The sequence below is a fragment of the Dryobates pubescens genome, chromosome 12, assembly GCF_014839835.1.
Source record: "Dryobates pubescens isolate bDryPub1 chromosome 12, bDryPub1.pri, whole genome shotgun sequence".
In the NCBI taxonomy this organism is placed as follows: Eukaryota; Metazoa; Chordata; class Aves; order Piciformes; family Picidae; genus Dryobates; species Dryobates pubescens.
Genome location: NC_071623.1, coordinates 8,322,348 through 8,393,328, shown reverse-complemented (window position 1 = coordinate 8,393,328; position 70,981 = coordinate 8,322,348). Strand labels below are relative to the sequence as shown.

Sequence of the window (70,981 nt, the reverse complement as noted above, 5' to 3'; positions counted from 1 at the left end):
TCTTGGAAATAACCCCCATTATTACTAGGTGAATAAACAGAAGAATAAAAACGATGTTACAGCTGCGACAGTGTAATCATTTAGCTGTTTATTTCTTGATTCATCTCCCTCAGTTTTGGCAGAAGAATCAGAACTGCTGCTTTCATTGCGACTTTGTAAAAAGATCTCAAATCTTTTCCTCTTTGCTGCGGTTTAGTGGAATGGGTATTTGCAGAAACTGGTTAAATAAATGGGTTTTCTCCGGGTTTCATTAAGATGTTGCACGTCAGAGAACACCTAAGCTAATTCTTAACAAAACCTAAATTAGAGGAATAGCCAGTCCTTAGCGCCCCTTTGAAAGTACCTTCCACTCAGCTGGAGGTCTCTGCAGGAGACAACATAGCCAAGAGGGAGAAGCCAACACCAAGGGAAGGACCCCAGGGGAGCTAGGGGGGCTCCGCACCTCCGCATCCGGCTCCTTGCAGAGTGGCTATGCCAAGGAGGCTAAGAGCGAACCTCCCAGCACTGCCTAAATTCTCTGCCGGGCGGGAAGCGAGGAGATCGCGGGGCTGGCGCCGAGCGCCGCAGCAGGAGGGAACACGGCTGGCAGCTCTGGCGCGGCCGCACAGGAAGCCGCCACGGGCCGGAAAACGCCGAGGTCCCCTGCGACTCGCTGGCTCGCAGGCGCCGAGGCGGGGAAGAGGGAGAGGAGGGGGAGAGGGGGAAGAAGCGGGGGTGGGGAAGCTACGGGCTCTCCCTCTCCTGAGCCTGCGGCCCAGCGCTGCGATGAGCGGGGCCAGGGGCTCCCCCCTCCGGCCCGGCCCGGCCTGCGCGGAGGCACGGGCAATGGCGAGCGATTAATTCAAGATGGCGCCCGGCGCCCTCGGTTCCCCCCCCCCGCGCGCCGCCATTTTGTCTCCTCCTCCAGACACTCTCCGAACCCCCCTCGGCCGGGCCCGGGGCCTGGCACCGACCTCGCTCGCCTCCCCCCGCGCCCGCAACCACCCCTCTCTGCTTCCGCTCCCCTCACGCCGCCGTCCCCGCTGCCCAGGGCCGCGTCGGGCATGCGAAATCTGTCGGCCCGGGCCCTGCGGCCCGCTCTTTTGCCTGAGCCCTAGCGCGGCCTAGCTGCGGCCTCCTCGGGGCCTGTGCTGCGGCCTGGTGCGGGCAGGGGAAGGCCCGGGCCGGGCCAGGCGGCGGGGCCCAGCCCCGGGTCTGCTTACCGTGCGGGTGGCGGGCGGCGGCGCTCGCCTCGGCGCGGCCTCTCTCAGCGCGACTGGGCCGAGCGCGGCGGCGGCGGCGGCTGCGGCGGGGCGGGCGGGCGGGAGGGGAGGGAGGGGCCGAGCTCGGAGCTGAGTGGAAGCGGCCAAGCTCCCCGGGCCGGGCCCGCCGTCAGCACGTCACGTCACTGCCCGAGAGAGACCCAGGAAAAGGCGGAAGGGAGCGCGCCGCCGCCCCTGCCCGCCGTTGCGGGCCAGCCGTCCGCCGGGGCCGGGGCCGCCAGGCGGATCGGGGGCCGCGGCCGGGCGAGGCGAGCCGGCGCGGGTAGCGGTGGTGGTGGCGGCGGCAAGGGAGGGGTGAGGGTGGGGGGGGCGCGAGGCGCGGCGGCGCCCGGCTCCCTGCAGCTCCTCCTGCCGCCGCCTCCGCCGCAGCTCGGCCGCGAAGCGCCGCTTGGGGCTCGGCGTGCGCCCCCGAAGCGGAGCGGCTGCCCCGGGGACCCCCTCCCTTCCCGGCCCCTCCATGCTGGCGCCGCCCGGGCGAGCCTCCCCCGCCCTCCGCCTTCCGCGGCCGCCATCCCGCGATGCCGGCCGCCAGGCCTGCGGCCCGGTCCAGCGCTGGTATGGGGGTGCGGGCCGGCGGGCTCCACAGTCCCACCGGCATGTTTAACCCGGTTCTGTGCGCCAGGGGCAGGGGCAGGTGTAGGTGTGGATTTTTAGAGCTAGGAACCTCCGCGCTGGGGCGGACGCGGGCCTTGGGCCGGGGCTTGCATGGCCTCGGGTCACCCCGGTGCGGGGCGCGGCCACCAGTGGGAATTACTGCGAGTAACAAAAACGCTAAAGCGGCGGCCGCAGCCGGAGCCCCAGGTTTCCACACGGAAGACGCCCCTCCACGCGTGACGGGACGCCGCTCCCTCTGGCTGTCCGTTCTTATGTAAAGGGCAGCCGCCGTCCCTGGTCCCCACCGCGCCACCCGAGAACAGTATCAGGGCAGGGGGGAGTCGCTTTATGTGGACGAAATAATGTGGCATTGAAACTGTAGCAGTGGTTTTTCATCCATGTTGTTAGTGTCTCACAATTGAATCTTGGGTTTGTTGTTTGTTTTTAAGAAAATATTTGCTATTGGTGCACGAGAGGCACATCCTGAAGTTTTGAAGGCATCAGGAATGACATATGATGAGTAACCTCATGGAGATAAAGTACATCCAATTTGGTTGGAATTCTTGCATAATTGTGGGGTCAGGGTTTCAGGAGGCTTCTTTGTGTGTTGTTCTTACCAGATAAGTAGTCTGGAAGGGAATTTGTTGTCACACTTGCCAAATGATGCAAATGTGACTTACCTGGCCAAGAACGGTGGGTTTTGTGAACAAACCCTTGGATTCAGCTTTGACTCAGCTTTAATTTTATCCACTAGTCTTTTCTATCTTAACACACAGGCTTAGAAAGTAATTTGGGCTACCCTTGTAGTTTATTTCAGTATAAGGTATGGTAAACACATACCCTGCACTGTGCAAATTTTAACCATGGTACTGAAAATGGAGAAGAACCACAGTACTTAAAAAAATTATTTCCTTGCACTTAATTCCATGAAGGTTGTAGTTAAACTTTTGTAGACTCATAGAATCAATAAGGTTGGAAAAGACCTGAGAGATCATCAAGTCCCTGTATTGCAGGAGAGGGCCCTAAAATACCTTGGAAAAAAAATGCTGAGCTTAACTACATATGTGATGCTAAGTAAATATTCTTGTTAAAGTGGAAGAAGCCAAAGAAACAAGCCCAGAGAAAGATGATGGTAGATTGATAATCAACAGCAAGGTTGATCTGATGTAAAAAAAGTATAGAATGGTCAAACTCTTGATTGTTTTTGTTTACACATTGGTAAGATCCTTGGTTGGAATGTGGCTCTGGTAGGCTGCTTTCATAGCAGCCAGGCCATTAAAATGCTTAAGAGACTGGAGCATCAGATGCATGAGAAGAAATTAAAGAGAGCTGGGGCTGGTCAGGCTGGAGAGGATTGCTCAAACAGTAAATGGCTTTCCCAGAAAGATTGTGATGTCTCCACCTTTGGAGGTTTTCAGAATCCAACTGGATGCAGCCTTGAGCAAGCAGCTGTAGCTGACCCTGCTCTGAGCAGGAGGGTTGGACTAGATGATCTGCAGAAGTACCTTCTAACTTAAAGGAGTCTATGATTTTAAGCCCCTTTTCCCAACAAACACACATAGAAGATTTTCATGAGCAGCATAGACTTTGGAAGAGCTGTGATGCCATTGAAAGGCACATGGCTAGGTGTTTTATGAAGCCCTGGATCTTGCCTTCTTGACTGGTTTGCCATTCATTCTGCATAAAACTTTAAGCTTTCATGGAATCATGGAGTGGTTTGGGTTGGAAGGGATCTCCAAAGGTCATGTAGTGCAACCCTTCTGCAGTCAGTAGGGACATCCTCCACTAGATCAGGTTGCTCAGAGCTTTGTTGAGCCTGACCATGTATAGCTCCAGGGATGGGGCCTCAACTACCTCCCTGAGCAACTTGTTCCAGTGTTCTACCACCCTCATGATAAAGAACTTGTTCTTAACATCCAATCTAAATCTCTAATTTCAAACTGTTGGTCCTCATCCTATCACTGCAGGCCTTGGTACAGTCCCTCTGCAGCCTTCATGTTGGCCCCCTGCAGGTACTGGAAGGCTGCTATTAGGTCTCCTAGAGCCTTCTTTTCTCCAGGCTGAACAACCCCAGCTCCCTCAGCCTGTCTTTGTAGCAGAAGTGTTCAAGCCCCCTGATCATTTTCATGGCCTTCCCCTCGACCCGCTCCATCAGGTCCATGTCCTTCCTGTGTTGAGGGCTCCAGAGCTGGACACAGTACTCCAGGTGAGGTCTTACTAGAGCAGAGTAAAGTGGCATAATCACCTCTCTTGACCTGCTTGTCATGCTTCTTTTGATTCCCTTGTTCTTTACTACTCAGGAGCTGGATTCCAGCAGCCTTTGAGTCATTAGAGAGGCATTTTGTCCTGATGCAGGAGAGTAACTGCCATCAGTGGAGCTGCCAGAAAGGAAGCTATATTTACAACTGCTACAGCCATTTCTGCTCTCACAGCTAACACAGGAGTCCAAAAGCAACTGCAGGTACAATATGTATGTTTGCAGCACTTTGTAACAACATAGATTAACTTACTTGCACAAATGTTTTGCACTTCTTGGACTGGACTAGGCAAATGGTAAAAGGACATTGTTAGCAGTGGGATTTCTGACCTTAATTAGTGATTAGATTCAGTCAGCTTTGATGCACCAGAGACAGAATATAGCTTGTATATAAAAGTTTAGTTGTTCAGAGTCCTGTGAACAGAGCCTTTACCTTCCAGCTTCAGTTTTAACCTGTGATCCAGTGTTTCTCTGTATTTTTCGCTAGGGCTTGTTTTAGCAGTAGGTACTATGCTGTATCTGACTTAGTCCTCACAAAAGCCAGTGGAACTGTGGCTTTCACTGAATGTCTTAAAATTGTACTCATGCTTGGCAGTTATGGAATTGATTTTGAAGAGTTAGTTTTGGAGAGGGACTGTTTACAGAGGCCTGTAGTGATAGGATGAGGGGCAGTGGTTTGAAATGAGAGAAGAGCAGATTTAGATTGGATGTTAGGAACAAGTTCTGCACCATGAGGGTGGTGGAACACTGGAACAGGTTGCCCAGGGAGATAGGTAAGGCCCCATCCCTGGAGCTATTCAAGGTCAGGCTCAGCAAGGCTCTGAGCAAGCTGATCCAGTGGAGGATGTCCCTGCTTATTGCAGGGGGGTTGGACTGGATGGCCTTAGGAGGTCTCTTCAATCCAAACTGTCCTATGAATGTACTAAGTGGACACTTAGTTATCACATTGGCTAATTATGATGTTACAATGACATTCCATCTAGTTAGTCTTAAAAATACCTACTGTGTCCTTCCAAGTCAACCAAAATTGGTATGGCTGTAAGTCAGTATGGCTGATAATGTTTGCATCCATCTCATTGATAAATTTACATGTGAATACATTGTAAAAATTAGTAAAAAGCCATTTTGAGTCACAGTTCCTTCCTGTTTATCTTGTGACTTATTTATATCCCTTTCCAGGTACTGGCAATGTGTTTAGCAAACACCAGTATGCCGAGTCACACTGTCAGATTCCACAGAATAACAGAATGTTAAGGGGTTGAAAGGGACCCAGAAAGATCATACAGTCCTACCCCTCTGCCAGAGCAGAGTAGGTTTTACACAGCAACACATCCAAGCAGGTTTTCAATGTCTCCAGAGAGGGAGACTCCACAACCTGTCTGGGCAGCCTGCTCTGGTGCTCTGTCACCCTCACAGTGAAAAACATTTTCCTTATCTTCACATGGAACCTTCTCTGCTCCAGCCTGCACCCATTGTTCCTTTTCCTGTCACTGGACATCACTGAGCAGAGCCTGGCTGTGTTCTCCCCTCTGTTGCTAACAGCCTTAGGTTACAAGATGAGGGTTGTCAGCTTTGTGTCGACTGATTTGAAAGCCTTTAGGTAAAAGTGTTTATTTCTTAATCTACAATGAAATTGACTTATCATCCAGTTCCATTACCATGATTCCTTCAACTACAGCAATTCTTCAACCTTGACAAAGCCATCACCTGGGAATGAGTGGTCATTTTGAGTTGAATCAAGGTAACCTTCACTGTGCTGTAAACAGACTGAGCCTGCTGAAGTGATCTATTCATATTTTCCTCTAGAGCCACAATGATAGGGGGAAATTAGAGGCTGGGTAGGAAAGAAAGTGTGTGTGTGTTGTTCTGATTTCTCCAAGAAACAGTCTTCTGTTAATATATTTTCATGGAGATTCTACAAGTAATTTTTCTGTCTTCCAGGTTCTGTTTAAAACTTGTCTATAAAAAAAGGGAATACTGTTGTCTTGTCCAAGGATCTAAAGTCTTCCATTACTTGTTCTATTTTAGTTGTTAATAGCGTTGCCTGTGCACCAATATTTACCTGCAATTACTTGAATGAAAAGGAATGGCTAAGGAGGATTAACAAGATGGTTTGTAACGGTGGTAAAAAGGTTTACTTCATAACTGCAGTCCCTGCCAACTGAATCTGAGGAAGAGCTTATTTTTAAGCTGGCTATGGTCCACCTCTGAAACTTAGTAAACAAGAAATAGGAGTTTGGTGTAATTAAATACAAACATTCACACATTTGATTCTGAGGCAGGGCTCTTCATATTGTTATCCAGTAAACCATTTGTTATCTTTACTAATACCACGAGTTACCTTTGCTATTAATACCTCAGCTATTCATCCAAGCACCCATGATGGATTTCAAAGACTATATGCTTTATTTTTACAAAATATGGATTTCAAAAGAAGCCAAACACTTGAGTATTTAGTACTCTTGATTTTCATGCTGCTTGAATTGCACTAAAGCTGCCCCTGGCAAGGATAGTAGAGGGCAAAGGGTTTTGTAGTATGCTAGCAACAACAGACCCCACCTGGCGTACTGTGTTCAGTTCTAGTGCCCCCAGCATAAGAGGGACATCAGATGATTTAGTGGGTCCAGAGGAGGGTTACAAAGATGGTCAGAGTGCTGGAGAACCTCGCCTGTGGGGACAGGTTCAGAAAGCTGGGGCCGTTCAGCCTGGAGAAAAGGCTCCAGTGAGACTTTATAGCAACCTTCCAGTACCTGAAGGGAACTACAAGAAAGCCAGGAAAGGACTTTTTACAAGGGCTTGTAGTGATAGGACAAGAGGGAATGGCTTGAAGCTTGAGGAGGGCAGATTTTGACTGGAAATTAGGAAGAAATTAGGAAGAAATTCTTTATAGTGAGGAGGGTGGTGAGACACTGAGTAGGTTGCCCAGGGAGGTTGTGGTTGCCTCCTCCCTGGAGGTGTTCAAGGCCAGGTTGGATGAGGCTTTAAGTGACCTGTTCTAGTAGAAGGTGTCCCTGCCCATGTCAGAGAGGTTGGAACTGGATAATCTTTAAGGACCCTTCCAACCTGAATGATTCTATGAATCTGTGAAATGTCTGTTTCCATCAGTAGATGAAAAAGGGGTTGTGGGGTAAATGTTTCTGGTTTCTGTGTGACAAAACCAGAATGTGTAGTTCTTGAAGATTAAATACAGCAGTTTTCAGTCTGCAAGCAGCTCTGCAAGGTTTAAATCATAAACTTGTGCTGGGGCAAGTTTGCCAGCAAGGTCAGCAAAGTCCTTTGTTAGAAGTGATTTACTCAGGAAGAAAGGAGTGTGGCATAAAGCATGTCAGCTACCCACGTACTAGGAGCATTTGTCATGCACAGTGTATTTGGGGTAGTTCCACTGAAAAGGAAGCCTTGTAAAAATATGTCCCCAAGTGAAGGAAGCATGAAGGATAAGCAGTCATTCTATTCTGTTGATGCTATTTAATCTGTAGGTCCATATAACTCTCAAATCTTAGAAGTAAACGTAACAAAGGCTGTCAGCCTACAGGTCTGTTAGACCTCCTCAGCTGTTTCTGGATAGTTAGCAGTAGAAAGTGACTGTACACTCAGAGGGAAAATGTAGAGTGGTGCATGCTTCAGAATACACTCCTGCCTGCCTTTGTCAGCGGAGGAGGTCGCTGGTCCATTTACAATAATAAATGCAAATCTCAAAGGGCTTGAGCCATTTCAGAAAGAGTGAGATCAGGGCCAGTTCCCATTTGTCTTAGCAGCATGAGTCAGGTATTAATAAACTTCACGTCAGTTCGTAGCAAAGGAAAGAAAACACATGATACCTTTGATGAAGAAGTAAAGGACAGCAAGTTTGCAGATGATGCCAAGCTGAGTGGTGCTGTTGATAATGCCAGAGGGACAGGATGTCATCCAGAAGGGCCTGGACAAGCTGGAGAGGTGGGCCCAGGTGAAGCTCACTAGGTTCAACAAGAGCAGATGCAGGGTCCTGTACCTGGGTTGGTACAATCCTCATTATCAATACAGGTGATAGCAGCCCTGTGGAAAAGAACTTGGGGGTGTTGGTGGATGAGAAGCTGGACATCAGCCAACAGTGTGCACTTGCAGCCCACAAGGCCAATCACATCCTGGGCTGCATCAAAAGAAGTGTGGCCAGCAGACTGAGGTGATTCTGGCACTTTGCTCTGCTCTGGTGAGACCTCACTTGGAGTTCTGCATCCAGCTCTGGAGCCCCCGACACAGGAGGGACATGGACATGATGGTCTTTGCTGACTGCTACAGGAAATGGTCTTTTCTGTGGCCGCCACAAGAGAACATTGCCACCACACTGCCATCACCAGTCCCTCATTACCTCCTGGCAACCACTTGTTCCTCACCAAAATTGTCCCAGGCTAGATGGTCTCAAGGGTTTCCATGTGGGACCTGCAAACATCCAGTGAAGAACAGGCTGTGACACACAGAAGGAAATCTGTCAGACATTATGTGATCCCAGCCACCATGCCCAAAAATGGGCATGGAGAGGAGGTTTTTTAACTCCTGCTTGGGGAAAAAAATCCTGGCAAGGAAACAGTTGCTGCAAAGTCTTAAAGCAATGCAGTGCTGATCATTGCTGTTTGCTGTGACAGAGGCATATGGCTATGCACAAAATCTCAATGGATGAAAGTCCCTTGAAAGCTCAAGCCATCTGGTTTTATCCACACTGTGAAGCATTGAATCATCCTGTGGCCAAGGAACCAACATCATCACATCCAGCAAAAGCACAGCGCAGGACAGATGCAGTCAGACAAAAAGGACACAAAGCACTTGAAGGTGTGAAGTTGTGAGGAGCGAGGGATTGACATTCCTGCTGGACAAGGGTAAGAGAAGTGTCCATGATAAAGCTTTCTTGCAGATAGGAGATCACAAGCCTGTAAAACTCCCTAGGTCTCACAATGCATATGTGATCCATAGGCACCAAAGGGCAAGTGGTTTGTAGAGTTGCATTCATCTCCCAAGGCATGGTTCAAACAGTTTGACTTTGGCACTAAAGTGGTCAGAGGCCACTCACAAGTAGAGGTTTCTCTGTTCTCCGAGTGGCTCTTATTAGTTACCTGCCTTATTAGAGGCAGGATAAAATCAGCACAGAAATCCCGGACAGCCACCTGCCATGTCCCTTAGCTTCAGCAACTAGCAGGGCTGCGTTGGCTGCATGACCTGCTCCCACCAGGCAGTATCCTCACCATGGAGCTCAAGCCCCAGCTAAATGCTGCCCATCACCCTCCTCTGAGAGGTTGTGAAAGGGCATTAACCTATCCAGCTGCACTTTTCCAGTCACTGCTGGTCTACTGGGTGTTCCCTGAGAGACCTGAAGAGAGAACTGGCTCAGTATTGGCAGGAAGCTTTGCAGAGGTTCTGGGAAACAAGGCTTGGAAGGCACAACTTGGCCTGGAAAGGTGCCCAGGCTGCCACAGTGCCTGGGTTTCAGATAGTATCTGGTCTGATGTTTGTCAGAACTAACGACTGGGCCAGTGAGACAGGCACGTTACAGCCCATACTAACACAAGCAGCTCAAGGCCACCAGCTCACTTGAACCCAATGAAGCTAGGGACAAAAGTCTGGAGAAGAGGAGGCTGAGGGGAGACCTCATTGCTCTCTCTGACTACATCTCCTTTATGACGGGTGATAGGACCAGAGGAAATGGTTTCAAGCTGCACCAGGGGAGGTTTAGGCTGGATATTAGGACATATTTCTTCTCTGAAGGGGTTGTCAAACACTGGAATGTTCTGCCCAGGGCAGTGCTGGAGTCACCATCCCTGGGGGTCTGCAAGCAGCCTGTGGACCTGGTGCTTATGGACATGGTTTAGTGTCGTCCCTTCAGTGCTGGGTCGAAGGTTGGACTGGATGAGCTTGGAGGTCTCTTCCAAGAAGATCTATGATTCTATGCACTTGGGGATAGTGAGTCACCCTGGGGTGTAGCTTGGTAATCACCTTTAAGCCATAAGTACCCTCCTGTTTTATTCACCAGCGTGATCCAGTTTGATGATATCTGTCACTCTTCAAATCTAGAGCAAATTGAGCCAACCAGAGCTGTGATGCTCCCTGAACTGCCCATGCATACAGATGCTTGGGAGACAAAGACTCAGATGCAAAGGAAGTTGAATGAAGCTGTAAGAAACGCTGTCTTTTATTGGCAAAGCTATTTGCGATGAGTGAAATAAGGAGCCAAAGCTTGACCTGAGTAATCATGTGTCAGTACACAACACTGAAGAAATACCAAATTATCAAATAAATCAAAAGTTCAGTTCCAGCTGTGCCTTGGTGTTCCAGACCCCATTCCTTCCCATTTGGGCAGTGTTATACTCTTTCTAGAACACCTGTCCCTGCTTTCACAGCCTGTGCAGTTTCTTCTTGCCCCTTAGGATGCAGTCTTGACTCAGATCTTCACTCAACCATGCTGGTCTCTTGCCTTCCTTTCCTGATTTCTTACATCTAGGGATCAAGAGCTCTTGTGCTGTATGGAGAGCATCCTTCAAGCTCTGCCAGCTCTTTTCTACTCCCTTGTCCCTGAGGACATTTCCCAAGGGGTCCTGCTGACTAACTCCTTTAACAGCTGGAAGTTTGCTTTTCTAAAATTCAAAGTCCTAACTTTTTGCCTGACCTGTATTCCTCAGGACTGTGAACTCCATCACAGAGTGATCACTGCAGCCCAGGCTGCCTCCAGTCTTGGCTTCACTGTTGTGATGGTGGCCAGCAGGTCCAGTACTGCATCTCCTCTGGTTGGGCTATTGTCTGGCTTAAGACAGTGTCCTCCATGCATTCCAGGAGTCTTCTGGATTGCCTGGAGCTCACCTAGAGCTTTTGCAGCAGAAGTTGAGGTTCCCCAGCAGGACGAGAGCCTGCAAACACAAAGTCTGCTGTAGCTGGAGTAAGAAGGATTCATGAATAGGCTCCAGCTTGTAACCAGCCACGAGGTTCCCTTTGCTGCTTTGGTCTCTCATTCTTGCCCGTAATCTTTGGACCTGCTTGTGGCTATTTATTCTTCAGGGACAGTTCTTCACTTTTTATCCATTTCTTGACCTAGAGGGCAATGCCTCCAACTCTCCTTCCACACCTGTCCCTTCTGAACAGCCTGTAGCCATTGATAGCTGCACTGCAGCCATGGGATTCATCCTACCAAGTTTCAGTAACAGCGGGCAGGTTGTAGCTTTCTAGCAGCACAGTGGCTACCAACTCCTGAGTTTTTTTGCCTATGGTGTGTGCACTGGTGTCAAAGCACTTCAGCTGGGTTGTTGGCCACATTTCCTTCTTGGAGGAGCTCACCTTAATTCCTGTGAGGTATTTCAGTGGTGTTTCCCTGTTGGCTGCAGTTATCTCCAGAGCCCCTGGCTCTTCTCAGTAACACTTCAAGCCTGCTGCATTGTCCTCAGCGCACCAGAGCAACAGGCTGAGGGCGCTCATTAATACACCATCCTCCTAAGCACGGTGTGTCATGCCACAGCTTGTCACCAGCAAGCCTGATATTAACTCAGTCCCACTTCAAATCTGCTTTTAAATCTCTGTTAGTGAGCCCCAAGCTCCTGAGCAAAGACCCTTCCCCCTGCTGCTTTGAGATTTGCAGGGCAGCATCACTTCTTTTGAAGCTGCCTGACATTTTACATTATACAGGCTTTTAGTTGCTCAGAAAACTTTTGCCAGCTTTCACAACTCTGAAATTTTCCATGAGGGGTGTTGGCCTCAAACTGATTTTTTTTGTGTGTGTGTGTGTAGGGGGAAGATTCCAGAGAGAGTTTTTTCAGCTGCCTGAGATCAAAATGAGGTGGTTAAAAATGCAAAACGTGCTTGGTAGGAAAAAAAAACCAAAGCAAAAAAAACCCCAAACCAAAACAACCCCCAAACCAAAACCCCCCAAAAAGCCAACAAACAAAACCCAACCCAACCAACCCAAAAAGATGTTAAAAAAGATGTTTTATTTATTTAAAAGTTAAAGAAGCAAGATTGAAAAAATCTTTTACATTTAACCAGCAGAGTTGTCCTTGTGTTGCACAGGGGTCCCTAGCATCCTCTGGAGAACTGACAAAGTTATTTGGCTGCATTAAAATCTTAGAGATGTCTTCCTTTACAAAGATTTAGTAGGCTGCTTAATATGTAGCTGTTAAAGGTAGGGGTTTCATAGGCAAGTCTTCTTCCATTTTAAGTGCTGTGCAAGCTTAAAGGAATTTTAAATTGGGTAGGGAAGTTAATTATTTGTTCTACAATGGCAGATGACTTCCTCTTGGTTTAAACTCTCCTTGTTTTAGTGGGGGGAAGGTTAAAAAAACCCCAAACAACAAAAAAGCCAAGAATTCTCTAAGTTCCCATTTAATTTGCCTTATTTATTCATGAAGCAAAGATAACCACCTCCAGAGCTGTTGGTGAGTACATGTAATAAATGTAAACAATTAGTAAATATTCAACTCAGTGCACTGCTGGAAGTCAGATCTTGAAAAAGAAAGGCTAGAAAAGATTCCAGAAGTTAAAAGGTACTTCTATATTTTATTTTATTTTTCTTTCTGGCTAGTAAAGTTGTAGATGGCCCTGAGGGCTGTCTGCCTCAGTGACTACATAAGCTCTGTATTTTGAAATAGGACTGTGCCAGCCCCTCCCTGTTTCTCTAATAAATACTTTAAGGAGACAGTGCTGCATTGCAAAACAAATCATTACACTGAGGGACAAACCCCCTTTTCAGTGAGGCTTTCACAGGAACAAAATCTGCTGCTAGAGTAGGAGTAAAGACAACACTGATTTTTAGGGTTGTATTTGTCAGTTCACAGCTGTGTTATTTACTCTCCTTCCAGCGAAAGTCTTCCAGAGCTATTTCCAGCTGTGCTGTGGGTGAGCTACAAGGATACTTTGAAATCCTCAGGTGAAAGATCCTGTGTGACACTGAAAATTGAGCTGCTCCAACTCAGATAGGAGCACTCTCTCCTAATCACAGGATCACAGTATGTTAGGGTTTGAAGGGCCCTCAGGAGATCATCAAGTTCACCCCCGCTGCTAGAGCAGGACCATAGAATCCAGTGCAGGTTGCACAGGAATGCACCAGGTGGGTCTTGAAATTCGTCTCCAGAGAAGGAGACTCCGCAACCTCTCTGGGGAGCCTGTTCCAGTGCTCTGTGAACCTCACAGTAAAGTTCCTCCTCATGTTGAGGTGGCACCTCCTCTGCTGTAGTTTACATCCATTGCCCCTTGTCCTATCCCAGGGTGCAACTGAGCAGAGCCTGTCCCCTCCCTCTTGACACATATATTAAATCCCCTCTCAGTCTTCTCCTCTCCAGTCTCAACAGCCCCAAGTCTCTCAGGCTCTCCTCATAGGGCAGTGCTCCAGTCCCTTAATCTTGCTCATACCCCTCTGTTGGACTCTCTCGAGTAGATCCCTGTCCCTCCTGAACTGAGGAGCCTGAAATGGATGCAGTGTTCCAGGTGAGGTTTCACTGGGGCAGAGTAGAGCACCCCAGAATCCCATTGGCCTTCTTGGCCACCAGGGCACATTGCTGTCCCATGCAGAACTTGGTGCCCACCAGCACTCCCAGGTCCTTCTCCCCAGGGCTGCTCTCCAGCAGATCACCTCCCAGCCTGTACTGCTGCAGTTTATTCTTCCTTCCCAGGTGCAGGATTCTACAATTAGCCTCGTTGAACTTCATTAGATTCCTCTTTGCCCAGCTCTCATAGAAAAGGACCAATGGGACTCAAGATAAGAATGGAGTAAAGGTAGGAAGCAAAGTATAATTGCATTTAAAAAGTAAAGAGATGTCTGAAGAAGTTACTCACGTCTTCCTGTCCTCACCTGAGTTGAGGTGTCGAGTCTGATAGGAGGTTTGTGATCTGTTTATCTGTGGAGCAGCTTTCCAGCAGTCCATAGACTGCCAGGTTGCATTGGGAAGTACAGCTGGGACATGACCTGTCAAAACAGACACTTTTCTAGAAAGCTCAAGATCCTTTCAAAGGCAAATTTGAACTTTTCACTGCAAAAATAAATTCCCAGCGTGAGCACGCAAATCGGTAGAACAGCAACAGCACGAAGCAGGAAGGTAAAGGAAGAATTAGGCCTTTGGGAAAATGGAAGTCATTTAAGATCACAGTTTCCAAAACACTTAGAGCACAAGCTTACCTTTAAGTGCATAATGGTGCCACTGGTGTTAACAGGACAATTTGTGTGCCTACAGGTACCTGGTTCGCAGGGCTGTACCGGTGCCCGCTGGCTCAGCGTGTTTTAACACATGGATTGGCAGGCAAGGAGGAGAGAGGTAAGAGGCCAAAACCGTATGGAGAATACATGAATGCTTGTGATTGCTGTGCAAGGACTAATTACACTCTCGTACCTTTTTTTTTCATTGTTGATGAAAAGCATGGCTCCATGTTACATTTAGAAAGGATTACATTGTATACAATTACTGTAAATGAGAGAAAATTGAAGGAAAGAAAAATACTTTTTGCTAAACTCCATGTTGCCAACAGTGTTTTGACTTTAGCCAGGAAAAGGCACAAAAGAAAAAGTATCCTACTGCTGCACTAGTCACTGAGGTAAAAAAGCAGCAGCTTCATTAATGAAAACTTGCAAAAGTTGTAACTTGATTTTGTATACGAAGTGGTTAGGACAGTGCTGCAAATGAAATACTTTGAGGTTCTCAATAGATGGTGTAATCAAATAGATGATGAAGTAAAAAGAAGAAGGGGGGAAATTAATCAGGCAACCTTAAGGCACATTTGCAGGAGAAAATGTTTTTCAGGTCTTCATCATAAACTAAATAAACTGAAGTGGGGGGGATGACATTGAGAGCAGCCCTGCAGAGAAGGACTTTGGGTTGGAAGGGATCTCCAAAGGTCATCTAGTCCAACCCCCCTGCAGTCAGCAGGGACATCCTCCACTATATCACCTTGCTCAGAGTCTTTTTGAGCCTGACCTTGAAGATCTTCCTGAGCAACTTGTTGAAGTGTTCTACCACCCTCATGGTAAAGAACTTGTTCCTAACATCCAATCTAAATCTCTAATTTCAAACCACCACCCCGTGTCTTACCACTGCAGGCCTTTGTAAACAGTCCCTCTGCAGACTTCTTGTAGGCCCCTTCAGGTACTGGAAGGCTGCTCTTAGGTCTCCCCAGAGCCTTCTCTTCTCCAGGCTGAACAACCCCAGCTCCCTCAGCCTGTCCTCATAGACCTTGTGCCTCCATTTAATTAGGTATTAACACTAAGAACTTGAAATATTGTTTTCTCCACTCAGTAAGCAAAGCAGATTCAGGCCTTCTGGGCTGCAAGTGCACATTGTTGGCTCATGTCCAGCTTCTCATTCCCCTGAACTCCCAAGTCTTTCCTGAAAGGCTGCTGTGTATCACCTCATCCCCCAGCCTATATTGATAATGAGGATTGTTCAGGACCCTGCACTTGGTCTTGTTGAACATAATTCCTTCAACAAGATGTTTGTTCCTTGGCACCAAAATTCTCTTGCCTACTCGGTCTTTGTGGCACACTGCCCATGTTAGATTTGTTTATTGGTTTGGGTTTTCATTCTTTCAGGGTAAGAAAGGCAGAGAACTTTCTTACATACTTGTATGACTTACATACAGGTTTTGACTGCCACAGTTGAATTATTACTCACTGCATGCCAAAAACTCTCCAAAATGTTTATTCCTACTGGGATGTGAAACAAGAGCTTTTACTATGCCAGCAAGATGGAATGGAGATGTATAGAAAATGGGGTGTGCATATAGATCACAAAATCACACAGAATGTTAGGGGTTGGAAAGGACCTCAAAAGATCATCCGGTTCAACCCCCCTGCCAGAGCAGGAGAAGCTAGAATAGGTCACACAGGAATGCATGCAGGTGGGGTTGGAATGTCTCCAGAGAAGTAGACTCCATAACCTCTCTGGGCAGCCTGTTCCAGGCCTCTGGCACTCTCAGAGGGGAAAAGTTTTTCCTTGTGTTCACATGGAACCTCCTCGGTTCCAGCTTGGACCCACTGCCCCTTGCCCTATCATTGGACAGCACTGAGTAGATGCAGCTTACAGAAACAAGAGCAGCAGCACGAAGCCAGAGCACATTTGTAACTTCAGTATCACGGTAAGTATCAGCTACTAAGCCAAAAGGCAGCGGTGCCAGAATAATGATGGCAGTGAAAGAACTGATGAGTAACAACTTCTGTCGGTCGAGTCAGGGGGTTGCAGTGAAAAGGCAACTGAAGATAGGCATGCACAAGCGCCATCGTATGGTCAGCAGGTGACGTGCTGGAAAGCAGCAGCTTGTACAATGTTGTTGCTGTTGTTGGGCACCTCTTTGAAGCTTTGTAAATGTTTAGCTTCGGCCTTGCAGCACGAAGTGACCCAGAACTGCAGGGGCATGATGTAGCCAGGGCATCGAGCTGGTGGAAGCACTGATGGGAAACTGGCATGTGAACAGGATGGGGACAGAGGTTTCAATCTCTCACGTAGGCAATGCTGAGGCTGTTGCCAAGATGACTTGGCATGGAAAACCAGAAGAAACTCACAGGCTCACAGGATGTTAGGGGTTGGAAGGGACCTCTGCAGATCTTCGAGTCCAACCCCCCTGCCAGAGCAGGGCCATAGAATCCAGTGCAGGTCACACAGGAACACATCCAGAGAGGGCTGGAAAGTCTCCAGAGAAGGAGACTCCACATCCTCTGTGGGGAGCCTGTGCCAGTGCTCTGTGACCCTTACAGTAGACTCCTCTTCCAGTGAATTTCTTTTCCAGAAGCACTTTTGAAAGTGCTACAAAGCTCATACAAAACAATATTTATTTATTTATTTTTGGTTTAGATTTATTTTGTATATACTGGAACAAAAATCAGCAAAAATGTGAATTGAAAATTGATGCCTCCCTCAACCCTTTAGGAAAAAGACAAATCTGAGATTTGGCTGGAAATAGCATTTTCCTAATGCATGGTGGTCACAGAAATCCCTACTGCCCCAGCTCCTTAGCTTTGTACCATTGCACAAGATACCTCCTTATTTGTGTTAGGGAAGCACAATGTGTTACACCAAGCAGCCCTCTTAAACACTGAAGCAATGCAGGCTGGCACAGCAATGGCTTCACTCAGCATTGTATCCTTCAACAATGCCTCAGTTCAACTCGTGCCAATAAAAAGTACTGTAGGATGGGGCAAACCTCCTTCCTTCTTACACTGTTCAAAACCACTCAGTGCCTCAAGCACAACACCAGGCTGAGACAGAAAGTGATGTAATGACTGTTAAACTGGCAGAACCACCATTCACTCTTATTTTTTCCTCTCTACCCCATTTTATTTGTTTAAAGGAGTTCCCTGTAAGACACTGGGGAGAGGTTTGCCTCTCCCTCTACTGGAGTGTTGTGCTCAGTTCTGGGCCCCTCAGTGTAAGAAGGACCTTGGGGAAAACTGATTGAGGGAGTCCAGTGCAGAGCCAAAAAATGATTAAGGGAGTGGAACATCTTCCTCATGAGGGGAGACTGAGGGAGCTGAGGCTCTTTAACTTGGAGGAGACTAAGGGGTGACCTCATTAATGTTTATAAAGATGTAAAGGGTGAGTGCCAAGAGGCTCTTCTCAGTGACGCCCAGTGCCAGGACAAGGGGCAATGGGTGGAAGTTGAGACATAGGAAGTTCCATGTAGATATGAGGAAGTTTTTCACTGTGAAGGTGATGGAATACTGTAACAGGCTGCCCAGGGGGGCTGTGGAGTCTCCTCGGGAGATACTCAATACCCACCTGGATTTGTTCCTGTGTGACCTACTCTGGGTGCTTCTGCTCTGGCAGGGGGGTTGGATCAAGGTCCCTTCCAATCCCTAATGTTCTGTGGTTCCATGAGAGCACTATTCAGAAAATGAACTATGAAACCACCCTCTTACCCAAACAGCTACCTGTCCCACCATGAGGTATATATTTAACCCCTAGAACAACAAAGTTTAAACATCAGTATATAACCACAGGGCTCTGGTGATTACATATGGCTTAAACTTCTACTTTTAGGAACTAGTGTATGCTAGAGCCAAGGTGGTTAAAGCAGCAATGTTTTTTTGCCTTTATAGGTACAACTGCAAACCAACTTCTCCTAAAACCTTAAGGTATACCATGCCACAACATAGAACAGCATCCTACACTTTTGTCCTGTCTAAGCCCACTCATTTTTTGGAGACTTTATAACTTGTTCAGTGTTTCAGAGCTGTTTCTTCAGCGAACAAACCTTCAAATCATCATGCAGAAGTATAAACTCTTTGCTTTATCTTGTCTGCATCACAGATACAGAGCTGTATCCTGCAGCCCATGATGCCATTGGCCTTCCGGGCTGCAAGCACACCCTGCTGGCTCATGTTCAGCTTTTCATCCACCAGCACCTCCAAGTCCTTTTCTGCAGGGCTGCTCTCAACTTCATCATCCCTGAGCCTGGATTGATATCTAGGATTACCTTCACCTAGGTGCAGGACCTTACACTTTGCCTTACTGAACCTCAAGTTTTGTTCACCTTCACTTCCTTAAAATCTCATTTCTTATACTTGAGCCAGGTACCCAACCTGTATTTTACCTGTGAGTGGGTTGCAGGGCAGTGCAGTATTGGTGATGGGAATAAACATGATGGAGAACTGCTTATCTTAATTTCATTTCAGCTCCTTGGTATGACAGCCAGCATTTCTTACTTGTTTAAATACAGAACCAATCACAGACAGATCAAAACAAACCAGCCAGGTAGCAGTTCAGTTCACTTGCACTAATCTGGTTTCTCAGACAGCAGAAGTATTTTGCAAAATATCTGAAGTGATGTATTTTCTACCTCCTAGTACCACTATGCTAGCACTCCCCTAAACCCAATTACTAAGTTCTGACAGATTATTGCAAGACATTCAGTTACAAGTGTAGGTACTGATGCCATCTAAGATGCCCTGATCTCTCCATCTCCAGAATTTAGGAAGCGTGACAGCTGCCAATTCCACACATGCCCTGGCTAGCCAGCCCATTGGAAATGAAACTGCATACTGCTTCCAAAGCACAGGAGAGAACAGCATTTGAAACAGAAACGTTGAAAACTCTATACTGGTCAAGTACTAGAATAATTAGAATTACAGCTAACCTTCTTTCTTTTAAAAATGAATCACAGAATATATCTGGTTGGAAGAGACTTCCAAGCTCATCCAGTCCAACCCTCAACCCAGCATTGAAGGGGCAACACTAAACCATGTCCCCATCCACCAGGCCTACACACTGCTTGAACACCCCCAGGGATGGTGACTCCACCACTGCCCTGGACAGACCATTCCTATGTTTGATAACCTTTTCAGGGAAAAAATGTTTCCTAATATCCAGCCTGAACCTCCCCTTTTGCAGCTTGGAACTATTTCCTCTGGTCCTGCCACTTTCCACCAAGAAGAGGCTGCCCCCTCCTTGCTCCAGCCTCCCTTTAGGTAGTTGTAGAGGGCAATGAGGTCTCCCTTCAGCCTCTTCTCCAGACTGAACAACCCCAGCTCCCTCAGATCCAACTTGTAGGCATGTGCTCCAGGCCCTTCTCCAGCCTCACTGCCCTTCTCTGGACATGCTCCAGTCCTTCTATGTCCTTCCTGTAGCGAGGAATTCGGAACTGAACACAACACCTGAGATGTGGCCTCACCAGTGCTGAGTACAAGGGGACGATCACCTTCCTGTTTCTCCTGGCCACAGTGTTCTTTGTCCAAGCCAGGATGCCAGTGGCTTTCTTGGTCATCTGGGCACACTGCTGACTCATATTCAGTTGGCTATCAACCAATATCCCCCTATCTCTCCAAGTTGGAAAAAACACTACACAAAAATCAATGCATTTACTCTCAACACCATGTGAGGTAGAAGTACTTTACAAAGGGAAGTACTAGGAATGTAGATGGGAAAAGGGAGCACAAAATACAAAGTGAAATCAGGAATAAGACTCAAGCTGCTTCAGCAAAGTCTTTCTATTCTATTCTAAATGTTACTTACCTTTAGGATACCCTTGAAGATATTAAATACAACTGAAAGTGGGCTTTGAAAATGAACACAGTGCTTTGTATAAAAATATGGGAAGTAACATGCTCAACAGTCTACTGTAGAAAATGTCTAAAACTATGTACATTAGGACAAATGAAGTTAAGCCTCAATGGACAAAGCTATTAGCACTCTACACTAAGTTTATTACATACTTTCTCCTGAGGAGTGTGGTTCAGGCTAGTTAAGCAAAAGTGGGTTTATACCTTTTTTTCCTCATCTCATTCTGAATTCCACCTCCCCTTTCCCCACCATGACTCCCCCCATTTTACAGCCTTTTCCAGGTATTTTATTCTTCAAGATCACAGCTAATATTTGCTCCATAGAACTTTGAAATAAGCAGTTTACTCCTGTATAAAGAGCTCCCAGGTCACCCACACAGTGATCCATGGTGACAAACAGCTACACCTCAAAGTTAACCACATTGTTTTTGTAAATTCATTCTAAAATAAGATCAAAACCAGTACTGCCAGTTCAGATCCAGTTTACTTGTAGTTTTTGTTTGGAGGTTGAACCAAAACTCATAATACTGGAAGAGACAAATGTAAGTCAGTCAATGCTGCCATCCTAATTACAAAGTGTAATACAAGTAGAATCCTAAAGTCAGAACCATACAAAGCAGGAAGGTATTTGCTGTAAACAGCTGTCTCAACAAAAGATGTTGTGCTGAAAGGGCAGTAGTCTTCAAGAAGAGTTTAGTAGGTAGGTTTGTTTATTTTTTCCTTTTAGGTCTTGCATTAGTTGGACAATCACTGCAGTCTTTTGTCACTCAGAAAAATGGTATGGATTCATGAAAATAGCAACATTTTATTTCAAGACCAGATTTATGGTTTGCTTGTTACACTGGGGCTGGCTTGGCTGATACTGAACAGATATGTCTGAAACACAAAGTAAGAGAAATTAGACATGCCAGGAGACATGTACAATTAATTTCTGCTAAAATGTGGATAATTAAACCCACTTCTATGCCAATTCTGGTATGCTTTTAATGGTGATAGTGACTAGTATTTTAGTAAGAGGGGCAAAATTCAATAAAATGCACAAGGACAGCCATACAACTCCCAAGATACTGTTTGCACAGCTTCCAATTCCACTGGGAAAATAGACCCCCTCCAAAATAGAAATAGGCACTTCATCTGTAAAAATGAAGCACTCTCTTGTTTTTCAGTCGTCATCAACAGTTGGCTTGATTGTCACTCCTCTTCTGATCTGACCCCAACCAATTAAACTGCAAAAAGGGAAAAAAACAGCTTGGATTACTTTTAAATGGTAGGAAGGAATCTCCTGGATAAATCAACATCCTCTCTTTATTCAGCCTTCAGTTTTCACATTTTGCATTTTCTCCATTTGTCTCCCACCCAAAACATCTTACAAGATTCACCTTCCAACATCTGAAGGGAGGCCTACAAGAAAGCTGATCAGGTACTTTTTAGGGTGTCAGGTACTGATAGGAATGGGGGGGAATAGATCCAAGCTAGAGGAGGGGAGATTTAGATTAGATGTTAGGAAGAAGTTCTTCATCATGAGAGGGGTGAGACACTGGAACAGGTTACCCAGGGAGGTGGTGGAAACCCCACCCCTGGATGATTTTAAGGCCAGGCTGGATGTGGCTGTGGGCAACCTGACCTAGTGTGAGGCGTCCCTGCCCATGGCAGGGGGGTTGGAACTACATGATGCTTGGGGTCCCCTTCCAACCCTGACAATTCTGTGATTCTGTAACCTTGAAGATCATCTATTTCCAACCCCCCTTGCCATGGTGGGGGAAGACACCTTCCACCAGACCAGGTTGTGGAAGGCCTCATCCAATCCTGGTTAGTGGAAACACAGAAGGAAAAAGGACAAGAGACAGAGAACATAAATGTGTTTGTAATCAGGTAACAATGTACCTCTGAACAATAAACTATGTTGTAACTTACACTGCACCGGTGGACTACAAATCTATTCACAGCTCCATCTCTTTTACCTATGCCTGATTTCAAACAGCAATGAAAATGGGAGAATTCAGACAAGACAACAGTAAGATTATAACCAGAGTAACTCTCAATGAACATGTGACCCCTAAAGGCAACTCAGCCCTCTGCTAAGCTCTACTATATTCAGTAAAATTAAAGTGCCTTTTATAGGCCACTGCTGCATCAGAAAAATGCACTTTTAAAAAGAAATATAAGTTTATGTCCATTTCCTCAGTCAGCAGGCAGTCCACATTATTAATATAACTGCCTTTAAAATACTTCCAGATTCTGGCAAGGAGATACACAGGAAGCACAAGTGCCTCTCCATTTTATTTGCTGAGCAGTAAAGCCTATCTCTGGAAAACAAGAGAGAAACTGAAACATGTCCCCCCAGCACTTACCAGGTTTCAGCACCATATCCTTAGGTTATAACTAGTCCACCTTTGAATTTATGGTTCCTTGCCATCAAGTGTATCCTGTTTGTGTGGCCATTTGCTGCTTAACCTCTATACCTCTATATACCTGCTTTCCATTTAACACGTCCTCTTTGTCTCTTTCTTCCATCTTTCCAGTACTCCACTGTCTCAGACTACAAGCTCCTTTTCACAGTACCAGCTGTACATGATCTTTACTCCAACTGGATTTTATTAAGCTGCTCCTTAACTTTTCCTCAACTTTGTTTCCTGATGTTGGTTCTTTGTCCTTTTAATATAGCACAGAAGGCAACTTTTTAATAGCAGGATCTTTACAGCAGGCTGCCACTACTTGCCCACCCCATAATCCACAGACAGGTGGACTTCTTGGCAACATTAGTTCATGTTTTTCAAGGGGGAAGTAATCTACAGCAGAAACAACAAAACTAACATTACAATTTGCACAGACTATCAGCTCCAGTATAAATTTCCTCTCTTCTCTTCCTTCTGCTTTCCCTGATTTAATTTGGGTTCTGCCATATTGTTTTTTTAATTACTTTTTTCCCCTCCTGTTCAAGACACATTGTCTTTTTTCTTGTTTCTTCTTTTTTTTTCCCCAGGGAATAATCTCTTCCCTAATTTGTCAGCTAGTTCTGAGAGAGCAGGCACTAAATTCTAAGCTTTCTTGTTGATCAGAACAAGAAACATGCCTCTATGGGTTTTAATTTACAGCTTGGTTCTTTTCAATACAGTAAGCACTGCTTGTAAAAGTGGCCATGTTCCCTTATACTACAACACCTGTGCAGAGTCAGTGAATCTAAATACCCTTATGCTCTTACAATATTAATGGAATCACAGGATGTTAGAGCTTGGAAGGGACCTCTCTTCAAGCCCAAACCCCCTGCCAGAGCAGGACCATAGAATCCAGTACAGGTCACACAATTACACATATAGAGAGGTCTTGAAAGTCTCCAGACAAGGAGATTCCATAGCCTTTCTGGGGAGCCTATTCCAGTGCTCCATGACCCTTACAGTAAAGAAGTTCTTCCTCATGTTGAGCTGGAAATTCCTGTGCTGCAGTTTCCATCTATTGCCCCTTGTCCTATCCCAGGGTGCAACTGAGCAGAGCCTGTCCCTTCCTTCCTGACCCCCAGCCCTTGGATATTCATAGACATCGATTAGATCCCCTCTCTGTCTCCTCTCCAGACTAACCAGCCCCAGGTCTCTCAGCCTTTCCTCATCAGGCAGCACTCCAGTCCCTTAATCATCCTCATACCCCTCTGTTGGACTCCCTCCAGTAGATTCCTGTCCCTCCTGAACTGGGGATCCCAAAACTGGATGCAATATTCTAGGTGGGGCCTCACTAGGGCAGAGTGGAGGGGGAGGAGAACCTCCCTTGATCTGCTAGACACACTCTTCTTAATGCACCCCAGGATCCCATTGGCCTTCTTGGCTGCAAGGGCACATTGCTGTCCCATGCAGAACTTGTTGTCCACCAGGACTCCCAGGTCCTTCTCCACAGGGCTGCTCTCCAGCAGATCACCTCCTAACCCATACTGGTGCAGTTTATTCTTCCTTCCCAGATGCAGGATTCTTCCTAAGTCTTACGGAACACAACAGGCAGAGGATGCATAATCATTTAGAAAGGGGTATGGGCACTGAGTTTAAAATGAATCATCAAACAATTCTGCTTGTCATTTTCAGCCTCTTGATGTTTCTGTGCAGTCAGACATTTTATGTAATTTGAATGGGTCAATCCAGTTGGCAGTTTTTTATTTCCTCTCTATTCACAGTATATAAACCACTCAAACCTCAGAATGTCTTTTCTCCGTTCCCCTGCTATTACTTAAAGGTTGCACTAGAAATCACATGAAGGTCCACAGGCAGAGCTCCACTGATTTAGGTGAGGATAAAGACAGGATAAAGGCGTAACATAACATCACTGGAATTTCCAAACTGCTCTACCAAGATTGCCCACTGTTAGCTCAACTTAGAGCACAGCAGTTTTGGCAACAAACCATGAACCGTCCTTGTCTGTTACTAGTAGCTACCCACCCAGTTATAAAGCTTCCTTTTTTTGAAGTGTCTAGTAATGAAATGAAGCATTTTACAATAACAGTGTCCTTGAGTCAAAAGAACCCAGAGGAATTTTAAAACAGAATACACTTACTTAGTTCTAGGACAAAATAGCTACATTTCAACAGCTACACTTCAATACCTGAGGTGGACCTACAGGAAGGCTGGGGAAGGACTGTTTAGAAAGGATTGGAGTGATATGATAATGAGCAATGGTTTGAAACTGGAGAAAGATAGATTTAGGCTGGATGTAAAGAAGAAGTTCTTTACAATCAGAGTGGTAAAATCCTGGAGCAGGCTGGCCAGGGATGTGTGTAAGGCCCTGTCCTTGGAGACATTCAAGATCAGACTTGATGTGGCCCTGGGTGGCCTGATCTAGGTGGAGGTGTCCCTGCTGACTACAGGGGAGTTGGACAAGATGGCCTTTGAGGGTCCCTTCCAACCCAGTGCAATCTGTGGAAAAAAACCTAGTTGCATACTTTTTAGTTACCCTTCTCATAGCCAGGTACTCTACCTAGTTAAGGTAACTTACCGCCAGTGTTTCTCAACTCTTCGACTCAGGGCAATTTTTTCTCCCACTTCTGTGCATACTGGGTTAGTAAGCACAATCTTCCCCAAGTCAGCTTTAACTGCACTGACTCTCCCTCCAGTGGATAAGGATCCTATGTTCACCATTAAAACTTCATTCTTTGATAATTTTTGCACCTGAAGAAAGACATACAAAACTCTGAAATAGATGCTTCAGTATTAACCCTAACAAGACAAGACCACATCTCTCCCAGCCCCAAGCCCACAGCCAATATTGAGTATCTGCTGTACCCACCTGCCACAAAAAGCAGAAATAGCTGAGGTATGGAAAAACTATAAATACCCACCCACACAATCCACACACAACAGTGTCAGTGGGTAAAGTTTGCATGTGAACGGACAAATCTGTATATATCTTGCACCTGTAGTTCTGCAGGTTCTTGGTATGATAGAAAACAGAGGGAGAGCCCAAGAACTTATATAAAACACCCTGATGGCTGCACATCCTGGGTTAAAAAGTGTTAACAGTCTCATATATTGCTGCAAATCAGAATGTTAGCCTCATTCTTTTAAATCATCTGGATATTCTCTCATTTCCCTTATGCATACATACAGCAAAATGGCTTCTCAACAAAATAATCCCTTTCACAGGCTAAAAAGAGCACTGAAGCACTTTAATTCACTGGTGCATGAAGCAGTTTCTAGATTACAACACTAGCAGGGAAAAATCTATGATCTTTTAGTTTAATTTGTACAATATAGACCACAAACAAAGTTTTGTTTCTTTTCAACTACAGTGTTTCCAAAATAGTTAATCTTAAAAACTTCTTCAGAAAGAGATTCTACAAAAAGCATGTGAGCAGGAAGTAGATCAGTTTATGTATAAAGCAAATTATTGCATAAATGGACCAGCCTATAATATAGCAAAACTACCATCAGCATGTTTAGAAGACTACCTAACACAGAGACACAAACACCTTACGCTGCCTTAAACTACACTGATATTAATTCCTACTCCTCTCCTCTGAAAAGCACTCTTCTGTAATACTACATATGGCACCCAGCTCTGGAACCCTCAACACAAGTAGGACATGATGAAGTGGGTCCAGTGGAGGGCCATGGAGATGATCAAGGGGCTGGATTGAGGACAGGCTGAGGGTGCTAGGCTTGTTCAGCCTGGAGAAGAGAAGGCTCCAGGGAGACCTGACAGTGGCCTTCCAGTACCTGGAAGGGACCTACAAGAAGGCTGCAGGGGGACTGTTTACAAAGGCCTGCAGTGATAGGACAAGGGGCAATGGTTTGAAATTAAAGAGTAGATATAGACTGGATGTTAGGAACAAGTTCTTCACTGTGAGGGTGGTGAAACACTGCAACAGGTTGTCCGGGGAGGCACTTGAGGCCCCATCCCTGGCCATCTTCAAGGTCAGGCTCAACAAGGTTCTAGGCAACCTGATCCAGTGGAGGATGTCCCTGCTGACTGCAGGGGTTGGACTGGATGAGCTTTGGAGATCCCTTCCAACTGAAACCATTCTATGGTGATTCTAAATAAGCAAGTAAGTTTAGGGACAAACATATATGAACAGGCAGACATATAAACATGAAGAAAATTTTTTTCACTGTGAGAGTGACAGAACACTGGAATAGGCTGCCCAGGGGGAGTGTGAAGTCTCCTTCTCTGGAGATACTCAAGACCTGCCTGGATGTGCTCCTGTGTGATCTGCTCTAGGTGCTCCTGCTCTGACAGGGGGGTTGGATTAGATGATCTTTTGAGGGCCCTTTCAACCCCTAACAGTCTGTGATTCTGTGAATCACTGCATAAGATCAAAAAGTTAGCACAAGAAGAGAAATCAGGGGAAAAATAAACAACAAAAAAAGGAGTACAGACCTTTGCAGCTTTCTTGTCTCCTTCAGTGCGAACACCTAATAGTCGTCTCAGCAAGAAATAGGAAATTTCTAGCTCTGTAAATATTTCTGGCAGTGCTCCAACTGCACCAAGAACTTGGCCTACCATTCGGTCAGCCCGACACAAAGTTGGATCAATCTTAGTTCCAACGCCTAGAACACAATAAGGAAAAGTCACAAGGAGTAACAGAAAGGTAGCTGTTACCTTTGTGCGTTAAAAGACTTCACGAAGATCTAAACCCCACAATCTGAGTGTGTACTGGGAATCCCCCTACCTGAACTGCACTGTGAGGGTGCCAGAGCCCTGGAACAGGCTGCCCAGAGAGGTTGTAGAGTCTCCTTTCCTCAAGACATTCCAAACCTGCCTGGATGCATTCCTGTATGACCTACTTTAGGTGCTCCTGCTCTGGCAGGGGGGTTGGACTGGATAATCTTTCACTGTCCCTTCCAACCCCTAACATTCTGTGATTCAGAATGTCAGCAAGACTGTAAGCTCTGTGATGAAGAAACATTCTACTGTTAAAGCTGGTAGCTAACAATGCAAGCTGATCTGCACTGGCCAGTAACACTCAGAAATACATCTTATTTATTAAACATCTACTTTTCATGCTCATGTTGTATCTCTCCACATATAATACTTTAAATTTCTCCTAGGCTTTTTGTTTTCCACGATGAAATACATTGTTGAATGTAAGCAAGTGATTTTAATATGCCTAAATAAATAACTATTTCCATAGGAGAATGTTCTTACCTATAAGACCTCCTGGAGCAGCATATTGCAGATCATTGTGTTCAGCAAAGAGGGACACTATTTTGGAGAAGATTGGCTTGCACATAAGTTTTCCTTCACTGTCCTTGGATACAATACCAGGCCGGACCTCAATTTCCTGGCCCACCTAATTAAAAAAGTGATAAAGTGATTAACTGATTGTTTCAGAGCAACATAAAACTAACTACTAGTCACAGACAAGACCTGCCATTCATACAAGTTCTTGGCTCTGGGCTGCTGTAGTGCTTCTAGGGCTCTCTTGCCCTTGTTTACTGCAAACTGAATGGCACTTAAAGCTCTTCACCTTATAGCCAATGCACCAAGGAATTTTCTTTCCAAAACTATTCATAAAACTCCTTTAGCAAAGGCTCTTTATCAGCAGTAATTCCAATATTTAGAAATTAATTTAATTTAAAAAGAATATTTCATTTAGAAATGTTACAGCACTGAGAAAAATGGAGCTAATTTGACCAGGGTAAGTGACCAGCATTGATAAATGAGATACAGGTTGTATAAATGTTTGAAGATGTGGTTTGCTTTCCAGTCTAGCAGAGATAAATGTTTGAAGATGTGGTTTGCTTTCCAGTCTAGCAGAGAAACTTTTCATGTTTGCATTTATTGACAGTATCACAGAATCAAAATTAAGATCAAAATAGAGAATCAAAATTAAGATCAAAATAGAGAGAATACCTAAACAGGAAAGCAGGACCTGTGGGAAGCCCCACACACTTCCAAGGTGCTTTCAAAACACTTTTCCTCCCCTCTTCCCCCCAGTAATTCAGGAATTAAGTTGCAGCACAGAAAAAAACCCAAAACAAAACAAAAAACAAACCAGCTCCCTCAATTTTTGTAATCAATGAAATCAGTATTGCCATAAGTAGAAGTTAAGATCTGAGTAACAAAAATTGATTAAAAAAACTAAAAAAGTCAGGGTTACTTGTTCTGGTATTTTAGAGAAGGAAACTAAAAATGAGGTACAGGCAGACAGGACTTAAAAAACAAAAATCAATTAGGGATTAATTTTGCATTAAGCAAGGAAAACCTCTAATAATTATTATTACAATCTGCAGATAATAAAGGGAAAAGGTTACCTTTAAGACACCCTTTAGAATACTGCCACCAGCTACACCTCCCTTAAGGTCATCAACTTCACAGCCAGGCTTGTTGACATCAAAAGATCTAATTACTGCAAAGAGAAAACCATAATCAGGCTTGTATTTAAGACCAGGTTTTTAAAGAAGTAGTTTCTTCCTTTAGGAACTTGGAGTGCTTCCCTGTTCTTATGAAGGTAGACAAATACTCCTAAATATTCCAAAAACATAAGCCAGAAGACCAAAAGCTGAAAAATATTTTATTCTAGATTTTTCAGAACATGGTTGATTTTGTTCTCAAAACCACTTAAGCTGCTCATAAGCATAAATGTCTTTTCAAACTGTTTTTACATAGCAGAAATTAAGTTCAAGATCAGTATCTGAAAAAGAAACCAAGTCCATTGTGAATATCAGAAGTGGTTTTGTAAAGCTGTTTGACCTTGTTTTTCATAAGTTACCAGTTTCTCTGTATTCTGAATATATTCTGTAGGTCTCTCATGCTTTATGTGTGCACTTGCAGCCATGAAAGCCAATCATATCCTGGGCTGCATCATGAGAAGCATAGCCAGCAGGTCGAGGAAGGTGATTCTCCCCCTCTACTCCACTCTGATGAGACCCCACCTAGCATACTGCATCCAGTTCTGGAGCCCCTGCTACAAGAAAGATGCAGACGTGCTGGAATGTGTCCAGAGTAGGGCCGTGAGGATGATCAGAGGCCTGGAGCTCCTCTCCTACGAGGACAGGCAGAGAGAGTTGGGGTTGTGCAGTCTGGAGAAGAGAAGGCGCCAAGGAGACCTTATTGTGGCCTTCCAGTATCTGAAGGGGGCTACAAGAAAGCTGGGGAGGGACTTTTTAGGACTAGGGGGAATGGAACAAAAATAGAAATGGGTAGATTCAGATTGGATGTTAGGAAGAAGTTCTTCCCCATGAGGGTGGTGAGACACTGGAACAGGTTGCCCAGGGAGGTGGTGGAAGCCTCATCCCTAGGCCGGATGTGGCTCTGAGCAACCGGATTAGTGTGAGGTGTCCCTGCCCATGGTGGGGGGGTTGGAACTAGATGATCCTTGAGGTGCCTTCCAACCCTGACAATTCCATGAAAAGAGCAAACAAATGGTTTCATCCTGAGGCACCTGAATTTCACAATGTGCTGGACACGACCGATAATTTTGATGATTATATCCAGGAGAAAAGAGACTAATACAGAAAATCTAACCAGGCTACCTGTAAGCTTTTCATGGAAATAACTTAATTTTCAGATTCAGTGGTTTGTCAGTACTTTGTTAAATCAAACTTAAATTCATAGCAACTAAAGGAATATTTTTAAGACAAATAAATATCAAGTCTTTATTCCATTTCTGTGCTGTCATATAGACAGAGTATGTACAAAAGCCAGTAATTACCATGAAGAGATTTAACTATAGATTTAACTATGAACAAACAATATTGGAATGAAAAAGACATGGCAACTTTTAAAATATGAGCACACTAAATGCTTCTTTTAAATCTACCTCTTCTTATTGCACTCAGCAACATGCTATTTTAAGTGCAGATACAGCTATTCAATGGTTAGCTACAAAAGCCCAGACCTAAGCATTTACATACCAATAAGCCTTGGTTCAGATGTGAAGTCTCGCAAAGGAACTGGGATTTTCTTCACTATATACTCACAAACTACCTCGATGTTGTATTTCAGCTGTGCTGAGATTGGAATTATTGGAGCTCCTTCTGCAACTGTACCTAAACCAAAATCAAGTTCAACATCAAGCCTTAATACAGTACTCACAGCAATGTGACCAAGTGTTGTGTCATTGGTACAAATACTTAGGCATTTCAAGTCACAATTTCTGTGTATTTCCCAAAGTGGTAACTATCAGAGCATGCACTCTTCCCTTCAACATGTTAACTCAAACCACTCAGACCTACTTTTCGAGGCTTTCTGGAACAACCCTCATATTGCCTCTGGGTAAGCGCGTACTGAAGAAGCTTTCTGTTGCTCTCTGAACACCGTGCAAGATAATCTTGTTTTCTAAGGGAGAATTCACTTCCTACATTGTGAAGTATTCTTAAGATCTGAAATATTCTTAAGATAAGCTCTTCAGAGAGATCAGACAGCTCAGTATTTGATACATCAGCATTTATTTTACAGTCAGATTTCCCTGACTAAAATTCCTATCACTCTAATCAGCTATATTTTCTAAGTGTTGCAATACAAGTCTTTGAGAACAATCCTAATGTTATGGGAGGCTTGGTAAGTATTATTAATATTTCTCATGTAGCTTGAGTTCTCAAACTCCAAATTTACACATCAAGCCATCCTCACATAACTGTTGTGAACAGCTTGTGCAAGGCAACAACTAGAAAAAACAACAACAAAAAAACAACAGAAAGAACCATTGATGACTTTTGATAGTGACACTCCAGCTCTGCAGCTTTTCACATACACCAGCTGCAGCAGGTTAAATAGAATATCCTAGTAAAGATGGACCTCAAAGCACTAGACTAACACTGAGCAGAGCTTTAGAGAGTAGGGTAACACTGCCTGATCTGGACTTACAGAGAGGGATGAAAGCCCAGCCTTGTGTGGTTAGGTAAGCTACCATATTTATACCTACGAGGTGCCCCTAACAAGTACTGCACTCCAGTAAAATCACAGTACAATCTCCACCAAAGAAACAAGCCAAGAACAAACAATAGCAAGAACAAGTCTAATGGGGAGCAGCTGAGGGAACTGGAATTGTTTAGTTTGGAGAAAAGAAGGCTGAGGGGAGACCTCACTGCTCCCTGCAACTACCTGAAGGGAGGTTGTACTGAGGTGGAGGTCAGCCTCTTGTCCCTGGTGATAGGATGAGAGGAAGCAGCCTGAAACGGTGCAAGGGGAGGTTTAGATTGGATGTTAGGAAAAATTTCTTTATGGCAAGAGTGGTCAGAAATTGGAATAGGTTGCCCAAGGAGGTGGCAGACTCACTGTGCCTGGAAGTGTTAAAAATTTGTGTAGACATGGCACTCTGGGACATGGTTCAATGGCCATGGTGGCGTTAGCGTGACTTGATGACCTTAGAGGGCTCTTCCACACAAAACAATTCTATGATTCCAATGAATCTCCAAATCAGTGAAAACTACTAGGTAAGAGCCATTGCTATTCATTTTACATGCAGGGCTCCCATCAACAGCCTCAAGAGTGTTGTACTCAAGTTGTCTGAAACAGAAAAGAAGCACAACTCCAGTGGTCCATTTTTAAGATTATCAGACTCATCTGTTAGCATTGTCTGAACAAGAGAAGCTTTTCTCCAAACATAGAGAAAACCACATCTCCACCACTAACTGGATTTCTGCTGATGAAAACTTACCTTGTACAAAAGCAAGAATCTGTTCATATTGTTCTTTAGCCTGGCTCTCTTTCACCAAATCAATCTTATTCTGTAGAATCAAAATGTGTTTCAGTTTCATGATTTCTATAGCAGCTAGATGTTCTGAGGTCTGGGGTTGAGGGCATGATTCATTACCAGCTGAAAGAAGAAAAGTGACTACAATATAGAAACTATAAAGGTAGACAAAACTCTTGCAGATAGAACATCTACTTTCCACTGCATCTTTATTCAAAAAGACAGTCACCTCTCACTGAACTACATGTGGAGCATCCAAATTAGTAAGCACATGAAGCATCCAAATTAATAAGCACCTAATCCTCCCCTGAACTACTAGCTGTAGTATCCACACAATATATGACAGAGGAGAGGATGACAGAGTGGTTTCCCCATTTTTGCTCCCAGTTGAAACACATTTAAAAATTCCAAAGATGCTGACAGTTAACTTGTGTCTGCTTGACTTATTCCATCCTTCAGCTCTTCAAACATCGCAGTACTGACTGCAATTCACCCTTCAAGCAATATTTTGCAATTCTTTGCCATTCTATTCTCACTGAAGCCACAGAAATGCCTAGATCCCCAAACTCTGTAGCACACTAAATATACCACGTACGAGAACAGGGAAGCTTTCAGCATGGTTTGGATTCCTGCCATCCAAGAACCCAGCTTTTTGGCTGATGTGCCATTATGGTTGTTTATCTCACTTGAAGTTTGGTCTGTTGCACTTTCTAGATTCAAACAGCCAGCAGGAATGACTTCTCACAGCTATCTCAGACTCCTGAAGCCGTTTTTCTTGTCTGTTGACGTGCTTTACACAGGTAAGATAATTGCTATTATCACTGCAGACCACTATATTGTTCTACTGGCACACAAAAATCAGTTTTACTCACTCCCTGTTGGTGGCAAATAGGAACAAAAATCGACCCCACCAAGGTAAGTCTCCTGCACTCTTGACTTTGCCTGTGTTCATCTGGGATTACTGTTTATACTGATGTTTGTGGACTCTCCTGCCTGGCAAAGGCAGATACATATTTAAAGCAAACTGAAGCTTCAGAGACATTCAAAATGTACCTGTAGGTAATTGATTTCCATTAGAGCCGATATAAGTTTTACAGTATTATATCACCTACAAGGTTTCACTTTACCTAACTGATCTCCTATCAATCAAGCCAGTTACCAAACTAATGAGTACTAGTGAGCTTTTAAAAAACCCAGCTTGTTAGGGTACATTTGTACTGTAGCATCACTTTATTTTCTTAAACACATCAAAAGAATTCACTTGTTTTAAACAGTCACCTCACACCACTAAATTTTAAAGCCCATATAAAGTTGCTTCATGATATAAAAAAACCCCAAAACCCCAAACCCCAGATTTCTGGTTTTGTGTAGCAATCATTACCTATCAACAGTAAAGCTGCATCCATTACTGCTGCACCGTTCAACATAGTAGCCATCAAAATATCATGGCCAGGACAATCCACAAAAGAGACATGCCTGTTGTAGAAAAAGGTTACACAAAGTCCAAAAAGCCAGTTATCAAACAGCTTCTCTGACCAATTTATGTGAATAGTTAGGCAGACACAGAAGTTAAAAGCATCCTTCAAATGAGAATCACTTCAAGACAGCTGCTGAGAAGTTACAGCTTTAAAGTCATATGGCATGGAATACCCCTTTGGTCAGTTTGGGTTAGCTGGCCTAGCTGTGTCCCCTCCCAAAATCTTGTCCACCCCTCAGCATACTCTTGGTTGCAGGGGGTTGTTGGAAAAGCACAGCCTTGGTGCTTGGCTCAGAACCAGCCAAAAAACTGCTTTGTTATCAACACCCAGCTACATCACTGCAAAACACAGCACTACAAAGACGCTGTTGGGACAATTAACTCCAGCTCAGCCAATACAACAGTCTACTCAGTGGTCACTGAATAGTTTTTCTCAGTTTTAAGATTTGATGGCATATATCTGTATTAGGTACTACTTTAATGTTTCACAAATGTAAAGTAGACCAAATGCAAAATAAAACCCAAGCAAGCAAAAAAACCCAATAAAACAAACATCACAAGCTTTCTCTCTTTTAAAGGATGTGCCTATTTCTCCTATGTTAGAAAATGATGCATCTTTGACTACAAGGCTGTAATTGCACTTGACTTCAAAGATTTATCTACATTACACAGTTTCAAGGCCCAGCCTGACAGGGTGCTGGGCTATCTCACTTACATATTCTTACCCTGAAAGGTTGGACTAGATGATCCTTGAGGTCCCTTCCAACCTGATATTCTATGAATCTATGAATGTTACAGCTCCTCATTCCAAATTTTTGTTGTGCAGGCCATAACAGCTTATTCATTACATTTCTGCTTAAACCTGTTCACTGTGGAATCCTTGGTTCACCCAAGGAATGCCACCAAAAAGCAAGGAACTAATTTGTGCTTTGCTGACAATGTTACAAATCTACTATAAGCAAATAAACAGTAAGATAAAGAATCCAAAACTTTTAATTAGCAATAATGGCTGCATGACTGCATGTCACAACCCACAAGTTGCTAGAACAAGTGCTTTACTGGGAATCTGGGGAAGGGAAATCTGTGGTTACAGCACTGATTTGCCTGTGTACACATACATACACATTGTACACATATAAACCCGGAATCTCATACAAGAGTCTCTGTGACTACTCTCATTTGAACAACCACTGTGAAGACCTATGCAACAACTGTTGTAGTTAGTGTGCCTGCATAATGACCATGCTATGCTTATTTTAAAAAGTATATAAAGAACATATGGCCTCCAGAGTCCAGGGAGCCCTGATCTCACGTTAAGCATCAGGCTTTCATATGTTTAAGAACTTGGAAAACTTTTCTACCTCAAGGAAGACAAAGATTAACAAAACTAACTCTCCGGGAAGGAATTTTAAAGATGTGTTTGTGAGGTTCACATTAGTTCTCATTCCATTGTCTTTAAAATATACTTGTATTAATAGCAGAAAAATGTCATTTTGGAGTCCTGCAAATACCAGAGGGCAGGAGACACGGCTGTGCTCTGCCACAGACCGTGTGTCGCAACTAACACCAAGGCAGTTCAGATGATACCTTAGATCAGGGGTGCCATAACAATAATTCTGCTCACAGCTCAGCTTTGACTATCTTCATTTTTGTAAGAGGATGTTTAGAAACCCCCACAACTATACCATTAATTTCACAGCAGTTACCTGACTAGTTTAAAGTTCCCTTTAGTGCCAGGAATATCTGTGGGGAACTCATCTGGGGTGCTACTTCCACAGGATCGGTAACACTCTGGCCGGGAACAGCTTGGGTCATCCAACTTGTAAATCTGTAATTTTTACAAATTGAGGGGGAAAAAATAAAATAGAAAATTAAGTCAGCAAGGATTAGTGACCTGTAAGCTACACATGCACCTTGAAATACATTCACAAGATATTTGCTAGATTCTGGTAATGACTCACCTTCGCATTGGCATAACCCAGCTTGATTGTGATATTTCTTTCCAGTTCATTTTTAAATCTGACAGTGTGAACTCCAGAAATAGCTTTGACTACTGTCGACTTTCCATGGGCTACATGACCAATTGTACCTATGTTTCAAAAGCAAGGATTTGTCAATAAACCACTGTTTCATTTTGTGCAACATTCCAATCAGATCAACACCTAATTACCCCAATTACTCTCTGTAAACACAAAGTCCAGAAGGGTGCATGGGTTTCATGAACGTTTTTGTTTAAACAAACAAGATCCTAAATTGAGCTCCCAATGGACAGATCTTTGCAATTTCACCAAACTCATTTCAATGTTTAAGGTAAAATAAACTTTGCTTTAGCAGCTATTCCCCACTTCACTCAACAGTGTTCTTCAAGTTTTAAAATTGGTGCTTTTCAAGTTAAAAGGCTTTGACAAGTTTCTTCACAGAATCACAGGGGTTGGAAGGGACCTCAAATGATCATCCAATCCAACCCCCCTGCCAGAGCAGGAGCACCAGAGCACCAGGAATGCATTCAGGCAGCCTCTTTCAGGGCTCTGGCACCCTCACAGTGAAAAATTTCTCCTCACGTTTCCAGGGAACTTTCTATGCCTCAACTTCCAATCATTGCCCCTTGTCCTGTCACTGGGCATCACCAAGCAGAGCCTGACTCCATCATCTTGGCACTCACCCTTTACATATTTATAAACATGAATGAGACCCTTAGTCTCCTCCTCTCCAAGATGAAGAGCCTCACCTCCCTCAATCTCTCCCCATAAGGAAGATAATCCACTCCCTTTTTCATTTTTGTGGCTCTGCACTGGACTCTTTCAAGCAGTTCCCTGAGGTCCTCCATGAACTGAGGGGCCCAGAACTGGACACAATATTCCAGATGCAGCCTTTCCAGGGCAGAGTAGAGTGGGAGGAGAACCTCTCTCGACCTACTAACCACAGCCCTTCTAATCCACCCCAGGATGCCATTGGCCTTCTTGGCCACAAGAGCACATTGCTGGCTTATGGTCAACCTTCCTTTCACTAGGACCCCCAGGTCCCTTTGCCCTTCTCTGCTCTCCAACAGGCCAGTCTCCAACCTATACTGGTCCAGGGGTTTGTTCTTTCCCAGGTGCAAGACTCTGTACTTGCCCTTGCTGAATTTCATTAAATTTCTCCCTGCCCAACTCTCCATCCTAAGTCTTCCTTAACCTTGATAAAATTTGTAGTAAACCCACTATTGTTACTGTCTGTTTCAGTAAATAATTATCTGAAAGGTTCTTGTGTAGGCACCATATGCTGTTGTCTGAGCACCAGAGGCACACTGATGCACCCCTCTATTTCAGAAGTTTATTTTTACCTATATTAATTGTTGCTTGTCTGCTGATGACTTCTGGTGAGAGAGGCGTCAACTTGGTAACATCCTGTATGAGGGAGAATAAAAAAATATATTTAACTTGCATCTAAATGCATACAAAGCACTACAAATATTTTCTTAGCAATTATCCAGTAATTCTGTTCAGCAGAATCCAACTAAGCTCAATCTAATAATTATAGACTTGCATTCCTGTTTTTTAAATACAGGAGATAGGACAAAAAGTGAGTAAAATTGTGACTGCACATCAGCATAGCTTGCAAATCAAAACACTGATTGTAAACTGGTATAGGCTGCAAGGTGTGAAGGATGGAAGTAAACAAACCAAAAGCCCTCAAAAGAAGCTGACACATACACACACAAAACTCCTTCCCTACCCCTAACTTTAAATTACATGTAACAGGCAAATCCAAATGAACTTTCCATGGGCTACAGAGTGAGCTGCAACTATGTTTTAAACCCAAAGGCTTGTCAATAAACAGTAGTTTAATTTGTGTAAGGTTCCACTATATTCAATACATAATTACAGCTAACACTTTGGAGTCAGTAAGTGAAGAGATTTCATTAGTGCCATGACTGTAATTTTGGGTTGTGGGTTTGGTTTTGTGTTGGGTTTTTTCCTTTGTTTTAGCAGCTACTTTTCCCCCAAGTACCATTATTGCAACCACAGATACTAGACTTGAAGAGTTGTTTTGGTGTTTTTCTAAAGCTGTTTGTCCAGTCATTGGACAAATGTTGAAATCCACTGAAATGCTCCTCTGCACTGATTTTGAAACAATTCGCAGTGAGATTTTCATCCTGCACTGAATTCATATGGATGAGCTGCTCAGTTCAAGCAAAGATAATGACTACAGAGTCCTAAGTGCAGGACAGGATACAAACAGTTTGCTAATACAGAGCTAACACACACACAAATGTACATTAAATCATATATTATGACATAGTAAGCACTGTGATTGACAATCAAACTCATCTCTGTAATAATGAAAGCGCACACGTTCTGTTCTTAAGCATTACATGAACAGAATGCTCACATCCAATACAAAACCAGGTTTTGTTCCACAGGCAATTTCTGTTTCTTCTATATCTTAATTAACTTATCTTAATTTCTACAAGCACTGGAGTCAACGACCTGCAGATGGCACCCTGTAGCAGGGTGACAGGCATGTAAGCATGATGCAGATCCTGTCATCAAGATGATTGTTCCGGGTGCACACAATTGTGCACGCATGCAATTCTTCCTCTCAAGATTGGTACAAGATAAGTTCAACTATAAAATTCTCTGCATTAATGAGACAACTGAAAAACTACAAAATAGGCCTTAAAAGGCAATTCCTACTGACCTCTCAAGTAGGCTTATCTCTTTCCAACCGGCTAATGCCATGGTCAATAATAAAAGCAAGTAAGGAAACTTTGTGAAATCACTAATGTCCCTCACCAATGAATATCACCATGCTTAGCTGCAACACAAAAAGAACTCTTGGGCTCAAACTCCAAGAATATCTAGTTTGGTGAACACCAGGGAGGCAGCAATAGGATTTTCAACTGGTTTTGTCTGCATCTATGTGTAATAAGTGAGACAGCCCAGGGGAGACATTAAAAGGGAAGACTACCACAGCAAGACACCACTGCAAGTGATTTTTTTGGGTAATCCAAAAAAATTCTTGGTAGCCCAAACAAGATAGGGGTGGCAACCAACTCATCTAACCTGTTGGGGAAACAGAAAGCCAATGAATGGTTCTACTTCGGAGCGGAAAGAGCCTTGAATAGTACTAAGCAAGACAGCCCTTACAAGGAGAAAACTCCGTGTCTCCGGCACTGTCACAGAAAAGCTTTACTCTAAAAGCCGGGACGCCAGCCGATCGAACCTCAGACTTACCTCACTAACAAGCCAAGCTCCTCATCCAGCCAACTCAAACACGCTACGACCAGCCGAACCTGCTCCCAGCGCCGCCGCTCTGCCCGGCGCCTACCTCCATCTATGCTCTCCTTTAGCCCCGGCGTGCTGCAACCCAGCCCCCGGAAGCACCACCGCCTACTGCGGCCTCTTAGACCTCACCAGCTCCAACGACGACGGCGGGCATGGAGAAAGGCATGGATCCCCTCTGCCTCCAGACGCCGCCGCCGCCACCATCTCCCCGCCCCCCCCCCCCCCATCCCTCAATGGCTGGTCCGCCCAGCCGCCCCCCGCATCCACCGCTTCTAGGCGCCCCCACCCGCGGCCACCTGCCCCAGTCCACTGGGCGCCCGGCGGGCGAGTCTCACCAAGGTAGCAAGGTCCTGCCGGCTGAGGTGCGGCTGCCCCAGAGTCACTCCCGCCTCATCCCCCGCCATCTTGGCCCGAAGAGGAAGCGAGGAAGCCCGCGCAGTCGCCTGACCCCCGGCTCCGCTCGGCACCGCCGACCGTGGCGCGTAGTCCGGCACTCGCCGGCGGGCGAGCAGACGCCCAGCTCGGGGACTCGCCGCGCAGAGCGGCTCGAGACCGCCAGCAGCGCCGCCGAAGGGCTAGGTGCGGCTCAGGCACGTCGCGGGGCAGCCCACAGAAGGACCCTCGTGGCCCTCACGCCGGGTGATGCAACCGGGCCTGGTGCAGGGGCCGTTCCGCGTGCGCCGGCGCCGCCAGGGAAGCGAGCGCGGTGCGCGTGCGCGGGCCGGAGCGGCGGCGGCGGGAGCGCGCGGTGCGCCTGCGCCTCGCGCCCGCTGGCGGGTAACGGTCGAGGGCCGAGGGTGCTGAGGGGCTGCTGAAGGGGCGACCCGGGGTGGAGGATGCGCTGGTTAAACCTCACCGCTGGGGAGTCCGTGTGGGTGGTCTTGCACACAGCTGTCAGTTACCGCTGCAGGAACGAATGTGTGGGGAATCCGCGCTCTTAAGCGGTCATGCGGAACGGGAATTGTCTTTTGTCTTTCCGACGCGTCGGCTGGGCCCGCGGTTACTGTGTAGGAGTGCTGTGCGTACTACGTGTGTAAAGTACTACCATGGCTTCGGTAGGGTGATCAGGATGGGGACCTGGTTTGGTGCAGGGATACGCCAAAGAGGGAAGACTGGCCCTGTGTTTATGATTTATGTGTGTCTAACAGCACGGCACTGTAGTCTTATTTGGGGCAGAGAGTGGGAGTGATGCAGAAAGGAAGATTAGGGTAAAATTAAAAGATAATGCTTGTATGTGCTTATTTCCAATTGACATCTTTAACTTGATACCTCATCAGCTTACCAGCTTGAACGATAGCATGTCACTATATATGTTGGTAATCTTTGTTACCCATCAGTCTGATAAGGTTTTGAATTTCAACCTGTCTTTTGTAGGGTTTTTAGTACTTAGTGTTAGGGAGACTATGTGGATATAAATCCATGCCCTAGGATAGGAACAGCTTTTGTACCAAACAGAGCTGGGCACAACATACATGTGATGAGAGCCAGTTTACAGGTTCAACAGAGACCAAAGGCCAAATTCACAGCTCTTTGTGGGAAATCAAATTATCTTCTCCTCATGGAAACTTTGTGATGCTACTAATAGGATTTCTTCTAGGATCAGAGGAACAGGTTTAAGTAACCAGTTATGTCAAATACGTGGACATTCATCAGCAGTGGCTTTGTCCACTGGAAAAAGCAATGGTTTTCAGATCTTACCTGGCAAACTGCTTAAGTCAAAAATACCCCAGGTTCGGCACAGGCAATGATATGATTGAAATCCAATGATGGAAATCTGTGAAACTGGTGTGTCTGGTTTAACAATGCTAGTAACGTCTCACTTTCACAAATGCTACTATTTCCATTCTTTCCTGATACAAGAATTAGTGAATTCTGATGAATATCCCTATAGTAAACACATACCCAACGTGCTTGTTTTGAAGCAATTAATAGGAACATGGTGAGAAACATTACAGGATGTGTAATGGTGTTGCAAATGACAGCAGGCATTTTGTTTTGCAACCCAGTATTTTTTGAACGTTAGTCTGGAAGATAAATTTGCGTATCTATTCTTTCATCCGGCCACGTGATGTTTTCAACTGTGTATAAAATATCATACTTCTGGCAGAAATAGTAGACCGAGATACACCAAGTATAGTGGGAACATGATGCAATACTTGGTTGTGGTTGCCTCGACATCCAGGCATGTATAATCACTCTTAAATGAACCGAAAATACTAGACTCTCTAGTTAGCCATTTAAATTATGCAAGAATGCAGTGCAGTTTAAAATTATGGAAACAGTTTTTGTTGTCACTTTTTGCAGCAGCCTTTAGAAAGGATTTAATCTTTGCCAAGAACCCTGTCAGGAATCTGAAAAGAAAAAGAAAAAAAAACCACAACAAACCACAAACTGTTGCTTCTATTTTAACAATGAGGTGATAAATTTTACATATTCTGAAATAGTCTGGTCACTGTATTTGGAAATATTTGTAGTATGAAGCAAAACCAGAACAGTTGAAAGACTGCAAATGTCTGATTAAAGTAGGTCAAAACATTTACATGAGTTGCTGAGTACATGCAAGTATAAATTACCTAAAGTTTAAAATGACTCAGATAAGATGGTAAATAACATTTTGGAGTTACATTAAAACACTATGTCCAGAATTTTATTCATTGCAAGCCTCAATGGCAGTCGGTACTACTTAGTAACCAACTTTGTAGAGATACTTTGTATAGGTCACCCCAAATCTCTCTGTAAGTTAACTAACATAATGTTGATACTGCTGGCCATTGCTGAGGCCCCAGATTTAAGTTTCACATTTTTTATTTAGGAGATTGGAATTGGGGTAGTAGTAACATATTTTGGATGTGGTGCTTGGGAATATGGTTTGGGGGTGAACCTTGTAGAGTAGGGTTATCAGTTGGACTTGGTGATCCTGAGGGTCTTTTCCAACCTGAATATTTCTGTGATATTTTGATTTTTTATTTTTTTGTATAGGCAAATTGCCCTGTGTGAAAGGGATGGAGGGAGGGGGTGGTGTGTGCTTTTATATGTTGAGAATAAGTATATCAAAGCTATTGGGCTTTTTTTGTTGTCATTGTTTTGGCCAGGTTTGAAGGTCATCTTCTGTGGCAGTGTGGAGGAGAGACCTGAAGATCATCTTGTGCCTTAGCTTGCCACAAACTGCAAACAGCAAGATGACAGTCAGGTAAAACCAAACCAGTCCTAACTATCCTGCTGAGCTGCTTCTGTTCTTGCTGGCCAATGAAAGTTAAAAGTCTGAAAAGAGCAGAAGGAGTTTTGGTTGGATCATTTATGTATATGAGAAACTTGTTTTCTTCTCTGTTTTTTTTTCTCTGCTGAAGCATGACGTGTGAGTGGGTATGTGCTTGTGCAGCAGCAGACATATCCTATAAATAAAGGAGAGGACGTCGTAGTTCGAGACTTAGGCAGCAGGAACTGTAGCTGTCTTGGCAGAGTCCCTATGTGAGGGGTGGTTGTTGCACTCCAAGTACACAAGTAACAGGTTTTTAAACAGTGACTGGGAAGACAGGGTAAATTTGCTGTGTGAGCCGGTACGGTGGAATAGTGTATAGTTTGCCAAGTTGAGAGGGGCCAGGCTGTTGGAACGAGGGAGTGAATGGGAGCAGGTTGGTTGTAGCATGGAATAAGTGGGAGCAGTAAGAGGCCAGGGTGAGAATAGCAGTGGGAAGTCTTTTGTGAAGGATGCATGGAATAGCTGGTTCATTATCGTGTGAAGCTGTGAAAGGTGGGAAAGATGTTGAGCTTTGGAGGTGGCAGCTATAGAGGACGTACACTCCTGTTTTATAAATCAGGAGTATGGTGGGGGTGGTAATGAGAGTCTGAAAATAGGCAGTGAAGGGGATGGGAACAGCATTTTAACGGGGAGAGGATGGCAGCCTGTGGCCTGCTATTTAAAGCAGTGAGTGACATAGAAGGTGATGGGGAGGTACGTAACCACAAATGGTTGTGGGGTGGTAATGGCAACCCAACGATCCATGCAGTTTAGTTCACTTCTTAAAGTAAGAGTTTCACAGGTAAAGGCAAGTTAGAGAAAGCAAGGAGGTGATGTCTGTGCAGAGGCAAAGATCTGTGCACCCTGTGCTGGGCTGCCTGCGGTTTGCTGCTCGTGAGCAGCTTCACTGAGCGCCCGTGGCTGGCAGCCCTGACCCACTAGACTTTCCTGACCTGGTTCCCACGCTAGCTGGGAAGGCCGCCCGTGGCGAGTCGGGAGCTGGGACCAGCCCGCAACACCTGCGGGCCGAGCACTGGCCTGAATGCGGAGGAGTGGAAGGCACAACTTTGAGCCACCAAAAGTGGCTGCCTGCGGATGAGCGTCCTCAGGACCCCGACGCAGATCATGCTTTTGGTATCGCCTTCCCAAGCCTCAGCCATGCCTCCGCTAGGCACCGTTGAGGGACTGCTCTCCCAGGGCGTGCCTGGGCGTCCCGCGGGTGCCGGTGCGGGCTGGCGGCGGTAGGATCGAGCCTGCTCCTGGCTGACACAGCAAGGGGCAGGGAGGTGCTGGTGGGACTGGGCACGCTGCCGGGCGCGGGGCGGGGGCTGGTGAGCGGGGCCGGGCCGCCGCGAGGCGGTGGCAGTTTGCCGCCCCGGGCAGCCCCCCCCGGCCGGGCCCGCAGGTGGCGGCGGAAGTGACGGCCGGCGCGGGGTGCCTGTCGCGGGGGAAGATGGCGCCTGCGGCCGTGCTAGGCATCGCAGAAGGTAAACAAGTGTGAAAGGCGGGGGGCGGGCGGGAGCGGTACGGACCCCGGGGGCGAGGCCAGATCAGGCAGGGCCGGGAACGCCGGTGCCCGGGCGGCGCGGTACGGCTTCCAACCTCCCCAAGAGCACGGACCGCGAGGAGGAGGGAGCCCAGGATCCCCCCCCTTCCTCCGCCTCCTCCTCCCGGCTTTGCCTCAGCCATTGCCCCTCTCTTCAGCCCCCCGGCGCCTCCCTCTGCCGCCGCCGCCCCCGGCTTTATGTTACACCGAGGCCCCCCTCTCCGCCGTTCCAGCGGGAGGAGCCGCGTCTTCAGCTCCGCCGCTGCCGAGAGGTAGGTGAAGCCTCCGTCGGGGTTCGCTGGGCCCTCACGCCGCTGCGTACCCTACTGAGGGCAGCCCGGATCTCCTCCTGGCCTTCGGGGATCCTCCTTCCCCGGCTGTGCTGGCCGGAGCAGCGGGGATGGCGGGCTGGGTGCCCACGGGCGGCGGGAATGGAAGCGGCGGCGACGGGCATGGCCGTTTCGCGGCGGGCGGGCACCGGCGACAGCCTTTGCGCGCCCGCGGGGCGGACCGTCACAGGGAGGCCCCTGATGGGGCGGCTGCGGCCCAGAGCTGGGCGCCGCGGTCTCCTGAGGCGGTGCGTCTCTAACTCTGGGTCCGCCTCCCCCATTCGCCCGGGAGCTCGGCCCGTGTGCTCTCACGGCAGAGCAGTGCTAAACGTGTCAAACCGACAAGCTGAAGTAGGTCGTCTGAGTTCCTACCCTGAAAATGGGTATTTCGCGATGAGCGATACTGGGAGAGAAAAAAATGTCTGTGAGCTGAAGGGTGAAGCTGCCGCCCAGGATTGGTACTGGCGCGTTGACCAATTTGGTAAATACTTACATATCGCTTAAAAATGTAAAGTTACTCATTTTTCGGGGCTGGGGTGTCTTTATGGTGGGGGTTTTGTGGTTTGGTTGGGTTTCTTTCGTTTGATTGTTGTGTTGCTGTTTGGTTTTTTACCTTTAGAAGAATACGGGAACTATAAAGCTATTACTCCAGAAAAAGGCAGAACTTCTGAAGTCTGGCTTCCTGTTGACTTGTTTGCCCCAAAGATAATAACCCAACTTGTTCACCACCATTGCCCCAGTTCACATTCTGAACCCCATAGCATGCATCAACTTCCTGTCATTTTCCTTCCAACACCTAGCCAACATGTTTAATTTCTGCCATGTCCTATAAACTTTCCCACTGTCACTCATCTCCTTTCACTTTCCTTAATTATAGCCTATGGCTGGTTAGAATCTACACGTGTTGATTTGCCTTTCAGCAAGCAAAGCAGTACGGATACTGTTGAGCTCACATTGGAGACACCGGATCTTTTTCATTTATTTTACTGCCAGTTTGGGGGAAATTGTAAAAACTTAATTTGTTTGAGATTTCAGTCTGTCTGACAAATGAAGCTGACATTTGGCAATGAGATCAAAAGCTTCGTGTCTTGAACCAAAGGGGCAATCTCATTAATAATTTTTTTTTCAGAAGATGCCAAAAGTATTAACTAAGTTAGCAGTACATGTACAGATAACAAAAAGAGAATTGTAAGGGGTAGTTAAACTACCTTAATTTAGATTAAAATTATTTTTACAAATGTAGTTCAAATACTCCTTGTAGATCATGGCCTTTTTTTTTCTTATGCTAGAATTTTGTGACAAGTCAAAACCACTAGGGATATATTTTTGCAACCAAGAAATTCTTAACCTCCTACTTTCCTGTGTAAATACACCATGACTTTCTTGAGAAATAATCTTCACTCTTTATTAATACCCTTTTCTTACATTTGGAAAATGGCTTCTAGAAGCCACCAAAGAAAGAAATGTTGGCAGAGTAGTCCTGTCCACTTTGAGAGCAGTGGCAAACTGGTACTTTTCAACACTTCAGTAATTTTAGGCATTAGTGATACCATTTTTTCTAGCTAAAGACAGTTCTCATGGATATATCAAAAATATTTTATACTGGGTGCCTGTTTTCAGTAAATGTAATTGGAAGAGCATTGATCTGAGCTTGGCTCTACATTCAGGAGTGTGTTTTTCTGTACAGATGTAGTGCTGCAATGATCTTTTAGCCAGTTTATCTTCACGTCTGTGAAGTGCTGTTACATTGTCCACATAAATGGACTTGTATGATGGGAAACTAATGAATATCTCATTGATGTTAATTCATGAGACAGAAGCTGAGTTTGGATTCAGTTAGGTGAAGTTAAACTGGTCATGTAACTACAGCAGATGAATGTGTATGACAGCCTTAAAATCTTTTTGATAGTCATCCTAGGCTTGATTTATGGGCTGAGCTGGAGAGCATATTTTCCCTCTGGTAGCTAGTGTTGTAAAAGGAAGTTTATGACGTATTACATCATTGATTAGTGATCTTCTACATCAGCTATCATCTGCATCAAATACATCGAGAGCTATACTCTTCAACAGGATTTAAAAAATACTGTTCTGACCTTTTGTGTATGTTCTTGTAACATTTGCATCCTTCTTTGCAGAAAGACTAAGTTGGTTTATAGTATAATTGTTTAGGAATAGAGAGTAATATGACCTGCAAAAACTATCCATTATGAATATGTGCATATGAGAGCACCAACACTGCAGCTTGAGCTGGAGGTTTATCCAAAAGAAAGCAACAGAACACTCTCTCTTCATACTGTACTCTATGAAGGCAGCTAAAGACTGCTCAGTAGTGTCCTAGCATACTTAAGAGAATGACATATAAACATACTGAGCTGAGACACGATACATACTGAGTTATAGTATGATTGGTTATAACAAGTTCCAGTAATGCTTCCAGCATAACCATAATGACTTGGAAGCAATTGTGTTGTAAAGGTGCCACTCGTTACGAACTGATGCAGACAGGGGTAGCAACATGGGCTGTCTTGGTCAGATGCATGCCCCTATAAATTTTTTCATGGAGCGTGGACAATTTTCAGGAGTCCCCAAGTTTTCATTTCAAGAGTTCTAGCAGTCTGATTCCCCTGACTTGACATTGATTGGTAAGGTCCTCCTTGCGTCTGAAGTAACCCAGCAATTTTGTAATTCTCAGCAGGGATCCCATGAAGTCCTTAGTGTGAAGCTACTGATGGGTTTAAGAGAAATTGTTTCCCTGACTTAGCATATTAATTACAAAGAATTTTAGATAAAATACATACGAGCTCTGTGTGTTTCTTTGTTTCTCACAATTAGCAATTGGATAGTTTTGATCTTTATGTGTTTCTTTGTTTCGCTCATTCACAGCTGGATGGTTTTGATACCCACTCGTTATTGATCTATATTATTTTTAGTTCATTTGTTCTGTTGATGTTAGTGGGGTGTCATGAGGAGAAATGGAAGTTGCTACAAGATTTAATGGGTTTGGTGTCCCAAGCGTGTAAACAAAGGTTTCATTTTGGGGATAAAATATTCACAGTGTGTGTTTGTGCACTCCTGTTCTTACTCATTCAGTACACTGCATTCAAAGACCCATTTTTTTAGTGATGAGTATGTACAGTTGTGAAAGTTTTACATATCTGTGCAAATACCTGTATGTATTGTATTGTCATACCTGTGTATAACGTTTTACTATGGTGAAATACCCTTTTGTGTAGGAAAGTGTTTTAACAAAGTTAGAGTTGAAGAGTTCTACTCAATGAAGTCTTTGCTATGCACCTTGCTACTTAAAGCATAGGTAATGGCTTTAAAATTGCCACTTAAACATGTGCATTTGATGGATGCAAGGAACAGTATAGATTGGATTTTAAGCTTTATTTCAGTACTTGGTAACAAAAGTATGGTTCTGTATTGTCTGGTGAAATATCTTTTCATGGAACTCATAGAGTGCTTTATGTGAAAATTCCTTGTTCAGCTGTGTTCACATAGGTGCTTTATCAGAATTTCTATGAGGTAGGGTGAATGAACAAGTACTTCATAATCTCTAAACAAAGGAACTTGCTAGTTTTTTCTTCTGTCTTAGTATCTCAAATGAGTTATTAAGGAACAACAGCAAAGCAGAGATCTGCCTTTCAGCTGGTGTGCTAAAGTTGGTATTGCCAGTACTTGTCTAGAATAATACATTTCTATCCCTGGAAAGTCAACATAAGCTTACATATTACATAAACTGCACACCTATTTAAAGGCTGATTTTTCAGGAAGTTCTGCTTTTGTATAGATTTTTAAAACAAACAAGGCATGAGCCCAGAAGAGGGTATTCCAGAAGTTCCTTCTCAATAGCATTGTGCATTTGGACTTCATTTCTTCTTCTTGTGACTAAGAGCCTCAGACACCCTGAGGAAAGAAGGTTCTCCTTGTTCAGCAGGAAAAAGCAGTCTGGAACAGCGTTTTCAGACTTTTATTACAGCTGCAGAATAAAGATGAGAAATCAGTGTTCCAAGTAAGTGCTTTTACAGTCACAGCAGAGTAGACTCTGTAATGCATTATGTGCTAAAAGAGGAAGAAATGTCAGGACAAAGCTAATAAGGTTAAGTGTATTTCTCTTTTGGCTTTTCAGCAGAAAATGTTAGTTCCTGTGCTGCATTATACTGCGCAGAACAATGCAGAACGTTAACTTCCATATTTTTTTCTAATATTTTTTTCCCCCCCTTTTATCTTTATACACTGGATTTTTTTTTGTTCCAGTTTTCTTACAGACTACTGCAGGCTACGTGCCTTCCTTTGGATTAAGTGTGCTATTGTGATTTGCATGCATGAGGAAAATCGAACTCGGAATTGTGCATTTTTATTGAAAATAGAGGGGGGGAAAAAATCATTACGTTATTGTCCTCTGGGAAATAAGCTGCAGCATTTGAATAGTGCATAGAATTACATCTAAGATTGCAAGTGTGTGTGTGTGTGGGAGGAATGGCATAGCTATGCTTTAGAAAAATGACTTCATTTGAGAGTATTTTGTATTACCTTTTTAATATTTGAACTACCGCATTGCTATTTGCTTGTGGCTGAGGATAGTAGCTATAGAAATGAAGATTTTTCAAGAGTTGATCATCATCTGTATTTAACAGTCTCCTTTCATGGTTTCTGTGCTTTTTTTTTAAACCTCTTGTGTATTTGGACTGGCCAGTACATTTTTCTGTTGTAAAGGAAAATATTTCTACTGACACTGTTAATGGCTTTATGCCAAAAAAAGGGTATTTACTCCTTTTATTTCATGCAGGAAGACAAGTAATCCTTCGCTTTTCACTCACAGCACCAGACTGGTAGAGTCAGATAATGGTTGCACTCGATCTTAAGGGTCTTTTTTAACCAAAATGATTCTATGACAGAATTCTGAAGCTTCTTTAGATGGTGTTATGGAGAAGTTTTACTGGTTTTGTCTCATAATCCATTAAATGCTGTGTGATGTTTGGGGGGAAAAATATTGTTTGAGATGAAAACTGTAGATTTGCTAAAAATAATATAATCAGGGATGTGAAAAGAAGGATTAAGTGACACAAACCCCTACATTCTAAAAGCATTCTGAAATAATAACTTCAGAGTTTTGACCACTTTGTAACTGTTGCAGAGTTTTGTGGTTTAATTCTGGTTTTAATATATTGTTATGAAATACACGTTTTTAGGGAGATATGAACTGAAACCCTAAAACATGCCTCTTAAATGCAGGGGGCTTAAAATGGTATTTTGTTGGTGATTACTACCACTTCATTTTTTGACAGATTTAAAAGTGTAGTCCTTTAAGTCTTATTTTGTGTGTTTGTGTCTTATTTCTGTTAAATCACAGTTAAACGGATGGTTGGGAAAACAACAACAACAACAAAAAGGAAAAAGTGACGTCCTAACAGAATCACAGACTGGTGGTGGTCCGAAGGGACTTTTGGAGGTCACTTGGACTTGGCCCCGTACTCAGCAGGGCCACCTGGAGCTGGTTGCCCAGGACTGTCTCTGATGCATTTTTCTTTTTTTTAGGGGGATGTTGTGTATTACTTGTTTTGATCCTTAAAAAGAAGACTGGAGATGCCTCTCTGGGTTTGGTGCATTTGTCTCTGCTTACCTTCACCTGTCAGCCTTTGCTTTTTTGTTTAAGGGTGGTGAAAGAGGCCTTTTAAAGCCAGCCTATGACAAAGTTAACTTCTCCTTTTATTAGGAGCATACCTATAATGTAATTATCTTTCTCACGTTAAAGGAAAATGCATTTGGAACTTACTGCTATGGCTATGTTGTTCATGTGTGCAGTAATGTATGTAATGTACTGTTTTAAAGAGATTCCTTCCCAGAGATTGTTGCCTGCATGAGCCTACATGATGGCAGATCCCATTATTTTTAGATTAATACACGTTGCTTCATTTCTGACCTTTTTTGTTCCCCCAATATATTTTGTGTTATTTTGTTCATGTCTCGCATTTGCAAATTCCTAGTGTCCTGTCCTGTTTTTTTCATTGATCAGTGGCTGAGCTGCATCTCTTGGTTGGTAGAAAGAGGCCTCTGTAACTTGCATGGTTGTGCTGTCTGAGAATCCTAGTAGCCTTTGAACATCTTGGCCAATTTCAAACTAATTTGAGAGAGCTCTTTCAAGTCGCTGTGTATTTTAAAAGAATGGTTGGCCCATTTAAAGGCAAGTGACCATTTAATCTCTTACAGGGAAGAGTGAACTATGAGCTCAACTATTATTGAACCTCAGAGAACTGGGGAAAAGGGGTTCTGTGTTGTAAGTGCCCTACTGAAAGAATAATAAAAGCTAGTATTAGTATTTACCTTTTAACCTCATAACAGAAATGCAATTACAAACAAAATCCTGTAAAGTTAGGCTTTATGCCTTCTCTTCAGTTTGTTGCTTCTTTTGAGGTGGAAAGAGTTAGTAAAGTAATTCTTTCCATGCCTGCTTTTGTGTAAGAATTGACAACATCTGAGAAGAATGTCTGGTGGTAATTTTTCTTTCTGGTAGGTACGTGCTGTGTTCAGGATAAGAGAGACACAATATGAAGCTCCAGAGCAGTTTGCATTTTTTCCTCTCTCTTCAGTGACATTGAGGGCAGTGTGCTGTCATGGATATTGGTGAGAAAGTGACTGGGTTGTCATCTTTGTTCTCTTGCTGCTGCTCTTGCTTTCAGGAATTTGAGTTTTGTCATAGGGCCTTAAATGTCATGTGAACACTCCCAGTATTGACTCTATTGTGCACAGAACCTGTCAGAAGGCTTCAACAGTGTGGGCGTGGCGCTGATTCCATGAGGTGTGGCTCCAAACACCCACTCAAGGTTTTAGTTTTGCATAGACCAAAGAGTATCTCCAGCTTTGTTTTACAGGATGTGTGGTGTTGAATTAAGGAGAGAAGATGACTATTGATAGCGTCTAATACAATACATTGTAGTTACAGTAGCAGCGAGGATGTGGTGCTTGAGGAAGTGGGAGTAACTTAACTACCCTCTGAAGTTGTGAGGCGTGGGCTAACCTAGAGTCTCTTAGGTTCATATACTGCTGTAAAGTAACCTGGAAAATCAGGTTTTACAAAATATGTGGGTATGATGTGTAGGTTACCAGTACCAAAATGTTACCCTTCATTGTTACAGGAAATTCAGAGGTAATTGCACAAAGAACTGAATGTATGTTGCACTGTAACTTGAGGAGGGATAAAGCAAACCAAAATGCCGGAAGGGGAAGATGTTATTCTTTTTCCTCGTTCCTGCTCCAATGTGATGTCTTGTCCCCTCTGCATTGGGTTGGTTCTTCTGCCATACCTCCTGCAGTGTCAAGTCAGAAGTCAGCTTGCTGATAAGCAGAATGCTCTCTGGTTTTGAGGTTTTACGTGTGCCTGCTGAGGAGTGGTGGTGTGTGTCGTCCCCTCTGCCTTTGGCGTAGTTTATCAGTTTCATGGGTTGAATTTGCTTTCCAGAGCAGTTCAATGAGCAGCAGAAATGGCTGAAAGTAGGCAGAAGGATCTCAGACCCCATAATGAAGACAGAGAGGGACAATGAAGTGTGCCATTGTCCTTTGACTAATGTGTTTCAAGCTGCCTTGTACAATTTTATCATACCTAAACTCTGGGAAGATGAGCAAGATTGTGGGAAATTCCTGGCTTTTGGAGAAGAGGAGACTGAGGGGAGACATTATTGCTCTCTAGAACTGAGAGGAGGTTGTAGTGAGGTGGATGTTGGTCTCTTCTCTCAAGTAACTATTGATAGGACAAGAGGAAATGGCTTCAAGTTTCACCAGGGGAGGTTTAGATCGGATATTAGGGAAAAAAAATCTTTCCTGAGAGTGGTGAGGCATTGGAACAGACTGCAGCTCGGGGAGGTGGTGCAGTCGCCATCCCTAGAGGTAGACCTGGCACTTCAGGACAGGGTTTAGTGATCATAGTGGTATTGGCTTGATGGTTGGACTTGATGACCTCTTCCAACCTTAATTATTCTATGAAAAGTTTCTGGTACATATTTTTATTGAATATTTATCTTCCTTAACTCTAACAGGGATCCTGCCAGTCTTTAATTTCTTCTGCAGCTTGACTGTAGTTTGCATGTGAGTAACACTGCATCTGTAAATGCTCAAATACTTAATAAGCAATTAAGCTTCACTATACCTAGTGTACAGAATATTATTTTGTGACCTAATCTTGTCAGTGCTTCCTGTTGCCTCAGTATTTTGCACTTCATGAATCTCATCAGCAATTAATCCCTAGAGCCAGAAACAGCAGGGGAAAGGAACTACGCTGTTACAGAAGTGAAACACATAAACAGTATTTCTGAAAATACTGAGTTTCCTAGAAATAACTTTTGAGTAAATTGATGCATATTTTAAAGAGACTTTATTTCTTTTTAGGTTATATCTTGTACAGATCTACTGGAGCTTGTTTTGAAGTTAAGGCAGTTCTGCTGCTTTTCTGAAACCTTTGGTATTTAAGAGTGGGTGTTTTGTTGCTCCCTGAGAGAAATTCTTTAGAAAGATTGAGGGGGAGAGAGGAAGAAAACTAACAACCTTTTTAGCATTGCATATTAATTATCTGACCAGTAAGTAGCTTGCAATAAGAAATCAGTTTGGCAGTTTCACATAGTTACTTTTGCTCATTAAAATGAGAGTGTTTGGTGGGGGGCAGTATCTAAAGTTTGTTTTACGTTGTTCCTTAAGTTGATTTTTCAGCTGAAAACAAAAAGGATGGTGAAGACTTTGAATTCTTACCTGATTGGGAAGGGTTTGTGATGTGTTATTAGAGAAAAAAAAAACATTTATTTTTATTTATGTTTTCTTCCCCTCAGGTGATTCATGGCAGGGGACGTGGAAGGGTTTAGCTCCTCCATCCATGACACAAGTGTCTCTGCTGGATTCAGAGCACTGTATGAGGAGGGATTGCTTCTTGATGTCACACTTGTCATTGAAGACCACCAATTTCAGGCTCATAAAGCACTGCTTGCCACCCAGAGTGATTACTTCAGGATTATGTTCACAGCTGATATGCGGGAACGAGATCAGGACAAAATCCATTTGAAAGGTCTGACAGCTACAGGCTTCAGTCACGTCCTCCAATTCATGTACTATGGAACTATTGAACTGAGTATGAACACTGTTCATGAAATACTTCAGGCTGCCATGTATGTCCAGCTTATAGAGGTGGTAAAATTTTGCTGCTCTTTCCTCTTAGCTAAAATCTGCTTAGAAAACTGTGCAGAAATTATGAGACTTCTGGATGATTTTGGTGTAAACATTGAAGGAGTCAGGGAAAAATTGGACTCCTTTCTTCTAGAGAATTTTGTGCCACTCATGTCCAGACCTGACTTCCTTTCGTATCTGAGCTTTGAGAAGCTCATGTCTTACTTGGATAATGATCATCTGAGCAGGTTTCCAGAGATAGAGCTGTATGAAGCTGTTCAGGCCTGGCTGCGCCACGATAGAAGACGCTGGAGGCATACGGACACCATCATTCAGAACATCAGGTTTTGTTTGATGACACCATCCAGTGTTTTTGAGAAGGTTGGTGCATTTGAAAAACAATAGACAGGATTCATCCTTTAGCTAGGGCAGCATGCCATTAAATAGGTAAGATTTCCAAACCTATTAGGAGAAGCAAAAAGATAGCATTTATTTTTCTGATAAATCTATAGAAGACAGGCATCTAAAAATGTTGTCAGCTGGTTATTAGACAATAGTATGTACAGTGGCTGGAGAACAGGTAGGTTTACAATACATGTTTTTAGATTACTTCATATGGAAAGGACATTTTAAAATAAGGTCACTGGTAACAAGTTTTCTTTTAGTCATTCTTACTGTTTTCAACAAGTTGCTTCTTGCTTTCCAGAGATTTTAGAGCTGCATATAGTATTTAGGGCATACGCCACAATAATTATTGATACATTCAAAACAGTGACTAGATGTTACCTGGTTTAGGTACGGATGAAAACTAGCATCTGCTGTTAAATCTGCAGGGTGTTTTTGTTGTTGTTGTATTTTCAGTGCTTGTGCTGTTACACGACACTTGGAAACAAGCCCTCATTCTGCAAAGTTACACATGCATTTGGTTCTACACAAGGCAGGCAATGCAATCAAAAGTTATTGGATGGTGTAAAATGTAATGGTTTATTGTGTGAGAGGAATCTTTCTAACTGATGACCTGAAGTTCAGCTGATCATTGTATGTACTAAGAAGCTGAAAGAGAACTTGCTTTTTCTACTCTTCTATTGAAGAACAGAAAAAACCCAGCATTGCTTTCTAGTTCCTGAGAATCCTGAGTATTGAGTTAAGAATTACAAAACTTAGTAAGCTGCTAGTAACAGTAAGAGTGTTCAGGGTAGAAATTAAACTGCTATTTTGTTTTAACAATGTTAATCTTGTGTGACAAGGTACATTTTTAATTTGTGTATTTTTCACCCCTGAATGAATTAATAGGATTCAAAGCCCTGTGATTTTTTGGAGGTTTCTTACAAATTACTTTCCTGTGTAGCTCTAGTTTGGTACCTAGTGAATATACAGATAAGAGTGCATTGTTCTTGGTATTTTTAAGGACTACTGAATCTTTTAAGTGGTAATGCTTACACTTATTCATATTTTAAATTCTAAAAGCTATTACTTCAGAGACTAGCAAGCTTTTATATTTTGCATTGTGTGTGGTTGAGTATAGAAGTAATACATGAAGCATATTTATGGCTCTATGTTAGCTTATAGACAAATACACAACATGTTTTAGAAAGTTAGGTTTGTCTTGGGTTAAAATATTTCCAACTAGTAAGAGCTGAACTCTGCAAGATAATGTGTAGTGTCTTGCTTTTTGTGATGTTTGTTACCTTATTACATCTTCTAAAGCCCTTTGGCAGTTAAACTCTTAGATTTAACTTGGGGGACCTTACTGCTGCCTTCCAATACCTGAAGGGATCCTACAGGAAGGCTGGCAAGGGTGTCATAGGACTAGGGGGAATGATTTGAAGCTGAGGAAGAGTAGGTTTAGGCTGGATCTTAGGAAGAAGTTCTTCAGTACAAGGTTGGTGAGACTCTGGAATATATTGTCCAGAGAAGCTGTGGATGCCTCCACCCTGCAGATGGAGCCAGGTTGGATGAGGCCTTGGGCAAGCAAGGCACCCGTGGCAGGGATGTTGGAGTAGATTATCTCGAAGGTCACTTCCAACCTAAGCCATTCTATCATTCTCAGAGTATTCTTAAGGACAGTCTAATATTTTAAGACTGGTGTGAAAGAGCCTGCTTCAGCTCTTTGAGCTTTTGGGATAAAAGTTCAAGCATCAAGCTGTCTTCAGTTACATTTCCGTAAGCACGAGTGAAGAATACATGTTGGTTTTCAGCAAGTTTAGGTGTAACTTCTGGAGCTGGTTTTGGTATCAATTGTATAAATGCTGCATGCAGTGTTTCTCAGATTTTACCTGGGCAAATACCAAATGACCAGATAGGTCCAACTTAAGGAGAGAAGTAATTTTCAGCATCCCAGTTCATACGCCCACATGTAAAAGCTTTATCTGTGAGCAACTTTCCCATTAATGGTAGGTGGGACTAGAGAGACAATAGTGCAGATTCTGAAGCAGGACAACACAGCTGAATAACAGTGCCATTCGTTACTGTAGCCAGGAATGTATTTGTGTTTTGCCTTGGCTAGATAGCACTGAGTAATCCAGTATGACAGGTTACAAAGGACAAGTGCAGTTGGAGCTAACATGAAAATACAGAGTTTGTCTGGGAAAAAAAAGCTTATCTATTCTTCTGTAAGTAACTTGGGGGAAAGTCTCTTTTGTGTGTAGGGGGGGAATGTTGGTTAAATGGTTTGGTTGGTTTTTGTGGGATTTGTTTGGTTGTTGTTTGGGTTTGGTTTGGGGTGGTTTTGGGAGGCATGTTTTTGCTTTTTTTCCCTGAGATTCACAAGCAGAATTCACCCTTTTCCTGAAGCCAGCACATACTGAAGGCCTGCATGAATGTACCAAATAATCTGAGGTTGACTCTTCTGGTTCAGCAAACTCTGTATTCACTGTACACTGTCTGGCTTGTCATATGTACTCTTATGTAATCTTTCTAATACACATTTCTAAGATGCCTGTCATTGTAGTATATGAATAACTTACATAACCTTTTAAGTTACAGTAAGAATACTTTTGGCCTCTCAAGCCACTCTTTCTTATGTAATTTTTTAAAAGAGATTGACAGTTTGAGTTGGGTGGCTTTGTCCTATTAAAAATGAGGTGGTGACTCTAGACTTGGACCTTGAGGCCAATATGTGTTTGGAGTGCAGCGGTGAAGGTGCAGCCTGTTTGCTTACTCTGAACTGTTCTGGCAAAGCTGCTTCTGAAGTATGGATATATATATATACTCCTTTTTGTTCCTCAGCCCTTAAAATCAATAGAGATGTATGAGGGAAAATGGAAAGATGAATGAAGCAAGGATTTGGGAAATAGTTACAAAACAAAAGCAGAGTGTATGGGTAGAAGCACAGGTTCCACTATCCGTTTTACACTTTATTGAAACATATCCGTGGATCAGTAAGTCCTGAGGAAGGTTGGAGATAATAGTGAGAGGGCATTTCTCCTATATCATTTGAATTAATCTCTCTGTTACTGGGAGCAACCATGTCATGATTTCCTTTAATATACCATTTAAGCTGAGCATCTCAATTCTAGCATGTAAGTTGTTTGCTCCACTTTGAGAGGTTAGATTGATATGTGGTAATTTCTATTGCCAGTTTCTAAAAAGGAACAGTAAAATACTCAGTTTGAGGGCACAGAGGCTATGTCATCTTGACTTTCTGTCATTAGTCTGAAAAACAGCAAGTGTTTTGCAGCACTTGCAGAAAAGTCTCTCAGAGTTCTGTGCTGGTACTGACCAGTTTTTGTGGTGGCCAGGGGATGTATCTAAGTAATGCCCCATGCTAGTAAAAGGGAAAGTTGAGTACAGCAGCTTGTCCAATGCTGTGTTTGGTTGCAAGATCATTTTGATTGCTGCTGATTTAGAGACATATGTGTGTATTTTTCTATTTAACTGAATTTTGATGTGGAATAAATTTGTTAACAATTTGGCAATGTTTGCTGACGGGCTTACAATTGTGTTTAGAATATGGCCAGAGAGAAGCAGATGTGAAAATAACAAGGATATTAGAAAATCATAAGGATTTTATAACCTTTGATGTATTTCTCTGCTTATGTAGCTAAAGATAATGATTCAGGTTGGACGTTAGGAGGAAGATCTTTGCCATGAGAGTAGTGGAATGCTGAAACAGGTTGCCCAAGGAGGTAATTGAGGTCCCATCACTGGAGATACTCAAGGTCAGGCTCAACAGGCCTCGGAGCAACCTGATCTAATGGAGGATGGCCCTGCTGATGGCCAGGGGGGATTGGACTGGATGGCCTTTGGAGGTCCCTTCCAACTCAAAGCAATCTATGATTCTATGATAGAGTCAGATTATGAGCCACCCAGGGTTTTTTCTGTGTATTTTTTTTAACCAGTTCTACAGAAATAACCAAGTCAGTATCTACCCCATATAATAACCAGTTATTAACATACACATATATACCTCATAAATTTAGTTGCTAGGTGTACAAATAATAGAAGTTTAGTTTGGGCACTTAAGAAAAAGGGGGGGCGGGGGGAAAGGCCTTTCTTCATGGTTTTGAAAGCTTTTCCCTACATGCCCAAGCAACAAAAATACAATGGGTGGGAATATTTGTATGATGAAAAAAAAAAGGGGGGGGGGGGGCAAAAAAAGCTATATACTGAAGTCAGACTTGGTTTATAGAACATTTATCTTATATTTCATTGTTCTTCCTGCAGCTTTACTGTTTTAAGGGGTTGGAAGATGACAGACATTACTATGGGGTACATCATGTGTTTAGTGAGGATCTCTTTTCAAATTAGAACCAATGGCTCACATTTTTTGCTTTACTTTTTCATAGATGGAAAATTTTGAAACTTGCATGGCTCCTGCAACTAGAAGAGCATGCATTGCTATACAGCAAAAAAAAAATGGGCAGTGATCAATAGCTACACTAATTTGGAAAGTCAGCACTTTTAATGGAGTGTTTGACTGATTCAAAATGAAGAAAGGAAAATGCATTCAAGCTCAAATTTACTATGACTGGAGGAATGGTGGTGATTTTTGTGAAGCCTTGATGTTTTTGGTGTGAGTGGATGTTCTGTTTTACTTTCTTTTTTTAAATGAAATGACACATTTGATTTCATTCTGTTCTCTCTCTGATTGTGAACCACTGCAACTGGTAAGTGATGCAGTGAGACAGTTCTCATGAGGTAATCCTTTGGGGAGCTCTTACATTAGTGCTGTATTTCTGTAAGAAGATTTTGTCTAGAAACCTGAAGAGCAGTAATAGATTATAGGAACAGCTCTATACTTGAATTAAATCCTTTTTCAAAATAAAACTGGGGTTGGTGATGAAGACCAACTTAAACTTTCCTTGAGACCCTTCAGCAAGGTAACAGAATAGTCTGGGTTTTAAACTTGGAAAGTGCTGTGAAGCATTTATATTTTTTATCAGTTCTAGAGTTGCTGATGTACTCTCAAGAATACACTTTTGGTTTACTCGAAGGTTCATCACAGTTTCCATCAGTTTTATGTGTTTTGCAGAAACTTGTGAGTATTTTCTCTAGCTAAGGGTGGTGGTAATGAGTTGCATGTTCCTTCTAGAGCCTCTCCATTTGAACTTAATTGAAGTTGGTCTAATTTGAAGTTGGTCTGTTGGTAAGCACTTAGACATTTGTTGGTTAGCTGCTTCTTTCTGCTTACAGGTAAATGTCAGAAATCTACTTTTGAAGGCTGAGGGATTTCCTTCAGTGTATTTTGGGTGTCAGACAGCAGTTCCCACAAAAGGCTTGCTCAGGCTCTTTAATCTGCTAAAATATATGCACAACTTGCAGTTGTGTTGTAATATTTAAACCTAAGTTTTAATGTTTCTCTTTTGTTAAACACACTTGGTGGAGTGAGTGCAGAGGGGGACAGCAAAGCTGGTGAAGGGCCTGGAGAACTCAGAAGAGTGACTGAAGGAGCTGGGGCTGTTTAGTTTGAGGAAGAGGAAGCTAAGGGGAGACCTCATCACTCTCTACAGCTACCTGAAAGGAGAATGTAGAGAGGTTGGTGCTGGTCTCTTCTCACAGGTAATTAGTGATAGAACAAGAGGGAATGGCCTCAAACTGCAGCAGGGCAGGTTTAGACTGGACAAGAGGAAAAATTCTTTCATAGGAAGAGTGGTCAAGCATTGGAATGTGCTGCCCAGGGAGGTTGTTGAGTCACCAACCCTGGGTGTGTTTAAAGGTCATTTGGATGTGGGTTTTGGAGATATGGTATGGGGGTGGACTTTGTAGAATAAGGTCAGTGGTTGGATTTTATGATCCCAGGGGTCTTTTCCAACCTGAATGACTCTATGAAAATTATTCAGAAGGTGTAGGTGTTTGGCAGGTTTTCCTCTACTATGGGCAGAATAGGACTTTCAACACTTTCCCTCAGACACTGTGTGTGTGTGAAAATGAGCAAACTGACTTACATTTGCTTTGTCCTCTTCCTTAGAAGAACGTGTACTTTCATACAGGCATATCCTAACATTTGTCTTAGACCATTATTTGAGCCTCATAAGAGGTACTGCTCTTGTAAAGCAGAGGTGGTTTGTTTTTCCCTGAATGTTCTAAGAATTCCTAGTACTTGCATATTGCCATGTTCATCTCTTCAGGGTTGTGCTTGAAGATAGTTGCCCCAGAAACTTTAGTCTGAAGAGCTGTTTATATCTGGTAGTTGCATTTGCTTCTTGATGTCTTTAGGTAAGACTGAGGTTTTGCTTTGATGTTAGTGCCTTCGTCAAGTACTAGTCTTGAGACTGTCTCTGGAATTAGAGATCTTCCTTGTTTCCTTTGCATGCTCTCATGGGGTGAGATTTAGGCTATGCGAAGGAGTAGAGTGTTGAGGATATATAAGGCTTATGTTAATTCTAGTTTCTGGCTGGCATTTCAATTTCTAGATCTAAAGACAGAGTTGTAAATGCTGAGGGGAAAGAAAAAACATTTTCCATCTGTGCCAGGCTTTTCTGGCATGCTTCACATTGTAAGTATGTTGATCCTGTTGTCTTCCATAATCATCCAAGAAAACTTGAAATGCATGTAGGTGGAACAAAAATTACCTTTTTATTTCATTCCAAAAGTGATAGCACCAATTTGGGAATGCATGAAATAGTCCTGATCTTTTAGAATTGGAAAGTTACTTTATCCTTAAAAGTAACCTGTCTAAGATTCTTTGTTGCTTTAACTTCTGATTTTTTTTTTCCAATTTTTTTAACATTTAAGGCTTTCTTTAACATTTTTCTGTGCTGTTGTTCTCGCCACCATCCCTCCCCCAGCATATTTTCTGGAATTTCTGTTCAGCCTTTTCGGTCAGGAAATAAATGTTTGTATGATACAGTCTTTGTTTGCAATAAGAAAATAGATCTGTTATTCCCCAGAAGAGTTGGCTTTACTCTGTGTGTCTTGTAAAGCACTGCACCTAAGCAAAGCTTTCTGTGTCTTTGTCAAACTGGTAAAAATCATAGAATGATTTGGGTTGAAACAGACCACCAAAGGTCATCTAGTCTAACCCCCCTGCACTCAGCAGGGACATCTTCCACTGGATCAGGTTGCTCAGAGTCTTCTCAAGGCTGACTTTGAATAGCTTGAGGGATAGGGCACCAACTGCCTCCCTGGGCAACCTGTTGCAGTGTTCTACCACCCTCATTGTAAAGAACTTGTTCCTAACATCCAGTCTAAATCTACTCTAATTTCAAACTTGCCTCTCATCCTATCCCTGCAGGCCTTTGTAAACAGTCCCTCTGCAGCTTTCATGTAGGTACTCCGGTACTGTAGGGCCCCTATGAGGTCTCCCCAGGGCCTTCTCCAGGCCTCATAGGAGAGGTGCTCCAGCACCCTGGTCATCTTGGTGGCCCCCCTCTGGACTTGCTCCATCAGGTCCATGTTCTTCCTGTGTTGAGAGCTCCAGAGTTACCAAAAAATAGTAGAGAAGTTGAATATTGCCCCAAGAATAATATGTACAATCTTCACATGACCATACTCTTTTTTTTTTCCAAACAAAGATAAATCAAACTTGTGAAAATAAAGTAAGGGAAGGAAAAAGTGTAAATGAAATCATACCACTGTAACTCTTGAGCTATACAGTTCTTTATGATGGTAGGTTAGTACTCGAGGGGGTTGGAAAATCTGATCTGTAAACCAATCTCACAATCTGTGTGAATCATATCCAATAATACCATTTCATCTAACAGCAGACTATCTTAATTGCTATACAAGAAAGTGAAATGATGAACAGAAGGCAAACAAAATTTGATTGATATATGTTTATGGAACAAGAAACTACTTTGTTCACGTGGTATAAAAACTACTCATTTCCAAATTCTTTTTCATATCTGTGAAAACTTCCACTACCACTCTTTAGGCAAGTGGTGGTACAGGCTTTTGTTCCTTGGGATGGTGAATAGAAGAAGGTGGAGGAACAGATACTGAAAAAATAGTAGCTCCTGATAATATCTTGTGGCTGCTTTGAAATGCCAGTGTCCTGACATTCCTTCAGAACATTGCTTCTTTTCTTTGGAGCTGGTGGGAACTAAAGGCATTCAAAGTGCTTGAAAGCAGTCCAGGTTTATATGGAATAAATTATGACTTAGGATTAAATCTGATAGAGAATTTGTGGATTTGGCAATACTGTTTTTTAGAAATGTAATTCAGAATGCTGGTTTAGACCAGACTGTACAGGAAGAGTGAAGTCTCTTTGAAGAGAATCACATAGTGACTCAAGGGCTGCCTGGAGCTAGATTTATTAAACTGTTCAAGACAGGGATGTGGTTTTGGTACTGTTTCAGGACCAGTCTCAAGAACTTAAATTGGTTTAGATAAGAGGAGGGGGTCTTGGAAAGGTAAATTCTTGCAGTCTGCCCCCACAACTCCAATAAAACTGATCAGGGAGAACACTTTTCAAGTTGAGATGACACCAAGAAGTAGCACTTTACTTTTGTGTGGTAATTCGAAAGTTGTAACTCTCTCTTGGAAAGTGGTGGTTCAAACCTACCTACCTCCACAGTTTACCAAATAAACACACAACCAAAATATTGGAGGTTGCTGTGTTTTCTTCTTGTGTTAAAGGCATTTGTTAACATGTGGAGACTCACAGAGGGGAAGCTGTGAGGGTAACCATCACAACAAGTGGTTAGTGCAATCATGTACTCTGAAGGAAGGGAGTTGGGTACTTTTCCCTTCCCACTCCACCCCAAGTAAACAGTCCTATGAGCAAGCCTAGCATTCAGGAGCACTTGCTTGGGTTTGATTGTGGTAATTCAGCAGTAATTAGACTACAGTAGATCTTGGTAAATGCAGAAGGGGTGTGTAGAGTGCTTTCAAAACCAGGAAAATAGTCCATTTGTCATTTATGTGCTTCCTGGATTAAGGAGAAGTTGAACGAAAGCTTTTTTAAGAGAAGGAATAATGATTCTTAGACTTGGGGATTTCAGTTGTGTCTAATTCTGGCTTAATTTCTGCATGTGAGTATTCTGAAAACGTTAGTCACTGCTGTTAATCACTAAATTGCCTTCTGGATTTTGGGTAACAGTACATTAGCTTAAGCCTCTGTGCACAAATGCAATTGCTGTCAAGATTGCCTGAATGAAACGAGGTAACATAATCTTCTGATGACACATAGTCATTTAGATGTTTTAGATCGTTTCTCTTGGTCAGAATTTTAATGTGTTTTAAATGTATTCATAGGTAAAAACATCAGAGTTTTATCGATACTCCCGGCAGCTGCGACATGAGGTTGACCAAGCCATGAATTACTTTCATAGCGTTCACCAACAGCCTTTGATGGAAATGAAATCGAACAAAATTCGCTCTGCCAAACCCCAGACTGCAGTATTTAGAGGAATGATAGGACACAGTATGGTGAACAGTAAAATTCTTCTCTTGCACAAACCAAGGGTCTGGTGGGAACTAGAGGGTCCTCAAGTACCTTTACGACCAGACTGCCTTGCCATTGTGAATAACTTTGTGTTCCTATTAGGTGGGGAAGAACTGGGGCCAGACGGTGAGTTTCATGCATCATCCAAAGTGTTCAGATATGACCCAAGACAGAACACTTGGTTACGAATGGCAGACATGTCTGTTCCACGTTCAGAGTTTGCTGTTGGAGTTATTGGGAGGTATGTTTATGCAGTGGCTGGGAGGACCAGGGACGAAACCTTTTACTCAACTGAGCGGTATGATATTACTGAAGATAAATGGGAGTTTGTGGATCCCTATCCCGTCAATAAATACGGACATGAAGGGACCGTGCTTGGTAACAAGCTGTATATCACTGGTGGAATTACATCATCATCAACTTCTAAGCAAGTGTGTGTATTTGATCCCAGTAAAGAAGGGACAGTAGAGCAGCGAACAAGGAGAACTCAAGTGGTCACTAACTGTTGGGAGAACAAATGCAAAATGAATTATGCAAGATGCTTTCACAAAATGATTTCTTACAATGGTAAGCTTTATGTCTTTGGTGGCGTCTGTGTGATCCTGAGGGCCTCCTTTGAATCTCAAGGATGTCCTTCTACAGAGGTTTATGACCCAGATACTGATCAATGGACTATATTGGCTTCTATGCCAATCGGTAGGAGCGGTCATGGTGTAGCTGTGCTGGACAAACAGATAATGGTTCTTGGAGGCCTTTGTTACAACGGTCACTACAGCGATTCTATTCTCACCTTTGATCCAGAGGAAAACAAATGGAAAGAAGATGAATATCCAAGGATGCCATGCAAGCTGGATGGCTTACAAGTCTGCAGCTTGCATTTTCCTGAATATGTTTTGGAGCATGTCAGACGTTGCAGCTAAAATAAACAACTCAGTGAAATGCAAAAAGCTATACCCAGTTTGTTTTAAAAATACAAACAATTCTTTCAGAGACATTACCTTGTGTGTGAGAACAACTGCTAAAAGCTTGAGAGAAACAGGATGTACAGGGAGTGTACTTACCGAGTTCATCAGAAGAGCCAATAAGTTGGTCTGATATTGTAAAGTCCTTGTTTTTTTTAACAAATACAATTCTAAGTAGGGGGGAAAAATTCTCAGTGTGCTTTTTTTTTCCCCTTTCTTTTTTTGGGTAACATTTTATATCCATAGTACTTTCTTCTTTTTTTTTTTTTTTTTAAATGGCCATTATACAACTGTGCTTCTGAAATCAGTTGAATTTGACAAAATGTTTGTGAAAGGAAAAGAAGAAAGATTTTATTTTCATTTTTTATTGAGCATCAAAATAAAACTCATCACCTGTACTAGAGTACCACCAGGTCTAAAACAACAAAACTGAACCACTTCTGTAATTTATGTGGTCTTTTGGATGCTTTTCCCATTCATTGCAAAATATTCTTCAATCTGCTAGGTGGTTTTGTTTTCCCTTATATATGTTGAAGAATAATCTTAACCCCTTTGCATGTTCTTTTTCCTACTTTTGTATAGTAGTACCAGTAAGTCTGCCAAAATTCAAATTACACATTTTCTACTAAATTGAAAACAACCCTTTTTTTTTTAATATTCAAAACACTATTTCTTTGCTGCCTTCTATTGTCTGCATTGTGTTTGTTGGTGAGTAAAAAATATGCATACACTGTAAAAACTATATATATATAAATACACCTTTTTATGTGCAGTTACAATACTCTATTTTAACTAGTGCACAGATTCATCCAGACCTGTTGAATTTAAAGTATAGTACTGTCCTTTAATGAGCTAAGTAATTCAGAATTCTTAAATAACTGGAAGCCTAATTTGGTATCAAAATATCTTTAGCCTATACTGATTGATTCAGTTACATTAAACTCTTAATATTGATGCTACGTAACAAACCATTGAGAAACTGTCTTTACTTTTGAAAAGAACCAAAACAACAACTTAGCAGAGTTCCTTGTGTTTGAATGTGCTGCCCAGTTGTGTTGTTTAGGGTTTTTTTTAATGAAAATGGAAAATGTCAGTAAGCAAAAGCTCAGCACAGTCATTTTCAGAACTGGATAGTACCAGAGTCTGTTTTCAGTGCTCTGCTTGTACTCCTGCTTCATTACAAGTTTTTTTTGTGCTTGTGTTGAAGTAATTATCAACTGCTATGAACTACTGTGTTTTGGACATGTGGGGTTAGGTGGTTGGATAGTTAGTACCATTTATGTTTCTTCTACAAACAAAGCCTACACAGCTATAGCTACTGACCTCAGAGTGCCTGAATCAAGATGTGCGGTCCAGGAGGGCTTTGAATAGCTCCATTGTGTAGACTTGCAGATATTACTGATTGGTAAGAATTGTCTGCCAAGACCTATAAGTAATGATAGTAGTTGCGTTCTGATCATCTTTAATGATGAGACATTAGCCACTTGTAGAATCTAAAGGAGAAACGTGGAGAAGCTGAAGGCTCACAGTTCAGATGCATAGGGGCAAAATGCTGAAACATTGCACCTGCATATTTTGTAAAATCTTGATGCTGTTGTGTTGCACTTTAAGCAATAGACTTTACTTTATATGCAGCAATGCAAAACCACTTCATTCAGCATCTTCCAGTCAGAAATCACTGTAGAAAAGGAATGTACAGTACTCAGGGAGTTCGAAAGAATGCACTTAAAAAGGGACCAAAAGGGACCAAAATAACCTGAAGTTTCCTATGTTAAAAATAACAACTGCTTGTCTAAACTGAGTTTGAAATAATTGATAGAAGTGTAAAACTCCTCATACTTGTATTTTGATATTTTTGTAGTAATTCCATTCTGGGTTGAGATGTGAAGGTTTGGAGCTATGTGGCATGTTGGCAGGTTTTTTATTTTTCTTCTTAAATTAGAAATGGTTTATTGATAGAATGTTTTCTTTCCACGTGTTTTAACAGCAAGAGAGAATCCCTGCCATCATAGCTGTAGTGGTAAGTTATTTACACCAGTAGTGACTGGACCAAATATTGATATTCAGCCTTCTGATGGAGACTAACTTACAGTTAAATTTGAGTCTATTTTAATCACAATACAGTTTACTGAATTAGAAATCTAATTTACTTTATTAATAGCATAACTTTGAGCCAGCGTGGCTTACCTCAGTTTCACTGTGAGACTCGTGTGTAAGATTGCCCTGCATAGGTGCAGAGATGAACTGACTAGTAGATTCTGACTCTCTGCAAGTTAAAAGGTTCTCCTGTATATAGTTCATGGAATATTGGGGCACAGGAAAAAAAAAAAAAAACAAGTTTGGTGTTTGTTTGGTTTTTAAATTGTTTTAATTCTTTTTGTTACCAGCTGATGTCTTGATAAGTTTATGGGGTAGGCCAAACTAATCCTGCTTGATTAGGCTTTCGTGGGTGTGTTCTATGCAGTATGAAGTACTTTATTAAGGGTGTGGATGTGGTTCTGGGTATCTGGTCTCCCATGATTCAGGTGTAGTAAGGAGACATGGCCAAGACTTTATCAAAAATATAATAATGATAAGTGTCTAAAGTTATATTTTTGGGTCTGCATTTAAGCACCTTCTGAAGTTTTGTTGTGCAAAGCAACATCCACTAAAGTGACTGGTGAGTATTGACACTTGAAACATGAAGAACCAGATCCGTTCAGGTGCTCTCTCTTTAAATGTCTGTGTATCATCAGACACCCAGTTCTGAAATACCTTGTTCAGGGCTGTAACTGTAACTCTGTGAAATTCTAACTTGAACTGTTGGTTTCAGCTTCCCTGAAGATGTGTGTATCGAGAAGCTGGCTTTAACCAAGCTTTAGGAATGATTGGAATTTGCTTGGGTTTAGTGCAGGGGTGTGCAAGAACATTTTGTTACTTTACATTTCCACTGTGCTTTTATTGTTACAGACATGAAATGCAAAATTAGCTTACCTCCTCTTTTCCATTACAGAGGAACTCTTGAGGCATTTATTTTGTTACTTTATGTATCAGAGATATTTTTTTTTAATTGGCAATAATTGTCTGTGCTTGGTTTTAGTATTTAGCTCCAGAACATTTAGTGTTTAGTTAAAAACAAAACTAAGCCAGCTAATAAGAAATGCCTGTTCCTGTCAAATTTTGACTCTTATGAATGAGTATTAAAAACATGTAAATGTCTCTGATTTGTCAAGAAAAAGGTAAGTTACAATCTTTGATTATTAAATTTGGAGGGGGTTCATCTTCTGTTCCCACCCCTACCATAATGGAATAGCAGCAACTCTTAATCTCACCCTCATATTGAACACCTGACCTGCTTTTGAACAGCAAGTACTTGGCTTTTCTTAAAAAGGCAGACATACTGAGTTACAGTCTAGGGGTTGATTTTTTTCACATTTCACAGAATCACAGATTGCTAGGGGTTGGAAGTGAGCTCAAAAGATCATCCAGTCCAACCCCCCTGCTAGAGTAGGAGCACCTAGAGCAGGTCACACAGAAATGCATCCAGGCAGGTTTGGAATGTCTCCAGAGGAGGAGACTCCACAACCTCTCTGGGCAGCCTGTTCCAGGGCTCTGGCACCTGCACAGTGAAAATGTTTTTCCTTCTGTTCACATGGAACCTCCTCTGCTCCAGCTTGCACCCATTGCCCCTTGTCCTGTGATTGAATATCACTGAGCAGAGCCTGGCTCTGTCCTGACGCTACCCTTTTCATCTTTATAAATATCAGTAAGGTCACCATTTCAGTCTCCTCCAAGCTAAAGAGCCTCAGCTTCCTCAGCAGGAAGATGTTCCACTGCCTTTAGCATCTTTGTGGCTCTGTGCTGGACTCTTTCAAGCAGTTCCCTGAGGTTCTTTTTGACCTGAGTGGCCCAGCTGGACACAATATTCCAGCTGTGGCCTGACAAGGGCAGAGTAGAGGGGGAGGAAAACCTCTCTGGACCTTCTAACCACAGCCCTTTTAATCCACCTCAGGATGTCACTGGCCTTCTTGGGCACAAGGGCACATTGCTGGCTCATGGTCAGTCTTCTGTCCACCAGGACTCCCAGGTCCCTTTCCCATATGCTGCTCTCCAACAGGTCGGTTCCCAACGTGTACTGGTCCACAAGGTTGTTCTTTCCCAGCAGCATGACTCCACACTTGTCCTTGTAAATGTATCAGCTTCATGTCTTGATTTAGCAGCAAGCTCTAGAAGCAAATTTTATTTTTAAATGAGCCAGAATGGACAAAAAAAACCATGGTGCTCCTGTAAAGAGGTTAGAAACTGCCAGCTCCCATTCCACATGCTGCTGTATCTCTTTTTAGGGGACAGAGGATTTGTTTCACAGCAAAAAAAAAACAAACCCTAATTTTTTTTCCCCCACAAAGTGTCAGTGACAGTTTCATAGTGGGAGGTATTAGGTGAGGGAGAAAAAAAAAAACACCCAACCTTTTTTCCCCCCCATTGATTTAGCTGGAGAAAGGCAGTTCTTGATTTGACAAAGACTGCTATTTCGGAAAGCCCTGATAGCAAGAGGGGGTAGTGGCAGCATATGAGCTACCTGGCAACCTGCTTTTATGTTACTCTCTTTTGAAAAGTGAGGATGCCCTACTTTTTCTGCTGCTTGATAGCAGTCCTCTTATAACTAGTTCCAAGGGTTTCTGACTGATATTTCTTTGGTTTCTGAAATTTGCAACATTTTTTTTTTCCTTGAGGACCTCCTGCCTTACAAACCCAAGTGCTGCTTCTTTTCATGTTGATAATGCGGTAACTACCTGCATCAGGGTGGAAACATCACTTGTCACTCAGGAAGCAAAGAATAAAATTGAGCAGGTACAAGTTCAAATTGGTTGAAGAAGAGAAACATTGCTTAACTTACTGGAGCCGATGGAGAGAGTCCAGAGGAGGGCCACAAAGATGATCTAATGGCTGGAACACCTCTGCTATGAGCAGAGGCTGAGGGAGCTGAGGGTGCTCGGCCTAGAGAACAGAAGGCTCTAGGGACCTTACAGCTGCCTTCCAATACTTGAAGAGATTCTACAGGAAGGCTGGAGAGGGATTTTTCATAAGGGTGTCTAGCAATAGAACAAAGGGGGAATGGTTTGAAGCTGAGGGAGAGTAGGTTTAGCTTGGATCTTCAGAAGAAATACTTCAGTATGATGGTGGTGAGACTCTGGAATAGGTTGTCCAGGGATGCCTCCTCCCTGGGGATGTTCAAGGCCAGGTTTGATGAGGCCTTGAGCAGCTGAGTCTAGTTGAGAAGTCTCCCTGCTCATGGTGGGGAGGTTGGAGCAGATGAGTTCTGCAATCCCTTGCAACCTAAGCCATTCTGATTGCCTTCATTGATTTGTGAAGGGAGGAATAGTGTTATGGGGACATGCTGAAGGCTCTTGAAACTTCAAGCTTGTGTCAGTGTTTATATGACAAAGTCTTTTTAGAAAAACTTGCATTTGTAGGGCTTATTTTGTCTTTTTATTATATTTTTCCTTACCCCCAAAAGATAGAAAAGAAAAAGTAGTGAATCAGGCCCCTCATTCTTTTAACACTTTAAATATGTACTTGAAGTATGTGACCAGTCCAGTATAAAGAAAACAGAAGACTGTAAGGTACTTAAAACCTAAAAGCACAACTGTTATGAAACCTGTGCTCATGTGTCCTACTCTTCTTCCATTAATAAAAATCGAGCTGGTGAAGATACTTGAGTAAGTGTGGTCCACTGAAAGAAGAGTGGGAAGGAGTAATACTGGAAAGCACATGGAATCTACTTAATACAAAGCTTGCTGGTGTCCTGCAGCAAAAATTTTGACAGTTTAATGCTTGCAATACAACCAGTCTGAAGCTGCTTAAAATAAAAACTAGTGACTACTTTTGCATCTGTATTTGATTTTTGCAAGTTGGCAACTTGAACGTTTCCATTCACGGGGTAAACGTCATCGAACGTAGCTGGCACGTGGCAGCAAAGCTGATGTGTTTTTAGCACAGCTTTTCTGGACTTCCCTCCACAATTTTATTTTGCTTTTCACTTCCTCAAATTCCAATGTCTATGTTTTTGTTTTTTTTTTTAAATTGCTGTCAAAGATCAATTTCAAACATCTTTGGGTTCATATTAAGTTGGTAATTAGGGGAAAACCACTTCTATGTGCAGATAGCAGTTCTCATTTGTGTCTGGTGGAAAACCTTAACTGTAAGCCTAGAAAATGCAGTGTTACCTAGGGCTGTGAAGTTAGCTATACGTATAGGGCTTTTATTTACCTCAGTGGGACCCACCTAACTTTTAAGTCAGTTCTGGGAGCAGGTGAAGGGAAGAATGAGCTATGTCTTTATTTTAAATATTTCTCTTCTTTTTTCCCTAAATATTGTTATTTTTGTAGATCTTTTTAAAACAAATTATGCTGGAGATTGCAGTTCCACTACGGTATTATCCCACCTGATGCCAGTGTACAATATCAGATTGTTTGTATCTGAAAAGAATGTATTTGATAAGTTTTATAAGTTAACGGGAGAAGTTATTTTCAAATTGTGCTGTGTTTGTGTCTATCAATTGGAAATTGCCTATTGAAAATTAAAATCATCTATCTATCTCTCTATATATATGACCTCATACATCTGTTTGGATTAACTGTCTAATTATTACCCCAGGGCTGCTATAAACTTCTGAATAATTTAAGAACTGCCTCTTTTTAACTGTTTTGAAGCCTGTTTTCATGTCTTTTTTGTTTTTTCCTTTTGGCATAAAGTAATTTTCCCCAGCTATGGATACAGTATGCTCAGACTCGCATATGCGCTTTGTTCGGGTTTGAAACTGAAAACAAAAAAAAAGGCAGAAACAAAATGTATAAAATGTGTATAAAGAAAAGTGTAAATAAAATATTTTTCATCTTTAAACACTCCTGTGTAAAACTTTGTAATGCTGAAAGTGTGGTGGACCTGGAGTTACTTTCTACAGGACTTGAGAGTTTACTCGGATAAGGAACTCTTC

At 43.1% G+C, this 70,981-nt stretch overlaps 3 protein-coding genes across 8 annotated transcripts in view; 1 reads left to right on the top strand and 2 right to left on the bottom strand.

The window, feature by feature from the left end:
- ZFX (zinc finger protein X-linked) overlaps positions 1 to 1,315 on the bottom strand; it is a 23,724-nt gene extending 22,409 nt beyond the window's left edge. For both annotated transcript variants that reach the window (XM_054166096.1, XM_054166098.1), the window contains exon 1: positions 1,203 to 1,315. The gene's annotated coding sequence lies outside the window, so the exon portion shown is untranslated. The remainder of the gene's footprint in view (positions 1 to 1,202) is intronic.
- Positions 1,316 to 20,877: 19,562 nt separating this feature from the next.
- EIF2S3 (eukaryotic translation initiation factor 2 subunit gamma) lies at positions 20,878 to 39,422 on the bottom strand. The gene is made up of 12 exons (XM_054166119.1): positions 39,290 to 39,422; positions 37,010 to 37,073; positions 35,649 to 35,776; positions 35,394 to 35,515; positions 33,592 to 33,686; positions 32,175 to 32,333; positions 30,430 to 30,564; positions 28,828 to 28,922; positions 27,719 to 27,863; positions 26,951 to 27,120; positions 25,070 to 25,242; positions 20,878 to 21,324 (listed from the first exon to the last, which is right to left on the bottom strand). Exons 1-12 carry the CDS (start codon positions 39,356 to 39,358, stop codon positions 21,261 to 21,263), a joined length of 1,419 nt encoding a protein of 472 aa, XP_054022094.1. The 5' UTR covers positions 39,359 to 39,422; the 3' UTR covers positions 20,878 to 21,260.
- A 2,604-nt stretch (positions 39,423 to 42,026) lies between these two features.
- Positions 42,027 to 64,199, top strand: KLHL15 (kelch like family member 15). Of its 5 annotated transcripts, XM_054166116.1 has the most exons (4): positions 43,603 to 43,679; positions 43,897 to 44,010; positions 52,887 to 53,598; positions 62,854 to 64,199. In XM_054166116.1, exons 3-4 carry the CDS (start codon positions 52,894 to 52,896, stop codon positions 63,961 to 63,963), a joined length of 1,815 nt encoding a protein of 604 aa, XP_054022091.1. In that variant the 5' UTR covers positions 43,603 to 43,679; positions 43,897 to 44,010; positions 52,887 to 52,893; the 3' UTR covers positions 63,964 to 64,199. The 5 variants fall into 5 exon arrangements, with proteins under 5 accessions (XP_009899083.1, XP_054022090.1, XP_054022091.1 ...); XM_009900781.2 differs by lacking the exons at positions 43,603 to 43,679; positions 43,897 to 44,010 and adding an exon at positions 42,027 to 42,144; XM_054166115.1 differs by lacking the exon at positions 43,897 to 44,010 and having other exon boundaries at positions 43,557 to 43,679.
- Positions 64,200 to 70,981: the final 6,782 nt, after the last annotated feature.

Excerpts from the sequence above, each read along its gene's own strand:
- EIF2S3 (XM_054166119.1), bottom strand. The coding sequence starts at position 39,358 with ATGGCGGGGGATGAGGCGGGAGTGACTCTGGGGCAGCCGCACCTCAGC. Across the intron at positions 25,243-26,950 it reads GAGACAAGAAAGCTGCAAAG|GTGCAAAAATTATCAAAGAA; the intron begins GTCTGTACTCCT and ends GTCTTTCTTCAG. Across the intron at positions 21,325-25,069 it reads AGAGTTGAGAAACACTGGCG|TTTAATTGGTTGGGGTCAGA; the intron begins GTAAGTTACCTT and ends CCCTTTTTGCAG.
- KLHL15 (XM_009900781.2), top strand. The coding sequence starts at position 52,894 with ATGGCAGGGGACGTGGAAGGGTTTAGCTCCTCCATCCATGACACAAGT. Across the intron at positions 53,599-62,853 it reads CATCCAGTGTTTTTGAGAAG|GTAAAAACATCAGAGTTTTA; the intron begins GTTGGTGCATTT and ends ATGTATTCATAG.